Source organism: Alligator mississippiensis, chromosome 4, assembly GCF_030867095.1.
Source record: "Alligator mississippiensis isolate rAllMis1 chromosome 4, rAllMis1, whole genome shotgun sequence".
Taxonomy (NCBI): Eukaryota; Metazoa; Chordata; order Crocodylia; family Alligatoridae; genus Alligator; species Alligator mississippiensis.
Window position 1 is genome coordinate 83834223 of NC_081827.1, and position 72089 is coordinate 83906311.

The window sequence follows — 72089 nt, forward strand, 5'->3', positions numbered from 1 at the left end:
TCCATCAATGGAAGTGTTGAAGAAGAGGTTGAGTAGCCACTGGTCATGGAAGATCTAGGTTTTGCTACACCTGTGTTCTACTATGGGTATATGTAATACTTTGGGACTTTGTTAGTTGCTACTTCTCTCCCCTGCTCCCCACCCCCCTTTGTTTTGCTACACACGTCAGAGTATTTTTAAGCCTTCCACAGAGGCATTGGGTATTGGCTATAGTCAAGGCTGAGGACTTGGACTGGGGTGTGCCAATGCATTTGCTGAGACCACAGCCAGAGGTTCCTGGCTAGAGGATCTTGCCCCTCCACTTAGGGTCAAACTGAACACTAGGGGTGTGTGAAGCAGGCACTATTTGATTCAGATTTGGATTTGTCCCAAATCAGGGACAGTGATTCAATTTGTTGATTCGGATCACTGTCCCTGATTTGATTCGGTCGAATCCGAATCTAAAGATTCAATGCCGATTCAGAGAATCAGTGATTCAGCCATAGACACAGCTTTAAATATCTTTTTCTACATACCTTGAGGTACCAGCATGGCTTGTGAACTTTGTGATGATGAGGCATAGAGAGCATCCCACAGGAGTGTGGGGGCCCTCCATGTGCTCGGTGGCAAACCCAGAAGTGGACTGAAAGTACTTCTAGTCCAGTCCCGTGTCTTCAGCATGTGAGAGGGCCTCCCCAGTCCCCCCGCCCCTGCTTAGCAACTGGCCACGGGGCCACCCCAGTTGCCACCCAGACTCAGGAAGCACCAGTCACCTAGCCAGGGGAGCATAGGGCGGGTGGCTGGGGGGGGGGGGGGTCCTGCACACTTCCCAGTGGACCCAGAAGTGGACCAGAAGTGCTTCTAGTCCACTTGCAGGTCTGCTGCTGAGTGTGCTGGGGACCCACCCCCCTGCTTCTGTGGGACATTCCATGCACCCCAGCATCACAGTGTTCATGAGCCACCTGCTACCTAGAGGTATGTAGAAAAAACATTTAAAGCTGTATCTATGTCTGAATCGCTGATTCTTTCCGAATCTTTCCAAATTGACTCAGAGGGTTCCGCTTTGATTTGGAGAGATTAAAGGTTCCTCTGATTCAATTCTGGTTCAGAGATTTGGCCACTGAATCATGCCATATCTCCGCTGAATCGAATCAGGGACCAAATCTTCACACAGCCCTACTGGTCACTATATTTGGGGTCAGAAAGGGATTTTACCCCATAGTCAGATTGGTACAGATTGTCAGGGATTTCACCTTTCTCAGTAGCAGGGTCGTGACCACCTACTAAGGATCTCTTCAGCATATATTGACAACATTTCACAGATGCAAGATATTAGCTACCCTGGTTCCCCTGCTTTACCTGTGGCAGATTAGGGGATTAGGTCTGTGTTATGTCAAGGCTGACAGTAGTTTTACTAGTTTAGATTATGGATTGTATGAAATAGTTTGGATAGGTGGTTGGACTAGATGACCTCTGGAGGTCACTTCCAGACCTACTTCTCTATGACTCTATGAAGAATTATCTTTTCCTTATTAAGCACAGGGCCCAAGGACCAGGGAAATTAAGCACCCAGTCTAAATTATTCTTGTTGATGCCTCTATTTAGGCATTCTAATGTCTACAAATTAAGTATCTTGTCCCCAAAGGGTAATCCAAGTTGACCAGGTTAGGTGCTTAGGATTTCTATATACAGGAGGGAAGATCTAGGCACTTCTCAAGGCTGATCTAGAGTACCTTGGCACTGAGAAGGGAGGTGCTTTGAATGAAACAAATGGAAATGCAAGATACATGGGTGTTTCTGAACTTCTGCTTCTGTTAAAAAATTAAGCATCTGGGTCAGGGCTGCACATATGCACTTCTGTATATTAGGAACCCAGTGTACCCAGAAGGGTGTCACCTAAAATGCATAGGCAAGAGCAAGAGTACCATCAATCCTAAGAAGTGTGGTACCCCATAATTATGCTCAAACAGATGTGGTGCCCACTTTTTGTGTATAGAGCATTCAAGCAAGAAATGAGACCTGGTTTCTAGCCTGCTTCAGCCTGAGGGAACATTTATGCATCTCTTCTGGGTAGTGGAAGATAGCATTAACCAGCAGACTATGGAATAGTCTGGGTAGGGACACTGTCTCCTTCTCCTGTTGAAGCTGGAGCTCTAATAGCAGAAAGAAAGAGAAACAAAGCATTATTCTAAAGCCCTCTGTTGAGATCACTCCCTGAGGAAGGAAAAAACCTGGGATTCTGGCTTTATTCCCAGAGGGTTTTTTTTGTTTGTTTGTTATTAATACAATGACTAAGAAATATAAGGTTAATAAAAAAAAACCCTGAGAACAGGTTCTGGAACCCAAATTTTCCCCAGTTTCCAGGGAAATATCTCCTTTAATTGCATAGAAGAGAACTTAGGCAGGACTTAGAAGCTTATCTGCTTGAACTGGACAACTTCCAAGAATGCGTAAAAGACTTAAGTATAGATGGCTAACGAACTTTTCAGGCCAACACGGAAACAACTAAGTGGTTTCACAGCTACTAGATTTGGCATTAATTTAGATAAACATTTGTAAATTAGACCCCTAAATCCTCTTTAGGTACCCACAGGAATGATTGAATCTAGCCATAAGTTACCTAAGGTCCCATAAGAAGTCTGTGGTATAAATTAAACTTGAACCCGCATACTTTTAATCTCAATACAGTGACTTTATCCTAAAATTGTTTCCATCTGGTAAATGGGGCTGAGGGTTATTTCATCCAAAAAAGCACTTATCTGAGCACCTGGATGAACCACAGAATTAGGAGGAGTCACTCAGATTCATAACTGATTCTGTCCAAAGTACTTAAGAATAACTACACAGATCCCATCATCTCTGTATATATTACAAGTAATAATAATATCTTTGTCGGGAAATTGCTCTAGGGGCAAGAATATAGATATATCAGCTGTAGCTTTGCATCCTTGATTTCTGGGGAACTACTGCTGGAATTCAAGGAATGAAAAACATAAGTTGTTATATTTGTGTCAACAACTTTATTCAAGTTATTCCTCTTTGTCACTGAAAAATAGATTTGAACAAGACTCTTCAATTTCAGGAAGATCTCAGGAGATGTTTAATAGGCACAGGGAGTTGTCATAGAATACATTACATACAATATTATGGGCTCTGGTGAATCATGAAGAGCAACTCAAAGAGCTTATGGTTCAGCTGAACAACTGTGAAGATAATCTGCCTCAAAGAACAGAGAGGACCTGAATTCACTTTATCAGCAAAAAAGAAAGTGCAAGGTAATATGAGTTCCCTGAGATCTACTTTCAACAAATCTCTAATTTAAAGATGTCTACAAAACTCTACTTTTCTATATGAATTATTAAGAGGTACCCCTTTAAACCCTTAAGACACACAAAGCACCTTAACAGCAACATCTGTTCTATACATGACATGCATTAACTCTGGGTGGATAGTCTGTAGACAGTTATTTTCTCAATGCTGCTCAGATTTATGTGTCATGTAGCAGATCACTGTCCAACATCAATAATAATGAAATCCAGGCTTTTTATGTCAAAACCAATGTAACAATTTAGGGGTGGGCAATTATTTTGGCTGGAGGGCCACTTCATGAGCTTTGGTGAACTGCTGAGGGCCACAAACATAAAATTAATGGCAAAGATATCATTTTAACAAATTATAGATGAAAAACAAATCATATGCTAAAAATCAAACACCTAGTAAAAATATTTTTACTTCAAAAAATCATTTCTGTCCTATTTTTAAGTAGTGTATATAGAGGCAATTGCATAATAGCTCAAATAAAGCCTTACTCTTGTATATTGAAAAGTAGATTAAAAAAACAAAAACTCACTCAATAGGAAAAATGATGAGCTCATTTCCAACTCAGGCTCTGGGAGTTTGGGGTGGGCTCCCCATAAGTGTCCTCAACACCAGCACAGGGTCCTAAACCACAGGCAGGTGGGGCACCTGAGCAGGAGCAGTGGGACCCAAGTGTGACTTGCCCAGGGTTCTGCTGTGCAGAGCTGGGAGGGTATGTGAGGCTTCTTCCACCCCGTGTCCCTCTTAGTGCCAGAAGGGGCCAGAGCCAGAACCACTGGGGCCCAGGCATGGCTCACCCTGGGTGTACCATGTGGTGCTGGATGGGAAGGCAGGTAGGGTTGCTTCCATCCAGCATCCCCTGTGGCACCAGTAGAGGCCAGAGATGGAGCCACCACCTAAACCACCTGCCTGTGGATAAGGATAGAATCAATTAGTGGGCTGGATATGCCCTGCCATATTTTACCCTCCCCTAGGCTAAATGTTTTCAATGATTATTAAATGAGCTGAAAAAAATAAATCAAGGGGTGACCAAAGCCCTTGAATTGAGGTTGAAATTGATGTGTAGTTTTAGGCAAAAAGGCAACAACATTTAGGCAAAAAAAAATGAGAAAACATTTTTAATATTTTCAATTAAATGGCTTTAAGTTAAAATATTTTAACTTCCAACTTTTTGGAAGAAAGAGTTTGGCTTACCTTTCAAAGTGGAATTATTCATTTAAATGAATAATAAATAAATACAATGAATACATTAATAATAATAAATTAAAATTACTAAATTAAATGGTGTGTTTAAAAAAACTGAAAAGATAAATTCAAATCTTTTTGTCACTAACACAGAAATAACTTTCATTCAATGGATTTTTTCTAGACACAAAAGTAAAAAACTTACATTAATTTGTTCAGTGATTTTGGGGAACAATTCCATTAATCAAGTATGAAAAGTTAAAGCTGATAAATCTGTTCTTTTTTTTTTTTTCTTTTTCAGTTAGGCCACAAAACTGAAAATGTGAAACAACCTAAAAATGAATGCTAAATTGAATCCAGGGCTGACTGTCCTGGGCTTTGACTCTCATTAAAACACATGTAGAACAGTCATTTACACATGCAGTTTGAATGCCAATTAACTCAAACTAGCCACCACTGTCCTCAGGGAAAGTGTTAATTCAAGGTGCATACACATATTCAATTAATCCAAGAGAATTTTTCCAGGTTCGTTCTCCTGGTAGAAAAAAAATACTCAGCGTTCCATGTACAGACATCCGCATGCTGAGAACCTGAAGAGTGAAGAGCTTGCACTGATGACACTATGAAGCCAAAGGGGGATGGAGTGGGGGGTGGGGGGAGTGCACATAACTCAGTGTGCTCTGCAGGCTTACTTAGTCTGCCTGGCAACAGATGGAAGCAGTGCATAAGGAAGCCCTGATTGGCTGCCCATTGTCAGCCTATATTTCCTTGCAGCACCATGTGGGTATTGTAAAGAGGGTATGTTCTGCTTCTTACTAGGGCAGCACTGTCTCCTGGGGGAGCTGGGGAGAGGGATGATAAAGGACAATGGTCCCTTCTGAGAAAAGTCACAGCATGTACTAACATTCACTCTCCCAGGAAAAACTATCCTAGGAATCATTTAACCCTGGTTATTCCTAGTTTATTTTTCTCCTGAAGCAGCCATTTTTACTCTGGGAGAAAAAGCCTGTACATTTGTAAACTTGTGGTTTCTCCTGGGAGAGCAGCATCTCTCCTAGGAGAAACTGAATGTATATATGATGCTTCAGTTGCTTCACAGGTATTTAACATAAGACAGTAGGGCAGGCCATCTGTACAATTCCAGGATAAAAGGTTTTGTCCTGGAAGAAACCTAATGTCTGCTTTTAGTCATAGTCCTCCAGCTATTATTTAATGTGCTCTGGCAAAGAATCCTCCTAATTCTGGTAAGGTGACCTTACCCATTATTCTTTTCATTTAATTCACTTCCTCCTAAAAGCTCTGTAGAAAGTTGTTAGGGACTTAAGAGAACCATCCAATGTCTCATAATAAAATAAATAAATAAATAAAAAGCCTTAAGCTAATCTTAATCGACACATCTAGAAATGGCATCAAGACCCATAATATAGAGATCTATTGCTCAACCCTATTTATGCTTTGTGGCTGAGCAGTGATTCATCTTTGTAGATAAACTCTGTTGATTCTTTCTTTCTTTCTTTTCTTTCGGCTGCTGAAGCCGCAGAGACGCGTCAAGCGGGCCGAGGCCCTGGACTTTTTGCTCGTGCGGGTCGACCCCGGAGGCCTCCATGGGTGTCCCTGCTGGCAGAACTGTAAATACTGTAAATAGTCCTTATGTTTCTTTGTGTTGGTTGTTTTTTTTTGTTTTGTCTAGCGTGTACGGGCAGGCCTTGCAGGCCACGAGCCCAGGCCTTGTCCATGAGGCCCAGAGCTTCGGGCATCCTTGTACATGCTTTTGCCTGGCTCCGAGTCATCACCCTCCGGGGAATAAAGGTCTCTTAAAAGTCAAAAGTCTTTCTTTCTTTCTTTCTTTCTTTCTTTCTTTCTTTCTTTCTTTCTTTCTTTCTTTCTTTCTTTCTTTCTTTCTTTCTTTCTTTCTTTCTTTCTTTCTTTCTTTCTTTCTTTTAAATTCTTAATGGTTTTCTTCAATTTGTCACCAGTATAGCTAAGCATTGTTTTTAAGTCATTACCTTGTGTAGTTAGTTATACATGTTGTTTGTAAATTTGTACATGTGAAAAGCAAAAAATAAGCACCAACACAGATTTACATTATTGATTCAATACTAGAATTATTACCTTAGAACTAACTCTCATCTTAATCAACTCCAGATGACACTGGAAGAAGCCTAGCCAGTTTTTCTCTAGTTACAACAGCTGTCCATGTTTTAGCAGGTTGTGTATTATGCAGTGTTTCAGAACTGTGTGTAATGGCTTTGCTTAGCTTTAATTAGGTTTGTATCCAAATAAATCAATCTGTCTTTGATTTACAGTACTGAGTGCCCCTGTCTTAATTCTTTGCTTCAGCTCTGAAAGTCTTTAGGTCAATTTAATAACAACCAGATGGTCTAAAAGTTGCATTGACCAAATCTTTTGATACAGATTGCTTGAAAGTGGTCTTGATATTCAGCAGTATTTGACAACAAATAAACCAAATTGGTGTGCTTAAAAGGGCTGAGTGGTGCTCCCAGAAGCCAATCCAGTTACAGAGAACTGGATCAGTTGCATTAGTCAAGGATCAAGGTCAGGTGTGGAATCTCATGAGTTGAGCCTTGCCAGGCCTGACTGGCCAGAGGCCATGACAATTTATTTCTCTCTCCTTCGGTCTTGTTTCTCTTTCTCTGCTGCTGAAAGTGTAAGTATCTGGAACCAACAAAGCATAAGTATTTGTAAAGTACAACATATTTGCTAGGTTCAAAATGGGTAAAGTTTAGATGTATCTTTTAATGCTTGTGATCATTCCTCTATGTCATCATTGATTGATCTTCATTGGATTTGCAGGTGCATGTATCTGAAAACACTGGCACCAATTAAATCTAGTACTGACCAGGCACAACCACCTGAAAGAAATCCTGCACATGAGGTCTTATCACTGTGACACTAACCATGCCTTAGAATGCTGCAAAGTCAAAATCACTGTCAACAAGATCTATATCAGCAAAACTAGCAGTAGTCCTCAGGCTGACATCAGCCAAACTAAATGTGTAGAAAGATGTAGACAATTGAATGAAGAAGTTGTGAAAGCAAGTTTATCTAACAAGTCAGCCACTGAGGCTTGAAAAAAAAATTAAATATTAAAATGTACAATGCTGGTGTAACATTTGGAAAAAATTCCAAGAAAAATGCAAGCTGGTTTGAAGAGCAGTCTTAAACCCTTATACCACTGGTTGAGAAGAAAAGAACAGTGCTAACCCTCTACAAGAAATCTCCCAACACCACAACCCCAGAAAAGTTGAGGAAGACTTCAAGAAAAATGTAAAAGGAGACTAAGCCATGTGCCCAAATTTTGACTTTGGCTGGAGCTTTGTGATTTTGTTTGTTTGTGTTGTTGGGGGGGAGGGGGTTGACAAAAAATGGTACTCTGGAGTCATATTTCACACTGAACAGAGCTGAGCCAGGATCAAGATGGATTGTTGAGGGCATTGAAATTTCCAGAGCAATGGAAAATAGGGCATTCTGTAATTAGGTGGTTTGTAGTCTGAGAGGGGGAACTGCATTCACAAGTGGCACTTGCTGTCAGGTCCATTTGATGCATGTTATGGAGGAAGCAGCCACAGCCAGTTTGGAGTCTATTGAGGCAGACCCAGGAAAGTCTGTCCAAATCAAAGCTGGAAGGTCTTGTAGAGGGGTTTGGGATGAATGTTTTGAGTCTACAGTTCTCAGAGGCCCATTGTTCTTCCCATAGTTGTGCAGCTCAGTTGTCTGGGGAAGAACCTTTGGAAATAGAGCACAGGTGGTGCAGGTGGGTGATGAGGCGTTTCCTAGATTGGAGGTACTGCCTGACTGGAGGGTCTGAGTAGATGTGCTGATGTAGGTAGTGATTATGGACTAGGTAGTGATTATGCTGCTCATGGCAGATGTCAGGGGGAGCAATACTGCTCACAAGTGGGAGCTGTGATGTAGGGGCAGAGTGGATGAAGCCAGATATGACTTGCATGCTATTGTTAAATGCCATGTCAACTCTGTGAGTGTGGGCACTTCTGTACCACACTGGGACACGGTATTCAGCTGTTGAGTATGCCAGTGTCAGGGTGGATGTCTGAAGTACAGTGGAGTTAACTCCCCATCTGAGGCTAGCTAGTCGACAGAGCAGGTTGTTGCAAGCTTTTTCTTTAGCTACCAGTTGGATAAGATGCGTCTTGTAGGTGAGGGTGTGGTCCAGGGTGACTCCAAGATACTTTGGGTGCTTTTCAAAAGGGATGGAGTTTGTTCCACACTTGACATTCAATGTTGTTTTGGCAAGTTTGTTGGTGAGGTGGAAGTTGCCACTGATGGTTTTTGTGATGTTTAATTTGAGTGTCCAATTCTGAAAGTAAGTGTTCATTGTGGTGAGGTCCTTTGTCAGACCTTGCTCCAGGTTCTTGATTTTTTTGTCTGTAATCATTAGCATGATGTCATCTGTGTACATGTATTTTTGGATGTTGTGGAGGGTAACTCTGAGGTGTAGACATTGAAGAGCAGGGGTGCTAGGACAGATTTCTGAGGCACACCGTTCTTCACAGGGCACCTGTTGCCAAAAGAAGTTGGTGCTGTTGGGGCTGCTCAACTACTGACCAGGTCTCCTGCCTCAGTGCAGACATCAAGGCAGATTTGAAGAAGGGTGGAAGTGCAGAGCAGTCTTTGTAGACTTATCTGCAGCCTGTGATACAGTATGGCAATGAGGCCTTACTCTGAAGCTCCTTCACAAAATCCCCAACAAACATATGGTCCACTTTCTGCAACAATTCATCTTCTTCATCTTCTTTACTTCACTCTTCACATTGGAACTCTGTGATGATATTCAGAAAGCAGCTGGTGCAGATGACAGCTATGAAATGTATGAAGGCATCAAATGAGCAATTGGTCCAGTCAAGAAGAAAATAGCTCTGATGAACGACTTAAACATAAATGTCATCACCGATAAACAAAAACAACTTGAGCATTGGACTGAACACTATGGAATACTATACTCCTGTGAGATTGAAATCAAACACAAAAATCTTGATGGATTAGCACAATTTGAAGTTATGATGGATTTGGATGAGGAGCCTAGAAGATTTGCGGAAAGCCATTAAATTGATTCCTGGGTACAAGGCATCCAGCAACAACTACTTGGTTACAAAAATCAACAAATGTGTCAACAATGATTTACTTTGAAAATTCCATAAAGTTATACTACTCTGTTGGAAAGAGGAATAGATAACGCTAGATTTCAAAGATGCTTCGTCTATACAATTATAAAAAAAAAATGAGGAGGATAAAAGTGACTGTGACAACTATAGAGATATCTCCTTGTTGAATATCTTTGGAAAAGTTGTCACTCGCATTATGCTTGCTTGGCCATGTGTAGACAAAACGAGGGGCATGTGTGCATGACACTTTAAAGTGGGCTAAATGCTTTTGCAATACTTTAATGGTGTCGGTGTTTGCACATATCGGCAGTGTATTGCACATTAATTACAGCCACTGTAGGAAATTTGATGGCATAATGCGCCTTAAATGACTTGGAGTGCAGCAAACTAAAACTCCTCCTCTGAGGAGTGAAGTACCAAGCAGAGCAGGGGCTCTGCAGAAAGCCCTTCAGGCAGCCTGGCAGCAGCCTGGGAAGGCAGACTCCACTCAAGAAAAGTGGTGAAACTGATATACATATATTTTTTTTTGCACTGCATCCTGTCTGCATACGTGAGCTGCACGGGGGCCTGGTGCTCCCCTCTGCAGCTTTGGTGCCCCCAGGACCACATGAGCCAGGTGCCTGTGGGTGAGTGCCACCTTGGGGGCCAAGGGGTGCGCTACTGCTGTGGAGGGAAGCACCAGTCCTCTCTCCCCCCACAGCCCAGGAACTGCTGCACCCGCTGGCAGCTCACCCCCCCCCACCTGCCAGACAGGCAGGTAAGTGCATGGGTTTGTGCACAACACAGGGGTTTAAAAGGCCCTAAATTGAAGCAGTGAGTTTAAAAACCCACCTCTTCAATTTAGAGTCCCCATTTCATCTACACACACCCCTAGGCTGCAACGTCTAGGTGAAAGACTCTATCCTCAAAGTGAATGCAGTTTTCACTCAGGACACTCCATTATTGATATGATATTTTCAACCCAACAACTGCAAGAGAAGTGTAAAGAAAAATGAATACAACTGAACATAGCCTTCAATCTGGCAAAGGCCTTTGATCTGATCAACAGGTCCTCTTACTGTTCTGAAGAAACTGGGTTGTCCACCAAACTGTTGAACATTGTTCACTCAGTACTGGAAGGTATGGAGGCAACTGTAGTGTATAAAAACAAAACAAAACAAAAAATCAAATGTGTTTGACATCAACAATGGGGTGAAACAGGAGTGTGTCTTAGCCCCCATGCTCTTTAACATCTATTTTTCATCCCTGCTTCTTCATACATTCAAGGACAGCAATGATGGTATTCATCTTTGAACCACACTAAATGGAGGTGAAAGAGCTGATTCTGAGAGATTTCTTGTTTGTGGATGAATCAGTCTTGGTTGTCTACAGTGAATCTTCCTTGCAAAAAATCTCTTGGGCAGATTTTCTGCATCATGCATTGACAATTAGTCTCAAGAAGACTGTCATCATGTACCAAGGGAATGGAAGGACTAGTGCTTGACATCACTCTGGAGGGTAAATCAGGAATCTTGATGTTCAGTCTGAAATGATTAACTGAACTGGAAAAGCAGCTAAGAATTTTGGGATATTACAGAAATGTGCATGGAACAACAACAAACTATAAACCAAGGTAAAGACGTGAATCTACAAGACTTGTGTGCTGTCATCCCTGCTTTATGGTTCAGAAACATGGATTTCATATGTTACATATATACATCAGGAGACTGAACAGCTTCCACATGAGATGGTCTGAATAAGATCCTGAAAATAAAGTGGGAAGAAAAAATTCCGAACACAGAGTTGCTGGAGTGAGCAGGACTGACACTTAAAAACGACTATCAAAAGGAAGAGGTTGGAATGTCTTGGTCATGTCAGGAGAATGCAAACAGACCGTATACCCAAGAATCTTTTGTACAGTGAGATTCAAGGTGGCTCTAGAAAGTGGGGAGGCCCTTTATGACAGTACCATGATGTGCAAAAATAATATGAAGTCATTCAACATCAATGTAGAAAGCTGAGAAGAGTGAGCTGAGAAGAGACAAAATCCCGTCCAATCTGGAGGGAACCTCTGACGGTAGATGCAGCTCAACATGGAGCAACTTTGATCCAGGAGATGGAAGCAAAGTTAGAAAGAAGAAAGCAATGTGCTGTAAACTTGGACTCCAACTCAGATAACAGGTGGATCTGTGAAACTTGTAACAAGTTGTATCACACTCAAATTGGGCTTGTCTGCTCAAGCAGATTCACCAGGCACCTGACTTGATGTCTAATGTGTACACCTCCAGAGGTTTAACAGTCGTCAAGTGTCTGAAAATCCTAATTACACCTGTTTTCAAAAAGGTGTCATATTTGTTTCTCTCCATGATTTGAAATTCATCATGGTCCTTACATTAGCTGGAACAAGAACTCTACTAGGATCCTTCTTCATGGAAAATCATGATTATATCACATTGCTACATAAAGTAACTCTGATGCACAGGAATTGCGCCCCAATCATGTTCTACAAATTTAATATTTCAGAGAGCATGGTAGACTGTTCTCCCTAATTACTCTCAAAGAAAATCCGTACATATGATGGGTGATAAGAATATATCTTCATGCAACTAAACACATTAGAAAATGTTTTGTTTTTTTCCTTGCTGGCAATATAGACATGAAATCAGGTCTATAGTATATACATGCAACACAGAACAATGAGGTCACACAGAGGCCAAAATGAACTAAATCTAATATTACTGCAGTAAGGGTATGATTTTTTTTTCTACATAAAGATAAGAAATAGAAAATTGAATAAACTTTGTCTAAAACATACATACGTACCTAAAGGCAGAATTGAAAAGTTCACCAGAAATAAGTTGATAAATAGTCAAAAATATTACAATTATAAATCACAAAGCTTAAAATACCTGGAAGAGTTGTAGATATGACAGCTTTCTTAATATTATGAATTTGCCTCTCATGAATTCTTACTGTATTGGGACTGCAGCTAGCCTATAAAGATCTTGTCCCATGCATGGGTTTCACTTTTTCTTCTTTTATATGGTGTCAAATATCAGCTGCCAAATCTATGAGCCACTGTCCAGTATATTCACTCAATGTGTGGACTCTATCTACCCTGTCTGGACATTTGTAAAGAGTGCATTTTTGATTACGTGCTATGCTATTTGTTGGACTCTGCATTCACACAGGGGGCTGTTCACTTCACATCTTGTGAAGTGTTGTTTTGAAGTGTGCATATTTAGATCTCAGTCCGTTCAGCTTTTTTCACACTTCTTTTTCCAGGTCATGCCCAATGGAGGACTCTTTTGGTGTTGGTATATAACTCTGAAAGAATAGATCTGACCTTTACAAATGGTTGGCCCACTCCGTTGCTGCCGTTACGTTTGGTTCAGCATCCCCAATCTCTTCCATGAGCTTGTGGGCTTCGTATATAAACAGTTAATGACTTTTACGCCTCTTAAGCCTCCATCTGTTTGGGTCTTCAGTTAGCAGTTGACGGAGCAGGTGATTTTCGTCTCTGCTTCTATCGCCAGTAATGGTGTTAGAGTCTGTCTTCTTATATCACTTGGTCTAATGCCCAAGAGTACAGGAAGTACATCTGTATGTGTATAAGTTGTGAAGCCAGTTATGAGTCTCAGAACACTAATTACACTATGAAGATTTTTATGACAACTTCTGAACCATACAGGAGCACAAAATTCTGGTGGGTCATATATTATTACAAGTGTGGTAGTTCTGAGCACTTTGAAGTTAGCACCCGAAGTCATGCTGGCTAAACATCATAAGGCAGCTACCCATGCACAGGCTTTACTGAGGACCTTCTGAATGTGATGTTTATAGGTGAAGGAACTGTCTAATACAACTCATAGGTAGGTTGGGGTATGCTTGTGGGGAAGGATGTGGTTGCCTACTCTGATATTCAGTGTGGTCTTGGCTTGATGATTGTCCAGGTAATAATGATAATAATAATGAGTGATAATACTGATGTCTTCCATAAGTAAAGACATAAATATTTTAACAAATGATTTTTCCTATATTCGACTATAATTCAGAACTCTGTACAAAACAAAGGATTCTGTGTTGGGGATTTAAAGAATTCAGGGTCCTATTACCTAGGTAAAGATGGATTGTGATAGAATTCACAGGAACTATAAACGCAAAGACACGATAGTCAAAACCACAATACTCTTAAGAGCTGAAATTAAAAATAATTCTAGGGAAACAAACAAGTGACTAAGCTTAACAATGATTTTAAAGTGTTTATAATTTTTTAGTCACTTGAAAAGTTTCATGTCTCTTGATAGTCTCAAAACGTGCCTTTTTTCACAACACATGCTAGACCAAGTAACTGGTTTTGATAGTTTAATGCATATGAAAAAGTATCATTTGAATTTATCCCAAAGGACTGACCATATAAACTCCAGGACATAACCAGACATGTCCTTTTGGGTGAGGTTTAGATTTTAAATATACTCTCAAGCCCATTTTAATAGAACATTAATCAAGTCATCATGCCACCCCTAGCCTTTTCCATTATACATGTTTGACAGACTTATAATTAAAAACAACCTAGTAAAGGAAAATAATTATGCATTCCATCATAATTAAGATACTTTGTTTAGTTAAAGACTATAGTTTTCTTTTGAAGGATGTCTTTTCCCTATAATCTACATTTTGAAAACATAGGTACATTAAGCTTGCCAAGAAACAGATGAATTACTCACCATCTTTCCCACACATGCTGCCAGAGAAATGAAAAATAAAGGAGTTAAAGCATTTGACTTAGAAATATTAGTATTGACAACAATAAGCGTTGGAAAGTAATGAGTTTTAATTAAAGCAATACTTTTTAAGCGAGCATAGTGTCTCGTATTTTTCTATAAATGAACCTTTAAACCAAATGATGAAGTTCAGAAAATACTGTTTATACAATATATAGAAAATAGAATTTTTTTTATTTGAAAGATTATAGTCAAAATATTAGGTGTTTTAGGCTAACTATATATACACATATATATTATATATTTTAACATGACACACTATGTAATATATACATTATGACAAAATATTCACACACTTAAAAAAATGCTAACATTCCCATAATAAAAATGTTAACTCCATTTCATTTTAACAGAGACAATAAAGGAAAGCCAAGGATAAGTCAGAGTTAATCTTCATAGTGGTCTATATTCCATTTTTTCAAACACATTATGTCCCTAATACACTCATATCCATTTCAGCATTTATTCACCAATATGCCCGAGTAGCTCTCCACACAAACCTGAAGGATGTAGAGCTGAGATGAAAGGTATAAAGGTGGCCTCAAGCCCCAGTATGCTCCTATTTCAGGGGCCTCATAGACAACTGAATACTGGTATCAGAACAAATTACAGCAGTTTCAGGTTTCAACACTATTTCAGAACCCCTAGTTCTGCATTTTTTCCAGATACAACAACTACATCAGCAACCAGGAAGGAAGGATGGAAGAGTATGAGCTGTGATGACAGGATTCCCTTATGCAAAGGGAATCTTATGCAAAGTTCCTTTATGCAAGGAGAACTTCCCTTAGCCAGATCCACCAGCATTGTATGGAAACTGTGTTCTCGGGCTAAGTACAGACATTCAAAAGGCCATTGGAGGAAAGAATCAATCTAACCTATGCAGGTTTCTATAAGTGGTTTAGGTTACATCAGGAGTGAACAGAACAGACATTCACCCTTTGGTGGGGGGTTCATGTAAGCTACCTGCACTGGCTGAGGCCAGCAGGTTGGGGATGCTCCTGCATGCCTCTCAGTGTGCCCTGCAGGCTCCCTGGGCTACCAGAGATTGCTGAGCACAGCAGAGCACCTGGGTCCACCTCTGAGCATGGGCAAACATACCCCCAACTTCCTGCCATGTCACCTCAGACCCTCCCCCACATCCAGCTCTAGGCTTCCAGAAAGCCCCAGAGGGGGACACGATGGCAAACCTGGCAATCTGGCGGTGGGGGGGTGGGGAGAGGTTGATGCTCTGCAGAAGGAAGGATCAGGAATGCCAGCAGACAACGACCTAATGTGAATCAACAGGGAATCTGGTACAAAAATTCAATGCACTGGTCAAATCGATCAAGTTTGAGTGCACATTGATCCAGGTGTATCTTAGACCAGGTTCTGTCATTTTTCACCAGTCTAAATGCACTGAACTTCTGTTCTGTTATGGGTATAGACCTTTTTTCGATCACTTATGCCAGTAAAGTGTAACGTCTGTACCTGGCCTCTGAGTCTTGCTACCTAAATCTAGGATAATAGAAAATAATTTCTACCTTAGACTTCTTTTCCATTCTATCTTAAAACCATGAAAAATCCATATGCCCAGGGTGTGATTCATCATTGCCTTGCTCCTCTTTTACATCAGTTTAACTTTTAAACCAGAATCTCAATTTCTCTTAATTACACTAAATGTACAGTATTACCTCTGATTTCAGTTAGATTAAGGTGTAATCCCTGCAGACACACACATACAAAAAAGTGCAAAATTTAAAGTAAGGTCATGTGTTTTAATGCAAGGGTGATGAACTAAGGGTTGCACTGACAATGGTAAAATGAAAGGGATATGTGAGAGACTGACAAAATGATAGTAGGGCTGGTCCACAAGTCTCCCCATTAAAAACCCTTGTCCCTTTCATATGCTTGCTCTTGGAACTGTGATACTTAGTCCTTAGTTCCATCAACCCTTTGTAGGGTCTCTACTGCCCCCTTAAATTCTGTGGATCATGAAGTAGGAAAGTAGACCACGAAGGCCATGCTAGTGGAAACTATGGAAATTGGTCTGTATCTGGGATGTTTAACACGGAAGACAGCACTACTCGTTAGCATCGATTTATGTTGTTTCCCTTCCCTCGCCATGATGTCTTCTTAAAATCCTCATCACTACCCTTAGGAATCTCTAATCCTAGATGTTTGCATGACTCCCTCATCAGGATACATAGAAGCTCAGTCTTACAGAAGAGACAAGATTCATAAGACTGAAAAATTTACCACACAGCCTAAGGTAAATCAGAGGCAAAAGCAGGTTTATATTGATAATGCAAGCTCCACTTCTCTACTACTGGTTTGTTACTTTCCTTCTCACTACATCTCCCATAGATCTCTGCTATATATAGTTACACATAGCAAGAGGGTGAAATAAATGGAAATTGCTCAACAGTTTTAGAATTATATATGTATATTTGACCACTCAGTTGCTTATGTTCTTAAATCTATTATGAATCTCCCTCAGAAGTGGAATATGATATAGTAACAAAAATTAAAAGGAAACACTTAAGGATTGTTGGAGTCAGAAGCTTAGGCTCCTAAGACAGGGGGGAATTCAGACACACCTCTGTGTTAGCCATTCCTAGTGGTATCTAGAGATACCTACTGGTCCCCTTTTTTCTGTGTAGGGTACCTACATGTCTAAATATGGATTGCTCTTAGGCATCCCTGAAGTTTCAGCATTGACTATTATAATATGATTGGAAAAGGGACTGAAAGGTCCAAGAGGGACCTTAGAAGTAGGATTATCCCTGATAAAACCATCCCAGTCATGTGTGTATTTAACCTAAGCTTAAAAACTTCCAAAAATGATGATTCTACAGTCTCTCTGGGTGGTTGCTCCAATGCTTAACCAACCTCAAAGTGAAAAAAGTTCTTCCTAATATCTCACCTAAAATTCCTCTACTGCAATCTGAGACTGCTGCTCCTAATCTTGTCCCCTTTGATCACAGAGAAGATTCTATCTCCATCCTTTTTATAATAGCTCTTCAGATATTTGAAGACTGCTATTAAATCCTCCCTCAGCCTTCTCTTTTCCAGACTAAACATTCTCCAGTTCTTTCAGCCTTTCTTTGTAAGTCAGGCTTCGCAGGCCTCTAACTTTTTTGTTGTTCTCTGCTAAACTCTTTCCAATTTGTTCACACATTACTTGAAGTTTGGGGCCCCAACATTAACACAGTACTCCAGGTGAGGTCACACCAATTTTGAAGAGCTGAGGAATTGCTTCCCTTGATTTTCAAGTGACACTCCTGTAAATACAACCCAGTATCCTATTTGCTTTCTTTTAGGAATGAGAGTAAACTAATGGCTCATATGCAGCTTTTGGTCCACTGTAATTCAAAGTCTTTTTCTAATCCAGTCTATATTTGTGCATGAAATTATCCTGTCCCAAGTGCAGAACTTCGTACTTGTCCTTGTTGAATTTTATTTGGTTAATTAGCCATTTTTTCCAGTCTATCCAGGTCATTCTGAATCCTAGTCTTACTGTCCTCAGTATCTACAGCTACATCCACCTGCAAATATTCTAATCATAAACTCAAACCCATGCTCTAAATGAGGATATTAAACAATACCAGACCTGGAACAGACCAGTGGAGATTCCACCTAATACCTCCTAGATAGCCTCTTAGAGTAGTGGTGACCAGCTTTTTGGCAGGCATACACAAGTTAATCACTCTCCCCTCCATGAGTGCCATTCTGATCTCCACCCCCAGAGGTATCTTCTACAGATTTTTTGTTTTGGATCACCAGGATGGAGGAAGGAAATGGCATATGAACCTCCAGTTGGCCACCCCTGTCCTAGACCTTCCTAAAGAAATAATGGAGTAATTCTGAATCACACTCCTGGGACATTTACAACAGTTACATACACCAGCTTAAATTACAGTAGGATCTATTGCAGACCAATGACCATCTTAGCCTGGAGTAGCAGACCATAGCTTGATATTACAGTGTTTCACCACTAGATGGGGAAGGGAGCCAAATTAAATTAACCCGAGCTTTTATGTATGCTGATGTAACTTACCGAACCGTATAATTAACATACTTCTTTCATAAGGCACCGTTTTACACCATTACACAAGGTGTCTATACACATGCTCTGGGATGTGGAGGGGGCATTTTAAATTAGAGTGGCTACCAGACAGCTGCTCTAATTAAAACCCAACAGCGTCACATCCATTAAGCATCCTACATTTCAAAAATGGCCATGGGGGTGCTTTTACTAAGGTAAATTTGACAAGTTTGAGTTAAAGTACCGCACGGTCATTTTGAAATGCAGGATGCTTAATACAGAACACAGTGAAGCACATGTATAGGCACTCACAGTGACTTACCCCAATGTAGGGATGTACGTTTTGTCTCTACTTATATACAAGACACATTACATTAGTTTAAATAAGTCACGTGTCTGTATCCTGAACTAAGGGGCATATTAATACAATTGCAATCCTGTGAGAAAAGAAGCAAACAGAGGATGCACTGCACCTTCTAAGACCAGTTGCACATAACCTTCCACCTCCATTTCTAGACAAGTTTAAAATTTTTCATCTGATCTGCTAATTTTAATATTTAATATCCTTTCTGTTCCAAATTTAATCAGTGTGATTGTGCACAGCAGGAAAAGGATAACCAAAGATAAATACTCCTTGATTCTGGTCGAATATGGTAATAGGCTTTGTAACAAACTAACATGGTCATCGGGAAGCAATTTGCTTCTTCTGAAAATTATTTGTTTCTAAAATTGCTTGTGGCCTTCCCAAGTTTTGTCAGAGAGCTTATATTAAGGACTATGAACCCCAAGACAAGACTTGCCCTGTATCCATCATTTCATTTTACAGGTGCTGCTTGTTCCAGAAAGCTTTAGCAGGGAGGAATATATTTGTGTAACCTGAAAGTTTTTGCAAAACAGTTTTACATCTGATTCAATCTATCCTCAGGAGATTTTGACATCTAACCAAATGATATTTGAAAAGCAGTAAGTTTCTTTTAAAATTAGTTATCTAATCATGTTACTGTAAGAAACTCAAACTCATCCCTTTCTTACATTGTTTCTAAGCAAGAGAAATGGTGTACAAATTATATAATAAAGCTAGCTCTTTAAAAATTCCTACTACTTTATTCTATTTTGTATCCAAACAAAATGGATGAAGATGTTATTATTATTGTTATTCTTACGCACTGAAAATTGCATCATAAAAGATTTTGAATGAGAGTAATGCATGTTGCCCTCACATTCTTAGTATGCCACATATGTATCCTCATATCATGGAAAGGAAAATAATTTTGCAGTATTTTGAAAAGAAGATCAACATGATGCATTGTGATCTTGCAATGTGACTGCTAATGTACTTAACAACAGGCTTTCTTATTTAATAATTATCATAATTTTCTACAAACATCAGTCTTCTATGTCTTGAGTATTACTATGTTCTTTTGTATGGCCATATTTTAGTCCATGTTAATACTCCTCAGTATTAAAGGTACAAAGATGCTTTCCCACAGAATGCCCCAAACCATTTAAACCTATAAAGAAAGCACCCTTTCTGGAAAACAGGTGCACAGATTTATAAATATAAATAAAATAAGCTGAAATATAAATCAAAATCTTTCACAGAAGCTCTTAGTATCATTAGATTGCTTGTTTAAATAATTACAAATATAATGAAATAGGGACATTTTCTATCATTTTAAGTGGTCTATATAGCATATATTCATCTACTTATCAACTGCTTAGAAAAAAGGTCAAGAACAGTTTGCTCCTAAAAGCAGACTAAGTAATGTTACTGAGGAGGCAATGAAGGCAGCAGCCCCAAGCATCACCTCAGGGGCTGGGCAGAAATAGCCACAGCAACAGTGGCAGATGATCGTACTGCTGCTATTGCCACTATCAGAGCAGCCAGCACTGCCCTAGGCATAGCTTAGCTGCTCCAGGTACAGAGCTGTGCTGCTGCAACTCTGTAGACTGTTGCTGTATAAGATGAGCCTTTCTACATATTATTTTACTGGGAATCATATACAGCAGTTCTGCATCCATTTTTTACTCTCTGTGCAAGTCTGTGCTGTCCAGGGTACTAAAACTCCACATTCCCAAAATTGGAATTTTTCTTTTTCACTGCTAGAAAAATAAGGAGTGTGTGTATTGCTGGAAGGGAACATTTTGATATCCTTAGGGTTCTCAAAGTTAGGTCCCTTATAGCTAAACTGAAACTAAATTTCTATACCTTAGGCAACAATTCTAACTGGTACATATTAGCAGAAGGGAAGTGGTCTGGATCATTACGTACTTCCAGACCACATTATATATGATTTAGATCACAACAAAGGGCAAGTCTCATTTGGCATTGCAGTTCCTTGCCCAAAGTAAAGCAAACAAAGAAGAAACAAGACATTTAATGGGAGTTTAATACAAAAAGCTTAGGTTTCATCTAAATTCTGAATAGATATGGAATTTTCCACACAAATCTAAGATTTGACTTTTATATTTTCATAACTGATAATTCTCACACAAATACCCTAACTTGTTGGATATTCTACATGTTGACATTTCAGTAGCATAAAACTTCAACCATGACTTAACAATTCCTTCATTACTAAACTCAAGTGTATAAAGTGAGAAAGAAAAAAAAAAAAGTGTGACCTAGAAATCAGTGATAAAAATCAAACAAGCTAATGTAGGGATGGCAAAATCCAGTCTGCAGGCCAGATCCAGTTGGCAGCTGACTCCATTTTCTGGCCTCCCCTGTGCCTGGCTGGGGCCAGTCTCCATGGAGACCCCAGCCACAGCTGCACATGGAAGTGCAAGCCTGGGGTTGCCATGGAGACCAGCCCCAGCTTCACCTGGCAGGGCAGCAGCACAGCAGTGTAGGGGCAGCTCTGAAGCTGCTGGCAGGGCAGCTCTGGAGCCACTGGGATTTTGCAATGGGGACAGCTTGCTCCAGAGCCAGGGAAGAGCTGCAATCTGTAGCCTGCATGCTTTGGACAGGGCCATGGAGGCAGGGGATCGCAGCTCTGCTCCAGGTCCTTGCAGTAGTGACAGCCTGGTCTGGAGCAGGGGCAGAGCTGTGATCCCCTGCCTGGAGCATTCAGGCTTCAGATCACGGCTCTGCCCTGGCTCTGGAGCAAGCAGCCCCATCACAATATCCCAGCGGCTCTGGAGCAGCCCCCTGCCCTGCTCTGCCCTGCCAGTGTGGCTGGGGATGGTCTCCATGGCAACCCCAGCCTTGAATTTTGACAGGCAGCTGTGGCTGGGGTCACCATGGAGACCATTCCCAGCTATGCAGGCAGGGGCTGCTGGGAAATGAAGTCCAGCTGCTGGCCAGATTGGCCATTTTGCTCACCCCTGAGATAATGTCTCCCATTAAAAAAAGTATACTAGGGGGAAAAAAGAATAAAAGGTCTTGTTGTAGATAGACAACAAAACAAACATAATTCCCTATTGGTTCCCTGACATCCATATTTCTCCAGTAGTCACAGAATACTGTGACAAACTATTTAAATTTTTCAGACTGTCCAAAGTTATTTTAGTCATTATTTTATATACTGTTTCATTGCAATTTGCTTTTTTAAGGTGAACATTTTCCTTCCTGTTCAATCTTTCTTCATATAAGAATTTTCCCAGACCACTAACCTTTTTATTACATTTCTCTAAACTCTCTAATTCTGAAATATAGGGGTAAAAAGTATCACTGCCACTTCTGTAGTGAAAGTTATTACCATAACTTTAAATGTATCATGGGCTCAGTGGTCAACCCAAAATGAAAACAGATGATAAAAATATATTTAATAAAGCAGCCACAGTATCCTAGGATTGAATTCACTCAAGAGGGTAAACCGAATTCTCAGAATTGCAAGAAAATGCATTATATAGGAATGTTGTTAGGTACATCTTTTCAAATCATCCTGTTTCCTCTAGGATTATATCATAAGATTTTAGATCAGGATCCATCTACTGCAGGTTAACAAACATCGTTCTAAATATCTTTACTTTTCATGTATTTTGGAAAAACTTTAAAAAATGGCTGTAATTTAGCAAATTAGGATAGAAAAATTATGCCTTAAAATGACAGTTGTTTGAACAATTTCATACTAATTAAACTCACTGCTCTGCTTGTGTATATTAGAATTTGCTTCCTGAAGTTCAGGTTTCCTTATACAATTGAAAGTTTTAATAAAATTAGACGCCATTTTTCCTCACGAACAATGAGAAATCTCATTAGATTGCTATTTTCATCAGCACTAGTAATAGGTACAAATCACAGTTCTTGTTTGGTTATCAAGATTGCTCAGTTGATTCAGGAGAGTTTGTTTTGATTTAATTAAAATAGCAAACATGTCCTCTAAAAATCAATGGGAGTTCTTCAGGTCAACTATGTTCTTCATTTCTCTGTAATGTCTGAAAAAATCTTGCATGTTACCTAGCTATAGCTAACAACCTTTAAGTTTCTATAGGACAGGGTTTTTTTGCCAAAGAACTAAAGATGCTTTTGTGACTGACAACATAAACCTAGGATTTAAAAACAAACAAACAAACAACAAACAAAGAAATCACAAGTTTTATATATTTCTGGTTATATTTCTAAATTCACATGCAACTAAGTTGCCCAGAGCTCAAAAAATCAAATCCTTTAGTATAATGGTACCTTTGATTTCTCATCTGTAAAGTGAAAAAACTATTGACCTACAACACATGACAGAGTGAGTGTAAGGCTAAGTTAATTAATATTTAAACATTATTCAAGATATATAGGTATATTCCATAGATGTGGAACTGTTTTTCATCCATGAGATGCAATACTTTCTTCACGCTACTTAACAAGAGAGAATCTTATGAAGTCAGCATAGTTACTTAGGTTACTGAAAATGAGTTGAGGACATAACAAAATATTTTTAAAAACCTCAAAGTTCAATGATGTCAAGCAAGTTATGAAAAGGGATCATTTAAATTCAAACAGAAAGACATTTGAGCAAAAGAGTATTTAAGAAATCACCATAGCCACATCTGTGGTGCCACATAATGCAGGTTCAGTTGTTTTCCACACTGCAACAGAGTAGAGTGGAGGTTTTTTGATCCACAGAGTGAAAAAAAAGATAAGAAAGAAAGATAAAAAAACCCACAAAAAACAGCGGAGTGGCACACGTGATAGCAGTGTGCCCCACCCAAAGCCAGAGTCTGGCCAACCAGAGCTGTGCTCCACTGCTGGGCCAGGCTCCACGCAGCAGGATCACCACTGGGTGATCCCCAGGGCCCCAGGTAAAGCTTCTGGGGTCAGCCCAGTGCTGGCTCCAGTCCCCCCTACTCCACCTAGGGTAACTTGCTGCACTCCAGAGCACACGTGGCACAGGCATTCCTTGGGGACAACAGGTCCTTGGGCACTTTGTGCTGCTGCTAGTTGTCCCCAGGGAACTTAATGTCCATGCACATCTGGACGTGGCCATAGGATGTGTCTGTACATTCAGGAGCCCATTGCTGTACATGCCCCTGTGTGTGTGCTTTGTTTAGGGGCAAAATGCCCCACTTTAGGCAAACTGTCCTTTCCCTGATTCTCAAAGACCTTGAAGTGAGGAAAAGCCCAGGTAGAACTCAAGGAAGGGAGACATTCTGGCTGGTAGCCAGAACATCTCCCTGGAGGACCAAGCCTCAGTCTGTCTGCACAAGCACCTGTGGTGTGTGCCACACTGCTTTTTTTGCAGCATATTGTTTTGCTTACCAGGATTTCCTAGTAGCAAATTTTGCCCCCCAAATTTGCAGCACGGGGCACATTTTGACATGTCCAGTGTGTGGTGTGTGTTGCCACTAAAAATGTTTTGGTGCCATAAAACACACATCCCTACACATCTGGATCTGGATCTGGCCATATAGTGCAAAGCAGAAGCACAAAACTTACCTTTACCACTGGCCTGGATTTGGACCTCAAGGAGCTTCCTGGCCTAAATCCAAACCCAGTGGTGTTGGTGGTGGTGATGGCTTGGTGAGTAGCAGGGCAGGGTTAATGCGGCCATTGCTTGCCCTCAACCCCCAACTCCTTGTGGTCAACCCACATTTACAAAAGTTTATTGGGTAGGGTTAGCCTATTTCCAGTTTCAAAAAAGAGAACACCTGGGTGGGGGAGGGTGTAACAGAGCATAGAGTGCTTTATTACTAGCAGGGGCCTAAGTGGCAGCTAGGCATCCTACAACTTCCTGCAATGCCAGTTAGGTAGAGTGGCCTGATTAGGGATCAAGGCCCAGGTGGGCTCTATAAGAGCTGAGCCCTGAACTGCAAAGTACAAACAGTTGCTGCCAGCAGCAGGGGAGAACACCATCCAGTTGGGCTGCCATGCAGAGCAATATCTTGGAGATAAGGTCTAGGGCTATGGGGAAGAAGGAGACCCCATGGTTCTGGGAATGACTGGAAACTGCACCCTGCCAGGAATGGGTGGCCTGGTGGGACTGTCTGTGGTGAGACAGTCCCCCAGAAATGCCAGGCCAGTTACCACCCTGGTGAAAGGTGAGTATGGGGTGCTTCCTAACCCCAGCCCCACATCCCTGGTGGGTGAGATTGAGCAAGGGAATCCAAAACTCACAGAGTACTGATACAGGGCCCAGCTCAGTGGAGGGACCTGTGACAAGTGCCCAGACTCTTGGTGAAGGTCTGAGGCTGCATATAGGACCCAGCATGATGCTACAGGGGGGTGGGGCCCTGAGCCTTAGGGAGCTATTAAGGAAGCTCCTAGGGCCAGGGATAAGGGGATAGCCCAGGGAGGGCTTAGGGACAGGGCTTGGAGCCCTGATCCCAGAGGTGGGCTTGGAGCCCCAAGAGAGTGTGTGTGGGGTTGGAGGCCAGTGTGTGGGGCCTGACGCCCAGTGTGTGTGTGTAAAGAGAGAACCCAGGGTGAGAGTGCTGGGACTGTGAGTGTCCCACGTGAGACTCCGGAGCTCGGGTCCCAGTGCTAACTAGCTAGAGGAAACATCTGCAAGGCATGGATATGATAAGGGGGGGGGGGGGGGTCAGAGTCATATAAATAGGCCCTTATCATCAAGGCAGATAAATGGGCAGCCTCCCACCTGATTAACATCAGATAATTAGTAACATCAAGGTGTGGCAGGAGAGTAGGCAGGCAGCTGGCCCCAAGAGAAGTGGGTGGGCCTACATTTAGTCCAGCCCCAGGACATCCGCTTGTTACAGGGGGAATGGGGGAAAGGAGAAAGTATATGATCATCAGGGGGGCAGTGATATGTCCGTGCCCTCCCCCTGCCCCTCAGTCCTAAGCCACAGCCCCTTCAGCCCTGCTGCTGTCCCTCACTCCCAATCTACAGTACCCTGCCCCCCAGACCATGCTGGTGCCCCTTACTCCCAAGCCATATCCCCCCTGTCCCTGCTGATACTCATGACCTGAAGCCTCCTGCTCCCCACACCTCTGTTGCCCATGAAGATCCCTGCTACCCATGAAGAACTATCCCACCCTGTTCCCCTGCCTCGTTGCCCTACTGCATCCCCAGTGTCATCTCTATGCGTCTCTCTCTCTCCCCTTCCTGCAGCTGCCAGGGCCAGCACACAGAGAACGTGATGCCCCAGCCTCCAATCACCTTCCCCAGCTCCCCCCAGCTGGTGCTGGGATGTCCTGCTGGTAGGGGCTGGGGACCCTGCTCCATGATCATGGAGCTGAGTGGGTAACAAGCTCCCCAGCCTTCACCCCACAATCATGGAGAAGGGGCTTGGAACTGTCCTGGTTGGGTGATTCAGGCACGGGACTAGAAAAGAGCTGCAGGGGTGGGGTAGGTCCCACCCCCACATTCAAATTTGCCAGTGGTACATTTAGCAATGAGCTAGCTGCTAGCTGCTGCACCGGCACATTGGGCCAGGGGACTTGGACCTGCCTATCCCCTGTAGCTCTTTCCAAGTCCCTTGCCCCTGGTCAGGAAGCTGAGGCCAGGAGCCCCCCCCCACCACCACCACCAGGGGGATATTGCAGCAGCAGGCAGCCCCCAGTGCATGGTGTAATGTCCTATCCCTGGCCAGGATCCTGGCTGTTTCCAGGCCCAGTGCTCCCTGCCAGCCCCTGGGCTGGTGGTGGCAGGGGCCCATTGTAGGGCCCCAGAAAGCAAAAGCAGTTCCGTGCCATTAGTAGCAAATCTGTTCCCATTTCCTTGCATATGTAGACCCCTTCCTGGGAGTGTTTACTCATGAGTAAACTGATCCTGGATCAAATGCATGTTTAGATGCACCCAGTGTCTTTTCCAGTTTTGGCATGCCTATTCCTTCAGTTACTATGGAAACACTGTCAGTGTACATGAACCACTTAGATGGTGCATGTGGGAAATCTGAGGTATATACATTGAAAAGTACTGGTGCTAGCCCTGACCCATGGGGGTCTCCATTCTTCAAAGTTCACACTCTGCTTTTTTTCTCCTTGGCTCAGATTGAGTTTGAAAGATCTGCTGGAGATCATGTTCACGATGAAAGCACATAGCTTGCAGTCAGGTATCACAGAGTGCAGTTTATATATGAGGCCTTGATGTCATACAGTGTTATAGGTGGCTGTTAGGTCAAAATAGGCTGCACAGGCTTTCTGCCTCATTTCAAATCCATTTTGTATGTCAGATGTAAGTAATATTACTTGGTCAATTGTACACTGCTTTTTCCAAAAGTCAGTTTGGTCTTTTGGGGGCTGGGGAATCAATGATGTTCTCTATTCTATTCAGGATTATGTACCCCATGAGTTTGTATGTAACACAGAGTAGTGAGATGGGTCAGTAGCTCTTTCGATACTCTGGTGGTTTACTGAGTTTCAGGTTAGCAATGATGTCAGCTTTTCTCCAGGTTTTTGCAAGTCTATTACTTTCTTGACATTTAGACATGAATTTAAAAAGCCATTTTTTCATTGTGGTTCCTATATGGTGATAAACATAATATACTCATCACCACCATTTTATAGTAGAATGAAATAAGAGAAGGGACTGGTATTTTTTGTTTTTCTTTCTAAAACACTGGTAGTATTTTTCTTTTTTTCATCTGCTGGGGGTCTCTCTCAACTATGCAGTATAAAATGTAATAGAAAATCCAAAAGGCATGATTTAGTTTTATTTTTAATTTATTTTACAGGAAGGTATTTCAAGCTAGTTATCCATAGAGCTTCTGTAAGGAGTGCATTGAATTATTCTTAGATCTTTTTCCTGTTTACCAGAAGCAATGTAAAGGTTAGATCTAATAAATCCCTGCTTAAAGCCAGGACAGCAATTTAGTGTTGCATGGGAGTAGATTTTAAAAAGACAAATAATTAGAGCTAGTGATATTGAAACCTAACGGCATGAGGCCTGTTTACTTGAAAGAAAGTGTGTGTCACCACAGCATGGGGGAAAATGTAGATGGCAGACTGCCAAGGCAGGTTTCTGCAGGGTGACAGTCAGCATTCCAACCTAGAAAAATGCCTCTATTATTTAAGCAAATTTGACAACAAGCAAATCAAGCTGTAAAGCTGTCCTTCAGTAAGAAATACATATGCCATTACAGAGCTATAAACACATTCATATTATTAAAAGAAGTTTGCCTGGCTTATAATTTCAGAGGAAGCTATAAAATATTTATATGTTGTGTACAAAGCATATAGCCTGTGTTGCAAGAGTCTTGAATGCTCTTTCTTTTGAAAGTGTTTTCAAACAGATATGGTCTGACTCAAATCTTTTCCAAAAGTTTTTATCTAATATTAAACTTTCCATATGGTAATGACATTTTAAGAAAGATGGTATCCGCAAAGCATACTGAGGGGAAAAAATCTTGTGGTGGCAGCAATATAGAGCAAGGGCCCCAATTCTGCAATGAAGAAAGAAAAAGAATTAGGGAAAGAAGATGAAGGTAGTCCTAAGGTACTTCTAAGCCAGTACTCTAATAAAAAATTAACAAACACAACAATAAATTCAGATTTTGACAGACCAGGTGAAAGAGCACTATCAGAATCCAGCATCCCTTACTGGACTCTCTTTCACACAAGTCTTTTACTTCTGAAATTGATACTGCTTTTTAGGGGTGTGTGAAGTGGGCCATATTCGATTCAGATTTGGATTCAGACTGATATGGGGGACAGTGATTAGAGTCACTGATTTAGATCACTGTCCCAATTCAATTTGGCTGAATCTGAAGATGTGATTCTGATTTGGAGAATCAGCAATTCGGACATAGACACAGCTTTATATGTTTTTTCTACATACTTCAAGGTACCAGGTGCAGCTCATGAATGCTGACATGGTGGGGCAGATGGAGCGTCCCACAGTAGCATGGTAGGGGGGCCCTGCATGCTTAGCTGTGGACCCCCCTGTATCCCACCAGCTTGGTGATCATTCACAGGGGGACCCTGGGTGCCCCCCAGACCCAGGAGGCACCAGTCGCCAAGCCAGGGGGCAGGGTTCACCACCAAACACACTAGGGACCCCACCCTGCATGCTCCCATGGGATGCTTCAGCCACCCCACCATCTCAGTGTTCACTAGCTGCCTGGTACCTTGAGGTATGTTGAAAAAAAATATAAAGCTGTGTTTGTGTCCAAATTGGTAAATCTCTCCAAATTGAATCAGAGGCTTCTGATTTGATTCAGAGAGATTAATGAGTCTCCTGATTCAATTTGGATTTGGAGATTTGGCCACCAAATCGGGCGGAATCTCCTCTGAATCAAATCAGTGACTGAAGCTTTGCACGGCCCTACTGCTCTGCCCCACCCACTCGGAGCCACAGCAGCATACAGGCAAAAATAAATCCAGTCCAGAGATTTCACTTTGTATGTCCTGTCACTTATCTGCACAACAATACACCTGAAAAATCATGTGCCCAATTTTTTGGCAAGCTTAACTTTATTGGCAACTTTGAGATTGAGCAGTTTACTATCCATTCAGTAATTTAGCTCCAATCTGACTGGAAACTTGTTGGTGGTCAAATGTAGCATCACGGCAAAGAATATTGAGAAGAATGTTGAAGCAATGATGCAGCTTTGCTTAACTCCAGTCTTAAAGGGATCTGAGATAGATCCATTACTGAGAACCACCACTTGCATACCATCATGGAGCAAACAAAGAATGGTGATGAATTTTGGTGGGCATTCATATCTCAGAAGGATCCTCCACAGTGCTTCTCCATTGACAGAGTTGAAGGCTTTTGTGAGGTCAAAGAAGGCAACATAGAGAGATTTTATGTTGTTTCTGGCATTTTTTCCTGCAGCTGGCAAGCAGTGAAGATCATGCCAGTTGTGCCTCTTGATGCCCTGAACCCACACTGAGATTCTGAGAGGAGCTCTTCAGCAAGTGAAAGGAGACAATTCAGGGGGGTTCTCACAATGAACTGAAAAACAAGACTACCCTGACCTTCATAGAGCTCCAGTATGCTGATGATTCTTGTAGTGTGTGTGCTCACTTGGAAGCAGATCTTTGGGCAAATGTCAATGTCTTTACCAAGGCATACAAGAAAATGAGACTAACATTTAACATTCAGAAGACTAAGGTCCTCCATCAACAAGCTCTTAATGAGCAGTCCTCAGCTCCAACAATTCAGATTTATGGTAAAACTGGAGAACACTGAGTATTCCCCATACCTCAGAAGTTCTCTCTCACAGAAGGCTGACAATGTTGAAGAAATCCAACACTGCTCAAAAAGTGCAGTCTTCAGATGTCTAAGGAAATAGGTGTTTGAAGATTGCAACACCAGATTCAAAACCAAGTTTATGGGTATCAATCAGTCATGATTCCTACCTTACTGTACAGAGCTGAGACACAGACAATGTTCAGGAGACACCTTAAGTTGCTGGAGAAGTACCATCAATGCTGCCTGTGGAAGAGCCTTTGAATCCAGAGGGAAGACAGAAACACCAACATTAGCATCCTCTTGCAAGCAAACGCCATGAGCACCAAGATGATCATGCAATATCAACTTTGCTGGACCAGACATCTCCCTGGACCACCCTAAATGGAGGAAGAGTCTGCTGCAAGGATCTCTGTACTTTGAAGCCTCACAATAACAACAAGAGATGGAAAAGCTGGAGAGAAAAAAACAGTTTGTTGTGGACAGACCCAAGAATCCAGAGCTACCAACCCCACACAGAAATGCATGTGCAAGTTGCAACAGAACCTGTCGATTTCCAGATTGGCCTTATCAGCCATCTTCAGACCTACAGATAGGGTGATTGTGGAAGATAATCATCCTCAATTGTGAGGGAATGATGATGATGACTGGTAACTTTCCAAAATGCACAAATGTAGATCATCAGCGTCATGCAGCTTTCTTCATTGAAGAGCCATTGTGAGTGCAGCACTAATTGCCAGTATTTGGATGCTATAAGTATTTGATCCTTAGCAGCCCTGAATGAAACTGCTTTGCTTAAAATACTGTTGCACTTTTGATGACCCAGGATACAAAAGAAGTTGGAATGTCTCTCTGAAGAACACAGAGAAAAGGACAGAAGTCTTCCATGATGAGAAAACAAAAATAAGTTCATGAGCTGCTGAACTTAAGAATAGGAGAAAAATGCTTTGAATCATTCAGCAACAACAAAAAATCAGTTTTCCTATTGAAATGAATGCTTGCGTCCCTCCTTTAAAACATTTCAGGATGAAAACAAAAATTTCATTTAACCTGAAATCAGAAACACAAACTGAAATTTTTATTTGAGGAGTGGTGAGGGAGAGGGGATTAAATTTAGGTAAATTTCAGAAAAAATTATCATCTGGAAATTGTAAGATCCAATAATATTAACTTTAAATATTTTGACTTTTTTTTTTGTTTGATTTCTTTTTTTCAGACTGAAACAATTCTATAAACTTGGCACAAATTTACAAATTGTTTCAGTCAATCTGAATGTTCATTTTTTGGGCAAAATAACTTCGTTAAGATCAACTTAGAAGAAAACACGTACCCATAGTTCTGGTGTTTTTTTCTGTTTGGGTTTTTTTTTGGGGGGGGGGGTGTAATTTAAGGCAAAATTAAGGAAAGGGATAAATGTTGATTGTCCCCAGTGAGGGTAACTCCTCAAAGGTAACCTCCATATAAATCTACACATATATTTATGCTGCAACCTACATACATATATATAGCATATATTTATGCTGTGGCCTACATAAATAGTACACAATTTACCATTACTATGTTTCATTCTAGCAAGCATTTTCTGTCTCAATTTTATCACTTTTACAGTAACCACACACACACACACACACACACACACACACACACACACACACACACGTTTTACTCATTACATTAAGGGCAACTTAATTCAACAGAAAAGAGCTATCAAAACAACTGATCACCTAAAGTACTTTCATGTGAAAAACATAAGTTCAGCTAAAAACCAATGTAGAAGTAAGCAAAGCACGTTAAAGCAAAAGGGAGTTAAATTAGTCATTGAGCTTTAGATGAATTTCCTTGCAAAAGAAAAAGACAATTTCCACAAATTCTGTAAAAGTATCTCCTGCCTCTATTACAACTGTTTTCACTGGACATTGACTGTCTTTTAACACCACATGTTCAAAACAGATTGGCTAATTATAACTGAAACGGACTCTCCTTTTAACTACTATCTCATGACTCTTACATCCTACATGATAATCTGATGGAGCCTCTCTGTTTCCCATACAATCCTGGCATCTGAACTACAGCAAATCCCTTATAGTTGGCTTCTTATACTATGGTCAACAACTCAACCTTTTTTATTTGGTGGTTTTGTGCTCATAGTTCATCAAACATCAAGGACACTTCACAAACTATGTTGCATGGGTTCCCCCCCCCCCCTAAATTTTGTGACATATTTTAGTCATCAAATTATTTTATACGATTTACTGATCAAGCTGCATATTTTACTAATCAGCCTGTATACTTTCTTGATTGAGTTGCCTATTTTAATACTCAAGGACTTATGTTTTTAACTGATTGAGCTGAACACTTCGCTGATCCAATTGAATATTTTATTGATCCAGCTGCATAATGTGAAAAACTAGGCAGACACTATCCTGACTGGGTTATAGATGTAATTTGATTTTATTTTGTTAGAAGAGATCCTACATTTTGAATATTGGATTGCTCTTGACTTCGTCCAAAATGATCCCTCCATTTATTCAGGTGGCCACCAATTTTTATTTATTGAACATGCACATTCTTCTTTCTCAACATGGTAAATGAACCTAAATTTGAGGTCTGTGCTGCCACAGCTAGACAGGGTTACAGTACTTCATCTAGCTTGTGAACCAGGTAGGACAGGGGCATGGCACCTATGATTAATAGAGAGGGAACAGGAAAGGAGCCACATGTCTGCAGGAAATCTCTGGAGGATGCAGAAATATAAGATCTGGTGACTTGTCCCTGGAGAAAGCTGCAAGATTTTCAAAAGAAGGTTCAGGGCTAAAAGTATAACAGAGAAGCTTACCCACATATCTTCCTCTGCTGGCGGTCCAGGGCTATGGAAGACTGAGGGAGGACAATATAGGGACCGACTTCCTGACAACCTCACCCCATGAAAAAAAAAACAAAAAAACCAGAATTGGAAGACTGGAGAAGGCCAGGGCAGAAAATTAGCAGAAGAATGTGTCTGCTGGCCTTTTCTAGGCTTGAAAATGGAAGCAAGGAGGACAAAGAGGGTTGACAACAAGGCTAGGGACAGAAGTTCAAAAAGCTTGAGCCTGAATTTCTTCAATCTTTGAAGACTACCTAAATCTGGATAGGCTAAACCTGTTTTGAACCTCACAGACAACCCCTCTGGAGTGATGAAATGCAGGCATATGCCTGCAGTGGCTCAGGCTAGAAGCCAGGGATGCTAGAGCAGCCCTCCCTTCCCTTCCACAATGCTGAGCTGAAGGGTGATGTGGCCAGGCCCTGGCAGAATGGCCTGATTAGCAAGGGGTTCCCCCCATCCTCACTGTTCCTGACCAGCAATGGAGCCAGCAGGGAGTTACACAGCATTTACTTACACAACAGGGAGTTACACAGGGAGTAACACAGCGTTTATCAGACCATCAAGAAAACAAAAGCCTCTTTCATTAATCCAAGGTTTTATTTTATCTCCAAACAGCCCTAAGCAGACACTGTCCTGTCTGCTTTTGTCCTGTCTGCTTTACACAGACTCCTCTCAGCATTAGCTAGCATACCACATGCTGGTTATGGTCCATGTTGTGGGAGAGGGGAAGAGGGAATCTCTGCTTGAAAAGGGAGTGGTGAGGAGTTGGGGAAAGGGTAGGAAGAAGCCATTCAGATGCTACTGTGCCTGCTGTCTCTGCCAGAGCTCCAGCTAGGGAGAAGAGGGGACTGGCCAGATCTGCTGTGGAGTAGAGAGCCCTGCCCAGGACTGCAAAGTATCTGGGATGCTGGGGGACTCTGGTTTAAGGGTCTGGGACAGACATTACATAAACTGGTTTGACCTAAATCAGTTAAGTCTGATACTACATTCAAACAGGTTTATCTAAAACCAGTTTCAGCCATTTTCAAACTGTTTTATGTGCACTGAATATGTGTTCTGTTATAGGTTTAAACCAGTTTCTGGTCACTTAAACCAGTTTGTGTAATGTCTGTCCCTAGCCCAAGGGAATCAGTAGAGAGGCTTATCTGCTGAGTTTTTAAACTGGAACCAGAAAGGGTGGGAGGACTAGGAAAAGTCCCGGAGGAGCTGCCACATAATAGAGGATACACAAGAGTCATCTCCCAGTTAAAAAGCCTGAGGAGCCTCTCCTAGAAACAATGAAGGACTCAAGCAGGAAAGGCTAGATGACTTTATGAAAAAAACATCTAACAAGGACCTTTAGTAGAAGATGTTAGAAAATATATCTTTGTGCTATCTTGCAACTTCTAAGTAACTGAACTTAAACTACTTTTAAGTAAAGGGGAGATACAGACATTATGCTGCATTTTTAAGGATTATTTTTCACTATCTGGGAGCATGTCTACATGTGCAATTAATATGATTGAATATACTCCAGCTCAATAAGAGCCATAATAAACTAATCCTGACATCACCATCTACATGTGCACTTTAGCAGTCATTTACTGCACTACTAGATACCACTTGAATCTGATGGAACTATCCAGCAGTACAGTAAATTAGTTTACCACATTCTAATTGCTGTGCATGTGTAGGTGGTGACTTTTTCTGGGCAGAAAATGAGTCTGCTGTGCAGTAAAGCATCTTGTGTAGACATGCCCTGGAATAACAAACCATCCCAGGTAGGTATTATTCTAACAAATTAACAAATCCCAGGTAGGGAGTATTCTAATGAATACCTTGAAGGACCAGTGATGAGGGAAATGGAGGCAGCACTCTTTCCATTTTAGCTGCAACCATAAAGAGTGTTCTAGGTGGAGGTAACATTTCTTTAACCAATACATTTTGGTTGTATAGTTCTTAGAGTCTAAATTTTACATCCTGACTGCACAAAATGCCTCCAGCTGCTTTGAAAAATATACAGAAATGACCACCATATTTTGTTTTTATTACTAACAATGGACTGCTGAAATATGATGTATGTTACTTCTGAGTACACATCATATTTCACATGCAGCTAAGATGGTCTGAATCTAAGACTCTTCCACAGGAATTTTTTTTTTCATTACAAATTCTCACTCATAATCATATATGAGCATTCATGTTTTATGTAGATATAGATATAATTATTTCACATTATCTCAGTTATGTTGACTTGTGTTTGAGCAATGAGAAGGCCTGCACTTTCCTATTTAGATGTTCAAATTCTTGTATAGAAGCTATGTGTCTCTCTTTCTTGTCTCTATTCTATATGCCAGGTTAGATAAAAATACATTAAGGTCATCTTTTGGAAAAAGGTCTAACGGACTATCAAAGCAGGCTCCAGAATAGATCTAACATTAGATCTTCTTCATACTTAAATACCTAGTGTTTGGGTTGTTTTTTTTGAGGGGGAGGGGGATGCTTTGTTTAGTTTTTTTTCATAAGTGGTAAGCAATTAGTATTCTAATTGAAAAGACTGGGGCAACTGGTTCTAAAAACCTTTGAAAAAGGGGCCACCATGAGTGCTAAACGAAACAATCCCCATTACCCAACGGTTGATTAGTTCTTCAAAGTGTTCTTTGCTGCTCTGGTTTAAGGAACTATGGAAATACAGCTTCAGTTCCTTCTTTGCTCTCAAGGCATCTATAGCCCACCCCATCCAAAAAAGATTGAACATGTCAGCTGCAGTGTCTCAACAGAGTTTGAGATGCTGCAGAAGGCACCCCATGAACTAGAAAATTCCCCCCACAGTGTAAATGGGCAAGAAACCATAAGCCACAGAGCCTGCTTGGCCCAATGGTCTGTGTGTTTGTGGGTGGGTATAGAAGCGGGAACTACGTGGGGGATTGGAGGCTGTATATGGTGGGAGGGAGCCATCCCAGACTGCTTGCACATGCCTTCTAACATGACCAGACTGGTTTTGTGCAGCCAGGTAGAGCTCTTTGTGTGGCTTCTAGCACTCCAGCAGGGACCCTCATGTGGTGGCACAGAGCTCATCTCTCCCAATGGCACATGGACCAGAAGCCATGGGGACTCGCAAGCCACTTGGCTGTGTGGGCTCCAGCCTGCCATGTGCAGGTCCCCACCAGAGTGCTGGAAGCTGTGCATGGAAGCAGAAGCCAGTCCTGCCTGGCTCATTGGCACGCAGCTCCCATATGAAGTGTCAGGAAACCTATGTGGCAGCACAGGGCCAGCCTGGTCTCACCCAAAGGTGGTGGGTGGCACTGCACGTGTGGTGTATGGCACTGCAGACAGGTCTGCAGCACCACTTACCACATGCCCATATTCATCTGGATGTGATCATCGGGAGCAAATTTTCTCTTGACAGGCACATGTTCAGATGCATGTGTTGTCTTCACACAAAAAAATTCTCTGAACAAAAAATTCAGGCACATTAATTCCACATGTAGACATGCCTACTGAGTGTAATGGCTTAGAAGGTAACAATATTCTATGTATGTAAATAGAACCAGCACCAAGGACTCTCTCCTTCCACAGGAGTCCTCTCCTCCCTGAGCCACATAAAAGCATGTTCTTTTATGCTTGCTCTTCTTCTGGTTCCTTCTGACTTGTATTGTTGTTGCTCAAGGACTTGGCATCAGCAGCAGAGGTGGAGGGTGTCCATACTCAAACAAGCTACCACCTGGTTATTATCCTGGGTAATACATATGTGGGTTCAAGATCCATCAGGATTGGTGGAACCAAAACTCAGGTCCTCCCAATTCTTGATCAAGCGCTCCAACCATGTGGGTATTGAGCAAAAAGTAAGTGTGACCATCAGCTGTTTAGCTGAAAACTTGTGTGTTATCAGAATCAAACAACTGTTAAGCATGCTCTCCAAAGAAATCAGGAACTTAGTCACACTTTGGGCAACAATGTAGACTAGACAATAAGATTAGAGAGGATATAGGTGCCTACGTGGACGCTTTTATGAGCATAGAAACAAACCCATCCAAAATGCCAAGGAATCTTTTCAAACTAAAATATAGGGTGCTTGTGTATATGACGGTCGTCCCAATGTACACTTGATGAAAATGTTATTTGTATGGCTTAATGGCATCACACATGAGCCAGTTTGGGGAGTTTTAGATTAGTTTGCAATGACGCATTGCAGCTGTCAGCTCACCCCCCCCTCCCCCCCAGCAGCAGGCTCCACAGAAAAAATGGATTGCCCCCCACAACTGCTTCTGCTTTCAGCAGGTGCCTGCTGAAGCCAGAAGCAAGGGTCTGAATCCTTCTAAATTCTCCCACCCCCTTCCCCCCCAACAGAGCCTACCCACCTCTCCCACAGCTGGGGGGCGAGCTGCCAATGAACCAAACAGCCCCTGAGCTGTAGAGGGCCCCAGTCCTTCCCTACATGGTGGCAGCTCCCCCCCACCCAGGCTGCCTGGATGGGCTGCTAGTGGCCTGGGTGCCATTGCTGCCTGAGCCCACCCGCTGAAAACCCACCAGGTGCTGCTCCCTTGGTGGGATTGGGGAACAGTTGATTTGGGCCAGGTACTGCCTCTGAGCTGGGGCAGCCCTTGGCCCACTAGCAGCCTGCTTGGGTGTCCCCATGGGGCCCTGCTGCTGTGGAGGGAAGTACTGGGGCCCTCCACAGCTCAGGGGCCGCTTAGCTCGCTGGCAGCTTGCCGCCCCACCTCAAGCAGGCTCTGGTTCAAAAAAAAAAAAAAAAGAAGGATCAGGCCCCTTGCCAAAATGTGATAGAAAAATTGAAATGGTTGGTTTCAATAAGACCCTGAGGAATAAACTCCCATCATGTGTACAAGTACCCACAGACATCTCATGATTCATGACACTTAAATGGTTTTGTAGCTGCTGGAGCTAGGTTGATGTGGCTTGCTGGTAGTAAATTATATACCTAAATTCAGTCTAAGTAATTAATAATCTCAGGAAATTTATTTTGGATCCTATCAAGAACATTATGTAATAATTCCCACTGTACGATTATATCAATTCTCAATATAAATTATGGAAAAATAATATTAATAAGAACCAAGAGAGCTCTGCCTTGAAATTAATTTATTAATCTTTACTTATTATTCAAATACTGGGTCTAGGTTTTATTATAGAATTACTGTTGGCCTGTACAATAGTTTTTCAACTAAGACAGGGGTACAACAAAAAAGTACAAATGTGTGCTTGCCTCCCTCTCTTTTTTATTTATATATTTATATATAAAAAATATTTAAAATGTGTACTAACAGAGAATCAATTCCACATGCCCACCATACTGAAGAATCCTATCCTAATCTTGCTGTATGCTGATGATGCTCTGTTAATGTCACAGAACAAGATTGGCCTCAAGGGTTATTACATTCTTTAAATAATTTTAAATGTCTTAAACATTATTTTTTGGGGTGGGAAAGGAAGGAATAATGTTTTTTAAAGAAAGAGAAATTAGATGCATCTTTATTTGAATAGTTTGGAAGCTATTTTCATAGACATCTGAATTGTAATGAGAATATTAAAAATGTAAGCAACACAAACTTTAGGTGGAGTTTATCCTTTTATAGTAACCAGGTAGAAGGGTAGTACTAGCAGCAATAAAGATGTGTACATAAATGGTAGAGACCATTTTAATGTACAGACCTGAAATATGGGGTGCTGACACATCTGATTTTTTTCTTTTGATTGTACATTGTTTCATAGTTGGTAGAGTCAGAAGGGACTCTACCAAGATCATCAAGTCAGACCCTCTGCCATGGCAGGAAAGAGCACTGGGGTCAAACGACCCCAGCAAGGTGTTCATCCAGCTTCATCTTAAAGACCCCAAGGGTAGGAGCCAGCACCACTTCTCTTGGAAGTTGGTTCTAGATCCTAGCCGCCCTGACAGTGAAGTAGCACCTCCTGATGTCTAGTCTGAATCTACCCTGTACCAGCTTGTGACCATTATTTCTACTCACTCCTGGTAGGGCTCAGGGGAACAGGGGCTCCCCCAATACCTGCTGGTCCCCCCTGACTAGTTTGTAAATGGCCACTAGATCCCCTCTCAGCCTTCTCTTGTGGAGGCTGAACAGGTTCAGGTCCCTTAACCTCTCCTCGTAGGGTCTGTCCTGCTGCCCCCTGATCATGTGAGTGGCCCTTCTCTGGACCCTCTCCACATTGTCCACCCCTCCTGAGGTGCCCAGAACTGGATGTAGTACACCAACTGTGGCCTGACCAGTGCCGCATAGGGGAGGATGAACTCCTTGGGCCTGCTTGAGATGCATCTGTGGATGCATGACAAGGTGCAGTTGGCCTTCCTGACTGCATGCCCACACTGTCAGCCCATGTTAATTTTGGCATCAATGACTCCAAGATCCTTTTCTGCCTCTGCACTGACAACAAGAGAGTTCCCCAGCCTGTAGGTATGCTGCTGGTTCTTCCCCCCCCCCCCCACCCGAGGTGCAGTACCTTGCAATTGTCAGTGTTGAAACCCATCCTGTTCTCATCTGCCCACCCCTGCAACCTGTCTAGATCTGATTGCAGCCTATTCCTTCCTTCTAGTGTGCCCATTTCCCCCCACATCTTAGTGTCATCTGCAAATTTGAACAGAATGCTTTTTACCCCTTCGCCCAAGTCACTGATGAAGATGTTGAACAGTGCAGGCCCAAGGACCGAGCACTGTGGAACCCCACTACCCACATCCCTCCAGGTCAAAAATGACCCATCCACCACCACTCTCTGGGTGCAGCCCTCCAGCCAGTTAGTGACCCATTTGACTGTGTAGGTGTCGATGCCACAGTCCCCTAGTTTTTTTTTAATGAGAATGGGGTGAGAGACAGTGTCGAAGGCCTTCCTAAAGTCCAGAAAGACGACGTCCACTGCTAACCCTGTGTCTAAGGATTTTGTGACCTGGTCATAGAAGGCCACCAGGTTGGTCTGACAGGACCTGCCTCTAATGAACCCGTGTTGGTTGCCCCTAAGCATAATCTCCCCTGCTGGCCCCACATGGACATTCACTATAATTCTCTCAAAAAGCTTACCCAGGATCGAAGTAAGACTAACTGGCCTATAGTTTCCTGGGTCCTCCTTCCTCCCTTTTTTGAAAATGGGAACCACATTGGCCCTTTTCCAGTCCTCTGGCACCACACCAGTGCACCACAAGTCCTCGTTAAGCTGTGCCACGGGTCCCGCAATGACCTCTGCTAATTCCCTCAGGACTCTTGGGTGGAGATTGTCAGGACCAGCTGATTTAAATACATCCAGTCCCTCCAGAAGTTCCCTGACTAGATCCTCACTGACCCTAGATCTGGGTGTGCCTCCCCTGGGACCTATGGGGGTCCCAGTGGGGGAGGGGGGGAGGGGACCCGGTCATTGCTCAGGAAAATGGAGGCAAAGAAATTGTTAAATAGGTTAGCTTTGTCATCTGGTGTGATGGCCAGATTTCCTAGCGTGTCTTGCAGAGGCCCCACGTTACCCGGTACCTTCTTTTTACCCCCTATGTATTTAAAAAAGGACTTCTTGTTGTCCTTGATCTGGGTCGCTAGTCCCAGTTCCATCTCCACCTTGGCCTTCCTGACTGCCCCCCTGCAGCCTGCATCCCCGAGCAACTGAGGTATAGTCCTTTCAAATGAATGCAATTAAATATAGAAGGCTGAATATATTTAATAGAGGATGAAATTAATATATGATGTTAGTTATTTCATTTATGTTTTAGGTATTTAAACTAGTTATGTACTGTAAGATCACATGTGGAACACAGGCAACAAAATATATTTTCACTTAGGGTACTTACAGATGTTGAATTTATATCCACCTAACTATGCTTAGGTCAACCTAACTGCCCACCTGTGCAGATACTTGGGGGATGTTAAATCAGGGCAAAAATAGTGGGCCCAATCTAACTTAGCTCACCTGAACTGGTGAACCAAGTTAGATCTCAAATGAGTTAACCCAATATATCAAATATCTGCACATATTTGGAGCACAGCCCCAGGGCTGGGAAAGCCCAGCCTCTACCCCAACTCCAGGGCTGAACTCTTCCTATGTCACTGACCCTGACCAGGCTATTTTTAGCCACTCAACTCCCACATCCCTAGACAGACAACCCTGCCCTGACCTTCCCGCCAACCCCTACTCCAACCCCACTATGGACCTACGAGGCCTTTCCAATCCTGCTTCCCCTTGCCCCATCCCATGTGACTTACACCAGGTTCCTGGTGTGGCTCCCAGCACCAACAAACATCTGCACACACTGCTTCTGATCTATGATCATGCAGCTTGAATTAAGCTGCATGATCATAGACTGGATACAGTGAACATCTGCACATGATCTCTAATATTCAGAAGTAGCTTTTTCACGTATTTCTATCTGAGTTAGAAGTTAGAAATGTCTCAGGTCCTTATTTTTTGGGGAACTGTGTGTCTTTTTATTTTCTCTCTCTAGCTAGATGAATGACATTTTTCCATCCAAATAAGCATAAATCATCTGAAATGGCCAAGCCTAAACCAATTATTGCTGTAAATGAGAATTGAAAGTACAACATGAAAGATCAAGTAGGAGACTTTTTTTTTAAATCATCTTTGTATAAATAATACATATTTCACATTCACTATTTATTTTTCAATTATTTTCAAGAAAGGAAGGGAACAGCTGTGATTAAAAAGCTCACACCGTGTTATCTCTGTCCCAGCAGGAGTTGCAAGATTTAAAGAAAACCACACATGTTAATAAGAAAAGGTACTAATTGATATCTGTCCCACTGTTTTAGCAATTGTTAATGCCTGTAATATATTAATATATACTTTATTTATAAATGACATTATCAGCAACTACATTAACTCTTCCCAATTGTTGTTGTACTAGTTGGATAATATGCAATTCATTTGTAACAAGCTTTCATTTCAATGTTGTTTGTTCTGTATAACTCAATACAGTTGCCTTAAATGGGAAATTTTACAAGGACATTTTTATGAAAGTATATTTTAGATAGTTTACAAGACTGTAAGGCATCCCTGTACTTTTTCAGAGTCAGAAATGGAGTCTGTAAGATGCAAAAGATTTCACCAAATCTACAGGACTTCATTGAAGTGTTTAGACATGGACAGAGATTGAGATAGGGGGGATGTGCTAAGGTATTATGAGGTTGCCTAAAGGGGATGCTATGGAGGTACAAGAGCATATCTATATGGCAGGAGGTACACCATCAGAGGTGCACACATTATTTCCCCAAATGGAGCCATGTTGGTAGGCTCTCACATGCAGGTTTATAAGTTCTGTTGAGAGGCAGAGTTACTAAGCCCACCTGCAGTGCCATACTAATGAGTCTTGTTATCCTTTCAGCTCAGAAGCAAACAGAGCTAATAAGTGGTACCTCTGCAAAGCATTGCCTTGTGCAGTGTAGAAAACACTAGGATTACAAAGGGAAAGGGAAAGTCACACAGAGAGTCAAACTGGTGAGGAGTGAGGCTTACCTCCATCTTTAATCTCTCCCCACCAACACTGAAGAGGCCAGAGCCAACAACAGTACTTCTCTTAAATAATACTTTCAACACAGACATCAGGATTACATTATTGCATACACTCATTTTAAAGGGGGCACCAAGAAGGGAAGACACCTTGTATTCTATCCTGTACACTTGAACCAAGAGAACCAAATAAGCTTTCCCACACCATCACGTATTAAAACAGTCTCCTCATTGTTAGTGCTCTCTTTGAAAAACTGGGCTGAATTTAGTAGGGGTGGACACTCTTTTCTTTTCCTCCATCTTGCAGGAGCAAAACTCTTTCTGATTATAATGTGAATTTTAACTTCAGGACAAGGCCTCTCATTTCCACAATGTGAGGTGAGTATATGAATCACATCTTTCTTACCTATCCAGAAAACTTCATTATCTGGTAGTTTACAGCATTTTTGCCAAACTTTTTGGCAGGTGTGCTTCAAGTTAAACCCTCAACCTCCCCAAGTGCCACTCACATCCCCACCCACAGGATATCAGAATGGAGGGGCCTCGGGCTTGTGTGACAGGGGTTAGCCACCCATGGTTTATAGTAGGCATTTAATTAAAAGGGACTATGTGAACCTGAATAAAAGACCTTATGAAAATATTTCCAAGATATCCCTGATAAGAAATACAGCTGGGCAATTTGAAGAAAAAATATTTTCAGTCAAGTAAAAGATTAAAAATAAAAGTTTAAGAAACATAGTATGGCATGCTATGCTATGGTAACATAGCAATGTCAAAAAAAATTTTTCCAGTATTTCCACAAAACTGGGAAGGAGTTGGGCTTCTATAGCCCAGCAGTTAGGACACTCAGTTGAAATGTAGGGGACCTGGATACAACCCCTTTTTTGCCTCTTCAGAGCAGGAAGATCTCCAGTACAGATCTTTCAACTCTCAGAGTTAATGGACCAGGGTTTGGCAATATTTACCCACTAGACCAGGGGTTGGCAATATTTTTATAGCGGGGGGTGATTTCAGTGGCATATGGGCTGCTTCCAACTTGGCCCCTGCCACAGCTGCAGTCAAAGCCACCACTCCCTCCAACCTTCCCAGTGTTGCCACTGCTGTTTCCCCACACTAGACAGTCACTACACGGGTGAAACCCCACCTCCCCGCACTGCTGAAGACACCACACATCTAAACATGTCTGAAGTCCTCTGGTGTAGGTCAAATAAAATGACTATAGGTTGCCGATGCCTAGACCATTGTGGAACAGGGCTATCTCAGTTTCTCCTCCTGGAAATATTCCACTTCCCATAAAAGAACTAAATATTCACTAAGCCAGAGAGTAAGAGTGACTCTGTAAACAGTGGGCAGGACTCTCATCTAAGAGATGGGACACCTGCATTCCAGTCCCAGCTCCCATAAACATTTGCATAGGAATTAATATATACCACCTTATTTGCCTATATTTTCCTCTCTGAGTCTTCCAACTGTTTGTTACGCATTCACTCCCGAATCAGCTCAAATTCTGTTAAATCCCAAATCAACTCCTATCCATTTTAGTTTAGCTCCAGTCTAACTCAAAGTTCTCTTAAATCTCCCACTTTCTCTTTGGTTCCTTTGTTTTCTTATCTGTTTCTTCTTTTCTCTAGTTGCCTCACTTGGATTTTCCCATGCCCCAGAATGCCTCAACTTACTTCCCTTCCTCCTCACACACTATCCCTGTATCTCCCTATTTGAGTTTCTCCTGTTCCTTTCCCACTTGATCTTCTACAAAATCTTACAGTGTGGCTTTAAATATGTCCTGGAGGCCTCTGGCTTGCTTCACCATAGCAACATACATAGGGCAACATTATATAACACTCTTTCAGGTGCCTTTCTGCTCTATTTTCATAGGTTGGAGCAATGGCCTATGCAAAGTCTCTATGGCTAGAGTCATCTATGATCATAAGTTATAGAATGCCTCTCCCCATTGGGAAACTGTTCAGATGACCGGCAGGAACCACTTAAAAAATCAGAAGCCAAAGACTTCATGGGTCTGCCAAGATAAACATACTTCTAATAATGTTGCAGTCTTCAAAATACTGATGACTTGTACTAAAGATGCAATTATCAGCTGCTAATTCAAAGGTACTGCCAATACATCTCACCACAAGTTAACCCTGGCATAGGACATGAATACTGGCTTGTGATAACAAGCTTAGCGTGAGAGTGCACAAAGGACACAAAATAAGTGCTTTGCTATTATCCAGGGATTGAATACATTTTCTTTACAGTACGACACCAATCATCCCATTTTGATTTCCTTGTTAGCTTAAAGGGGAAAAATAAATAATAACCTATATCTACTTATCTAAACTCTTCAGACCCCTCTCAAAACCTAGAGGAAAAAATAAAATATATATACATATACAACTAATCCAAGATTTTCAAGTTACATGTACACATGTATTTTAACAATGACTAGACTTTTAGAAATGCTGAGCCCCTGCTGCCTATATTGACATCATTTGGAACTATGTGTATTTAGCACTTCTGAAGAGTAAATCAGGCTTTGAGGTTTACATTGAAGCATATTTATATTCTTGGGAAGAACAAAAAAAAAATCACTTAAATACAAACTATACACTAGTTAAATGACTGTTGCATCTGTATACAGACAATATGTGAGGATTATTGTTTTAATTTAGGTGAAAAGAAACACTCTAGACAAAAGAGAGAAAAAAGGAGAGAATATGAAAACTAAGGGCACATATACACATGCCAGATGCCTGCTCTTATGTGTTCTAATTAAAATGCAATGGAGCAGACTCGGTTAATCTGTTCTCCCATCCCCACTCCACCCTGGCTTTTTCATGGAGCCTGGCAAAGGATTCACAAGATTATTCATCAGCTGCTGGAGCTGTTTGATATTTTCCTTGTAATCCTGGGAAAGGGATAGGTTTCCCTCTTCTGGGGTGTCCCCTTTCCCCTCTGTCTCTTCCACTTGCTCCCTTTCACTCTCTGGTTCCAATGGGAAGTGGGGCTTGAGGATTTCTGTGTCCTTAGGTAGGCCAGTGGGGTGCAGCCTCCTCTTATCTTCTCCCTCCTGGTTGTATTTGCATGCCTTTGATTAATCAAGGCTGTATTTGATTAATCTGCTGGATAGTGCCAATTATCACGCTCCAACAGCCTCGACATCACATATATTCAGTGTCCCTACCCTTCCAAATGGTGGTGGATGCACTTTAACTAAAGCTCATTGAACAAGCTTTAGTTAAAGTGCCCACACCACCATTTTGAAGCACAGGATGCTGAATACACAAGGTGCTGTGAATGCTTTAACTAGAGTTGTTTTATACAGAGCCTCTCTAATTACAACCCCCCCCCCGCCCCCCCCATAGCACATATAAAGAGGCCCTTGGAAATCAGTAGATAAGAACAGAACCATCATAAAGATCAAAGCGCAAGAGACAACTTGAGGTGGGCAAATTGTTTATGATAAAATCAATGCTGACCAAAGTTTGCCTCCCAACTGGACATGATCCTCTAAAGGCTGGAAACAAATTCCTTACTGATTACTGTCTTTCCCTTCTTTCTCAGTTCTCACCTACATGTAATTCCTGATTATAATACTAAAAAAAAAATACATTCTTGCATAACACTGCAAAACATGACTGACACCAAGTATCACCACATGAGGCATCCGTTAGAAATCTTGTTCTCACCAAAAGCATATAATTGTGCACTAGGCTGTTACTTCTGAAATGATAAAACAGAAACAGCTATGTTTTGGATATTATTGTTGGACCATCAGTAACATACCCTGGGGAAGCTTGCAGGAGGTCAGTTTTGACCATGCAGAGCACAGATAGCACAAACAGTAGAAAGAGAAAAATGTTTCAAATAAAATGGTCAGCATTGCATCTTGCAATGACATTTCTCTGAAGGTATGTGAGGGAGAGGGACAAATATGGAACAAGAGAGACAGACAAATGATGACTATAGACCCTCACGTTTCCAGATCTGGAGGCGGATTCAGACGAGGTGCAGTGATGTGGCTACACTGCTGTTTTGGATTATACCTCACCACAGGAGTCTCCAGGGACTTTTTAAAGTCCCTAAAACAGGTGAAAATACTCCTTCCCCTTCTGTTCCTGCTCAAAGGCATTCCCCTTCTCTGACCCTCCCCCCACCCCGCCTGTATTTCCCCCCCTGTCCTGGGAGCAGAGAAGTACCACAGCTATTCCTACATGCTGCATAGGGACTGGGCTCAGCTGGGGATGGGGACAATGGGAGCAGGGATAGGCAGAGGGATACCTTTACCCACACCTGTTCCAGGCAGGGTAAGGGGAAAACTATTCTCCTGCCACACTGTTGCTTCTGTCCCCTCCCTAGATGAGTCCAACCCTCACTCTGCCCAGCTGGCTCTTCCCCATACCCAAGCACTAGAGAAAGTAACAGCAATAGGCAAGGAAATTGTGTATTATTATAAGTTTTCCAGAACATATTGGTGATGACAGAAGGACAGCTACACTGAGCCTTACCCAGCCTGCAGAGCGCCATGCTCAGCGTTCCTTAGTTTTTCTATTGAATGTTTGTCCAAGAGGTAAGCTTGCACAGTGTTATGAGCATACTACAGAAACTCTTTACAGCAGAGATTGTTCTGGGTTTGCAGAACACTAGGGCCCCATCTAATACTTGGGGTCCTATTTTATGACCAGGACTCTTAGGGTCCCTCTAGATGTTCAAGTAAAGGTGTGATAAGGTCTGATGTGTGATCTATACAATCATGCCTCCTGCCATGCCACACATGCATAGCAGAAAGTGTGACTGTGGGATCCAGATCCCATTGAAAGGTACTGGGAAATAATAGCAAGCTGTGAGCCCTGAAGCCAACAAGGCTCACAGCTGGAGCAGTGCATGAAACACTGTCCCCAGAAACAAACCTCCTTGGTTGTGGGGTCTATAGCCCTAGTAATAAGTGGTGCACCCCTATGGCTAAGAGCCCTGTCAGCAGATGAGACTCCCAAACACACGTTCAATTAACAGTCTGATAAAAACTAGGCATAAAGTTATTACACATTTTTTGTGGAATAACTTTGTGGCTTATTCCTTGTTTTATCATGTCATTAATTGATTAAATGTATGGCTGGGTCACATCTTAAGATCTGATTAACTGGTTAATCACACCTTCAATGTAACATGCATATGGGGCCGTAGGTAATAAATTAATTAATGAGTTGCTGTTCCATCCCTCCTATGTTTTAGGCCCTCAGTCAGGTGGGTTTTGAACTGTACATGTATAGTGGAGGGGGGAACTTTGGGCTCTTTGTTATGGAACCAAAGATTAAATACTCTTCTCGATTCAGTGGACGTCAGCAAACAAAACAATATTAAAGCATTTTGTTTCTATGGCAGTTTGATTTGGAGTGTTTCAAAACTAGTTACTACTCAGTTTCCTTCAGACATGGGGTCTATGTCAAGTAAAAATAGGAAAGATGATCATGTTACCCATAATTAGTCATTATCAGAGATATGCTCCCTAGATACGACAGCTGCTTGGAAGAAAATTACATGTACAATAATCTTCTATAAATCTACTGCTCAAAAATATTAATGTGCACCCTTGTGAGTTTAAAAGCAAGTTGTCCATCAATCTATTTTTTACACTTTCTGGGGAGCCACTGTACCAATAAATCCAACTTAAAATCACAGGCAGGGATTCTTTAATCTTCAGAATCAGTTTTTGCAAGGAGTTATAAACCACAATGGGTGAATCCAGCCTATCAGAAAGCATTATCCTCATATAGAAACCAATTACTCATCCCTGGAAAGAAAACATAGTCTAGAGGATAGACTAGCATTTCAGACCCAATTTCCAGTTATCACTCTCAAAATTTGAGCACTGTTCCAAAATTCAGATGCATTTTTATCAAACTGCTATAGAAGATAAAGGAGTATCAAAAATATATTCTACTTATAAATATCTGAGTCTTATCTGTCCTACTATTTTTAAAAATTCATATCCTCAAATAAATTTAATTTGTTCAGTTAATAATAGAGTATAAAACAACTATACTAATACAATAATCATATGCTACACTAAAACTGCACAGTTAAACATCATAATCAACCAAAAATTGCAAAAGTATGGTTTTAATAGCAGTGTATTAACTCTGCCATGGCGCACCATACATTGTATTGTATCAGGTTACAACATTACACCAGCAGTTATTGTTAGGGTAACAATATGGATTTTGGGTGTTGGGGTAACAATATGGAATATGGGGAGTGCTGTGCATGCAGCTGAATGAAGGCTTTCTCCTGTGTCTCAGCAAAAGCTGCTGGTCACAAGACTGGATGATATATTAAAAGCAACTAACTTATCTAATGCTTAAATAAGTAGATTCTTAACAAAAGGATAGGGTACAAAGTGCATAATGTGTTGAGTAAAAATAAAATAGCTCACCAAATAGTGTCAGAAGACAAAAGCAGAAATATGGCCTTGGAAATGGTGCTGAAGTCAGCAAGAAAACCAGAAAAAACTAGCAAGAAACTACAAGTGACCAAAATATGATGGGGGTCAAAGTCTTACGCATGCGCTCTTAGCAGAGAGGCATGTAAATAAATGAAATGCATAAGCAATACCATGCTAAGGAAGCAAACAATAAACAGAGGTGGAGCTTGAGATGGGAGGAGAAATGGGTGGAACCAAAGGAGGGATGAGGTTGGAGTCAATGTTAATATGTATGAACCAAGGTGTATAAAATGTGAAAAGAACTAATGTTCAATGCAGGTCCCCTGGTTCATGGGCTGTGCATCTGTAAGGGACCCTTGTCTGAAGCTGTCTCCATTTTAAATAAAGCTGTTGTGAGCACTGTACGCTGGTGTTTGCTCCCTCCTTGCTCTGGCTAATGAGTACCAGGATCCATGAGTAATTGAACTGTTGTCTCCCTAGTCATTGGGTGCCGCATGGAGTCGGGGTCTAACAATTATGCCTGCCATTTTTTTTTGGGTGTAACAATATATTTGCAGAATCTTGTTATGTGGAGCGTGGGATCTTTGTAAAAAGGATACCAAACTGGACACCACAAGAATATTCTAATCACTAATGTACATATGAAAAGAAGCAAAGTTGAAGAAAGAAAAAAAATGAACAAAAAAAATGCAAATATGCTTACCAGCATGGGAGAACTAGCAACACTTACATTACTTTGTAGCACATTATCTGCAAAGAAGCAGTGCAGTCCAATGGAGCAAATTATCTCTGATCTGGGACACAGGAGACAAAAATTCTGGTTCTGTTGCATGATAATTTGGTTCACTCCTTTATCACTTTGTCTCCCCTTTAATCTTTCATATAGTCAGACTTGATGGGGACTCTTAAGTTTGTAGAGGCTGCTTCAATAAGAATAATTAATAATGCATTTCTAGGTTCTTTCAAAAATAAAAAGTAAGTTAAGTATAACTTCCCATTTCAGAGATTAGGAATTGAAAGCACAAAACACAAAGTACACCATAAGCATAAATGACTGAAGAACTCAGGCCTTTTGAACTTTTTGTTCAGTGCTGTTGTCTCTTGAAATAAGTAATTTGTATTAGGACAACTGAGTGGTAATTGTAGAACTAATAGGAAAACAGATATTTTGAGTAAGTCTCTAATACCAGGGTGTAGAGTTACGAAAGTAAGTCATAAAGCAGGACTATGGATAACAACTTAAGGGGAAAGAATTGTACCAGTAGAAGGAAATGTTTATTTTACAGACGACATGAAAAAGTCTGTTTGGATTGAGGTAGAAAGAGAAAAGAGGGGATTTTGTTTTGTTTTGTTTTGGGTTTTTGTTAATGTTGCTACATAGCATGTGAGAAGGAGAAAGAAACAAGAAAATTATTCACACACACTAAGTCCAATTTAGTTAATACAGTATATGTGTTTAAGATATTAATGCAGACAATATTAATGAATGAATACAAATATACTGAGACTGATGAAAATTTAAGCCCATATTTTACTATAGAATTTGAAGAATACCTCATTGTGATGGCCCTCAGGAAGAGGCACAATCAGGGCAGCAAAACAGGATTTTTTTTTTAGCCAATTTGTTCACCTGCTACTAGCTGTGTTCCAGTTCTGAGAACTAATGATTGGTAATAAGCCAAGTATTAAAAAAAATGACTAGAAATAGAAAGGAACTCATGTCTTAGACGTGACACTATCACTTAGTAGGAAAGGCAGTTTGAGTTTTCAAAAACTGAATGAAGCAAAAAAAAAAAATAGCAGCTACAGGAGTATGATATAAATAAAACTGGAGTTCAACATTGCATGGGGGAGCATCATGATTAGTCATGGGAAAGAGCCATGAAGTTTATAAATGAAGTTCTGGATATTTTTAAACTCTAAAATTATGGATTAAATTTTATAAAGATGTTCCAAATAGCAAACTAGCCATAGAATGTGTAGTCATTGGAATAGTCCCACAAGCATACCGAAAACAAAAAGTGCTCTAGTATTTATGGCAGAAAAATAACTGAATGAGAAAAAAAGTACAGCTACAGAAGCAAACAACACACTAAATTAGGAGAGGGGAGAAAAACAGAAAAAGAAGAGTGACATAAAAATACTTGCTGAACCTCCCTCTAAGGCCATGTCCACATGAGCGTGGACCTTGCGCTGCCACTATTTGTTCCCAGGGAACGCCCATGCCATGTGCACTTTGGCACATGGCAAGTTACCCTGGGTGAGGTAGGGGAGGCTGGGGCCATCACTGGGCTGACCTTACCTGCGGTCCTAGGGGCCTCCCAGGGCTGTAGCAGTGGTGATTCTGCCAAATGGAACCCGACGAGCAGCTGCAGCACGGCACCAGGCAGCCCAGCTCCACATTTGAGCAGCATGCACTGCCTGTGCACGTGCTGCTCTGTTTTGTTTTTTTTTCCCATGAGTTTTTTTGACCCCCAGATATCCATAGGCTCATCTGAATGTGTGGTATGTGGTGCCACGGAATGTGTGGTTTGCAGTACCACATATCATACAGCTGCACTCGGCTGGACGCAGACTAAGATTTTATGTCTGGACTCTACTACAAGAAACTTTGGGCTGAATCCAGTAAGATGAATCAGTGACTGGTGAGGACTCATAGCACCTGGCAGGATTTGGTTGTATAGTACATGAATAAAATGGGATAAAAAATTTAAACCATACTCTAGTCATAATGTGTAAATGAGACAAATGCAGATACATGTTTAGAATGAATATGTGACTGAAGCCAATAAATACGCTTTTTCACAATGGCTGGAAAAACAAATACCACTAATAAGGAGGTGGCTGTCCAAAATAAGAAAACCAAGACAAACAGAATAATTTGCTACCTGAATTAGATTAGCCACTGAACTCTGAGGATGTACAATCACAAAGTTTTGTTTATGCATATACTTTAATAAAAAAGTAATAAAAAACTTAGCATAGTGTCTGAGAATGGTAATTATCAGTAACCATCAGCTAAAGAAAAATATTTTTGCTTTAATCCAGTTTTTTCAAAGGGTTCATAAAACTAACTACGTAAAATTATCAGAAATTTCTAAGAAACAGAACAACTGATCTTATCTCATTCACTGGCTTCACTCTTTAAATGTGGGAGCCAGCACTTTCTCCCTCTATCTCTGGAAGTTTAAATAGACCCCTCTGAAATTTACCAGTGCAAATGTACCTATCTTCTCAAATACTTACCTTCTTAAGAGTGACAATAATTATAACTAGATGTATAATCCCTAGAAGCTTTTCCCAGTACTAGGTTGTATTAGAGGGTCTGCAACAGGCTTAGTTCTAACTATTGGATAGTTTATTCAATTCCTACAGGAAAATAAGATTAGTTTCAGCTGAAATTAAAATTTAAGATAGAGTGCTATGACATTTAAAGCTCTGTCCTACAGTGTTAATTCTACTAACTTCCTGTAGAAAAGGACTAAGGAGACACATGCTACCTTTATTTAAAAAAGGGAAAAGGAAGGATCAGAGTTGTATAAGATAGGCCACTCAACCTACACCTGAAAAAATAAAAGAACAAATACCTAAACTATTAATATATAAACACCTAAAGAATAACAAGGTAATGATAAAAACAGTCAACATACTTGTATCAATAACTAATTTTATCAAATTAATTAAATTTCCTCCTCTACCAGGATAACTAGCCTGGGATAACAGAAAAAGAGCATGTTGCAGTTAAAAGCAGGGTTTTAAACCTAGTGCAGTTAAAGATTGACACAACACCTCATTCTTGTCATAGCAGAAAGGGTTTAATAGCAATGCCACAAACAAGTTATATAACTAAATGACAGAAAAAGACTCTTATTCAGTATTTAATAAATGAGCTATCACCAAAGCCCAACTATATAGTTAGCTGCAACAGTGTTTTCTCATCAGTGCAGGCCATGAAGCAGTTTCCTTACAGCTTTCACAAAATAGGATCATTTTCCATGACAAGCTGGATGCAATGTTGTAGTGATTTCTGCTTGTTTCTCCTAAAGCGCGTGCACCTTGCTGGCAAATCTGTTTTGCTCTTATACTGTTTAACTGTATAGCTTCAAAGTATTTTTTATTACTGGTTGGTCAATTCAAGTCCGAACAAAACTGGGAGGAAGGGAGACCATTACATTACAATTGTCAGCTGCTTGGATCCTGTTTTTGAGTCATCCAGGTGTGAAACTTGCTTTTGTAGTTTCTGACCAGTCCAGATGTTGTAAGTCAATCAAATGTGATGGGTCTTGATTGGCTAAACAGTATACCTGGGTCACAGGACCTGTCTTTGGGTACTTGTTTAAATTTGGGCAAATTTGCAGTAGCCTGCACTGATGACTGTTATCATCTTATGGCATGGGTCTGCTATTGGATGCCACAAGCTCCACTTTCTCTATACCTAATGGATTGTCACCATTTGCGAAGACTGATCTTTGGGGCAGTCTTGTCACCACAATCTAGTTTTGCCCCAATCACTGTCTTTTGTGCAGGAGGGTTTCCTTCCTAGCATTTAAAACTTCCAGGTGATTACAAAAACTATGATGATTTGGGTATGTTTGCATGGTCCCAGCCACGATCCTGCATTTCTGTGCAAGATGCACCACTATTTTAATTGAATCACTTAAATACCGTGTGTAGGTCCGGTCAAGCTTTCACAGCCATCAGACCAGATATAATATTCCTTCATTTTATTATGGCTTCTGACACTGTCCTACATGGCACTTCCATAAACAAAAGTAAAGACATACAGCCTAGATAAAATTACCATAGGGTGGTTGCACAGTGTGTTGAAAAACTTTGCTCACACAACAGTTATCAAGGGTCCTCGCTCACACAGAGTAAGTTTTAAGTGAGGTTTAACAAGGGTCTGTTTGGGGCTCAGTTTCATTCAATATTTTTACTAACAGCTTTAATAAGAGAATAAAAAATACGGGACATTTTACAAAGGATATTTAAGTACCTGTTATAATCTGGCATGATGTTTATAATATTAGCAAATGACACTAAGTTGCCAAAATTTTACCTGGTGTTAAGCAAACCATATATATTTAGTTATTAACATAGGTGAAACTAAAATCCTTAGCTTTACTGATAATCAAATAATCATTTGTACATAATCATTTTACGCTTTGGTTGAATAACTCATGATAAAAAATACATCATACAGATATTTAAAATGGGTAGGAAAGAATACTTCAAAGAAATATTCTGCACCAGTCTCTCTGGATGGATTTAATGATCTTCTAGGCCCTTTCTATTTCTAAATTGAATAGTCAGGATTAATCTTGTTTTATAATAATAGTTTACAATAGCTATGCCAGAAAAATCTGAGCAGTTGATTTGATCTACCACCTGGTCTCACTGGAAACTGGCTGACTCCACACTGACTGATAAAAGTCCTCCTCACACAAATCAAGGGATTATAAACTTAGGCTTTTCAAGTGTTTTAGTAGTCATATCCTGTACTGTTCAAAAATTATATATATATATATATATATATATATATATATATATATATATATAAATAAAATAGATTTATATAAAATAGAAGTATATAAACATTTTTCTGATGGACTCAAATTACGAAATAATCCTGTTTCCACTGTGCTGGACTCCAGTTCTGGTGCCAGCATTATACCTATCAAGACAAACAGAAAATATACTTCCTTTAGCTCAAAGTCTTCCAGAAGACTTCTAGAAGATTCTTGTTTTGACCAAGAATCAACACACCTGCTTCAATTCATCTCAGCTGCAAGGCAAAATCTAATGGAAAGAGCAAATTGTCATACCTTATACCAGGGGAAGTGTATACATTTTGACATTTTAAAGTAAAATGGAGGGTTCACATCACTTACAGCCAGCTTTTCTGGCTATCTGTAGTCTCAGTAAGTTGTTACAGTATCATTTTGCAATTTAAAAAGTTTTCTGTATGATCCTAAGAATCAAAAGCAACAATTTAAGTTCAGCAAATTATATGTATGATATATGGATAATTACATAGACAGGCTCAATGAATACAGACGGTTAAAGCAAAAATATTTGACAAAGTCTAATAAAATATAATCATGAACAGTCATGCAAGTATTACACTTATGGCTGTTATGAGGAGTCTAAAGAGAAAGGAAATATGAACTGAGTTGGGGTGGGAAAGAGGAGAAATAGGACAAATTAATGCAAAAAGTGAAAAAGCCCTGAGTCATTTAAATGGTTATAAAGCCCACATGACTACAAACAATATTTTAAGAGAATTTAGAAGGGAATGAGATTCATTTTACAGATATTTTTTTCCATCCTGTAAAAATCCTAAATGCATTATAATTAGCTGCTTCATTCCACAAGAAGATTTCCTGTTATGACTTCTCACACAGGTATCATAAAAAAAAACAAAACTAGAAGGAAACTGAAAAAAACATTTCATCCAATCTCTGCTCGAGGCAACCCTCTGTCCAAATCACACTGACCAAATGTTTGTCTAACATTCACTTAAAATTCCAATGATAGAGATCCCATATCCTCTCTAGATAATCTGTTCCAGTGCTTAGCCACCTTCATAGTTGGCTTGATCTAATACCAGATTAGTCAGAGAGTCAAGACTAAAATCTTTGTTTCCTGACACCAACATTTCTCTGTTCTGTAGATAACAGCATCTGATTTAATAATGTATATTCAGAAAATTAACAATTTCTTTCCTGCTAAATTCCACAGGATTTTGCTTGAAGTTGCTATGAGTGACCCCTAGATATATGGAGAATAATCTGAGGAGTCTGGAAAATATGAAAAGAACAATAACAGTCTAAGTATTTGGAATCAGAAATGCTTTTCTGGCATTTGTAGACCTACTCAGAACCAAATTCTTCATGCCAATTCTAACAGGCCAATCTTTATACAAATATGGACTCCATGGCAAGATCAGGGCCTAAAACCAGAGATGACATGAATCAAAAACCCAAATCTAAACACTGTTAGAGCTGAAAACTAATCAAACATCCAGCTAAAAACTTGCTAACTATGTTTCTAGATTAAATGGATGGATAGAATGAATACATATGGGTGAAGGTAAAATTAAATAACTTGACCACAACTTCAAGATTCACCTTGGCTGATATATTTTACATCACTGTGAATCTTATAATCATTTTCACAGGTATTGTTTCTTCAATGTGTGAAAAATACCAGTCATGTGAATATACGCATAAATGTCAGAATAAATGTCAACATTTCATTGCTTAGCTGTATTGATTTGAAGTTCTGTTAATTACTAATGATTTCTCTTACCGCATGATTCAAGGGCTATTAAAGCCTTTGGAAGGATATCTAATGACCTCACTAGGTTTTGGTTCAAGGCTCCTGTTTAACACCATCATCATGTTTGTATTGGTACTCAGAAGCAGAATGATCTAATGTCTATGGGGAAAGAAGAGAGTTTACATCCTTATAGTTGTTCAGTATTTGAAATCATAGTGAACCTGACATTTGAAAAATATGTAATGAAAATGTTATGCATCTTATGAACTGTGAATATTTTAAATCTCGAACTGTCAAGCTGATGGAAAAAGCAGCAAAAAAAGGTGTACAGGGACAGAAGAAAAATCATATTGTATGAGGTGCAGAAGGTTCAGGACTGGAAAGATATTTTAATTATGTATGTCCAGAATCAGAAGGTGGAATAGATTCATTAGGACCTAAGAATCTGGCTCTCAGAATCATGTAATGACTCAGGATTTTAGGTCTGATTCCTAGCTCCTGCTGCTATGGTTAAAAAAAAGAAATAAAAAACAAACAAACAAACAAAAAAAGCTTGGAAATTTGAATGAAATGTAACTAATGCAATGACATTGGTTTAAACCTGCAGACAGCCTCCAGCAGGAAAAGAAACAGCAACTACCAGACCTAGGGAAGAATCTGTTTGGTCCCCCACCTACCATGACAGTAAATCCTAACCTCTTCTCTCAAGATGCTACCCAGTAACTGCTTGGCATCAAGAATCTGTTGCCCTGAGGGGTCAGGCCAATGCTCAGGATCTCAATAGTGTGCTGTTAGATAGGAGGGTGTGGTGTACAATTGCACATGAACACATAAAAATCAATTAAGCACACATACACTTATTAGGTGCATACACCCCTACTAGGAATACACACTCACACTAGCAACTCAGATGCATACACAGTCAAAATAACCAGTCTAGGTTCATGCACACCTATCACCAGTTTAAGCCCATACACACTACACACACCAAATTTAGACAGAAACACTTACAACTTATCAACACCTGCACATCCAATACACATACGTGGATTACTAATTCATATACCACACACAAAATAATACCTATATATGTATACACACACACACACATATGTGTGTATTCACTAATTCACACACATACCACCCACCTACACATACACACAGGTGAGTTCTTAAGTTGGTTGTTGTGATGTGTATGTATGTATGTATGTGCTTGGTATACTTGGGATACCTGGAGAAAGATTAAGGTAAGAAAGTAGAAGTACAGGGAGTGAAAGTTGCTGGTAGTGAAAGTTACTGGGACTGGGATTAGAACCGGTAGACTAAAGGGGCCTAGGCTGAAGAGCTGAGGATCAGGGGTAACTTTGGGAAAATTGATCTTAACTGATTAAAAGACAATGCCCAAAGTCTGCAGAACAGGGGAGAGAAGCCAGCATAGAGGCTAGGACTGGAGCCAGAGCTATGGGGGAGCTGAAAAGATAGGTGGGGAGAGGGCAAATGGGACTAAGGGAAATGTGGATGTTAAAGAGCGGCTTGAGGTGCGGGGAGCCAGAAAATGGCTCTGGGGCAGCTAGAGAAGTTGCAGGGAGTGGCAGTAGGTGCTGGGAGCTGGAGAAAGGCTCCAGCTGCTGGAAAAAACTGCAGGGCAGCCATGAGGAGTTGGGAAGCTGCGGGGGGGGGGGCGGGGGGGGAGAATGGGACTACAGAAGGTGTTGGGGAAGCCTAAAAACAGAGATGGACAGCAGAAAATCACAGGAAAAGTGGCAGGAGAGACTGAAAAGCAGCAGGGCAATGGGAAAGCAGAGAAAGGCAGCATAAAGTCACAGAGAAAAGGCAGTAGGAGTGTGGGGAGCAGGGGGAGAGCAGAAAATCAGAGGAAAAGCTGGAGGAGAGGCTGAAAGGCAGCCGGGGCAGCAGAAAAGCAGGGAGAGCCAGCAGAAAATCACAGGGAAAAGGCAGTAGATGGCATGGGAGACTGAAAGGCAGTAGGGACAGCTGGAAAGCAAGGAGAGGCTGAGAGGTGGCAGAAGAGGGGAGATGGAATTGGGAGGAGATCGGGAAACTAGTGGAGGGGGGGACTGGAGATGAGAGAAAGAGAGGCTGGAATTTAAGATAACGAAGGGATTGGGATTCAGTAAAACATGACCTGACTCGGGGTTGCAAATGACAGTGGTTTGATAGAACAGGGGAGATGGTGACACAATGTCTTTTTGGTTCTCTTGTACCCACACACACACACACACACACAATGGCAGCAGGGGTTAGAGAGGTAGAGAGGCTTGGTGCAGGGTCTGAAGTCCACTGAAGTCCAGGAGGAGAGAAAGAGAGAGAGAGTCCAAATTGTAGTAGGAGCTGTGTAGGTAATATCTACCTACCCCAGGCTGCAAGTTGATCCTCGATGGCCAGTCGGGGTCTCCTTCAGCTCGGTGTTGTCCAGAGGGGTTCACCAGCAGGGCCTATGGAATGGATAGGTGACGTGAAGCTGGTCTGGTCCAGATGGAAATGGCATTCCCACTGAGTCTGTCTTCACTGCCCCTTTTATAGGGGCAGACCTTGTGTGACCCTAGTGACAGGAGGCATGCCCAGGCAAGGGTCAGCCCCTGGCCTACTGAGCATGTGTGCTCCATGCAGGGATGTACAGTTTTGGGTATCTGTAATGGTGGGGTACAATGGTAGAGTTGCTGGTTCTGCAGGGTCTTTTGTCTTTCAAATGCTGGGTTCTTGTCTCTGTTCCTGGGTGAGGTCCATGGTTCCTGGATGAATCAATGCAAGGTGATGGCCCAGTCATTACAGGCCATTCAGTAGAGGCCTGCTACCATTGTATTTCAATCGTTCCCAATCACACTCATTCATCCGGGAACCAATTTACATGGGAGGGGTATGTGAATCATACAGTTGCAACACAGGGGATACCCGAGCAGAGGACACAAGATGGAGACTTGACATACAAATTAGAAGCTTAACATTACTTTGGTCACTTACAAACACAGGATTAAACCATACGATATCCATATGAAACAATAAAAATCAATACAAAAATGATAATAATACAATATACAACAGGAAAAATCAATACAAACCTAATAATAATACAATATAAAACAGTGGATATCCAAAACCAAAAACTACCAAAATAAAAATGTTAAAGCTTATCCTAAGTCTGAGCTCGCTTATGCTTGTCTATAGATTCATAGATGCTAGGGTCGGAAGGGACCTCAATAGATCATCGAGTCCGACCCCCTGCATAAGCAGGAAAGAGTGCTGGGTCTAGATGACCCCAGCTAGATACTCATCTAACCTCCTCTTGAAGACCCCCAGGGTAGGGGAGAGCACCACCTCCCTTGGGAGCCCGTTCCAGACCTTGGCCACTCGAACTGTGAAGCAGTTCTTCCTTAATGTCCAATCTAAATCTGCTCTCTGCTAGCTTGTGGCCATTGTTTCTTGAAACCCCCGGGGGCGCCTTGGTGAATAAATACTCACTTATTCCCTTCTGTGTCCCCGTGATGAACTTATAGGCAGCCACAAGGTCGCCTCTCAACCTTCTCTTGTGGAGGCTGAAAAGGTCCAGTTTCTCTAGTCTCTCCTCGTAGGGCTTCGTCTGCAGGCCCTTAACCATACGAGTGGCCCTTCTCTGGACTCTCTCCAGGTTATCCGCATCCCTCTTGAATTGCGGTGCCCAGAATTGCACGCAGTACTCCAACTGCAGTCTGACCAGTGCCCGATAGAGGGGAAGTATCACCTCCTTGGACCTATTTGTCATGCATCTGCTGATGCACGATAAAGTGCCGTTGGCTTTTCTGATGGCTTCGTCACACTGCTGACTCATGTTCATCTTGGAGTCCACTAGGACTCTAAGATCCCTTTCCACTTCCGTGCCACCCAGCAGGTCATTTCCTAGGCTGTAGGTATGCTGGACATTTTTCCTCCCTAGGTGCAGCACTTTGAATTTCTCCTTGTTGAACTGCATTCTGTTGTTTTCTGCCCACTTGTCCAACCTGTCCAGGTCTGCCTGCAGCTGTTCCCTGCCCTCCGACGTGTCCACTTCTCCCCATAGCTTTGTGTCATCCGCAAACTTGGACAAAGTACATTTCACTCCCTCGTCCAAGTCACTGATGAAGACATTGAAGACTATTGGTCCAAGGACCGAGCCCTGCAGGACCCCACTGCCCACACCCTTCCAGGTCGAAACCAACCCATCTACCACGACTCTCTGGGTGCGACCCTCCAGCCAATTCGCCACCCACCGGACTGTGTAGTCATCCAAGTCACAGCCTCTTAACTTGTTCACCAGTATGGGGTGGGATACCGTATCGAAGGCCTTCCTGAAGTCCAAGTATACGACATCCACCCCTCCTCCTGTGTCCAGGCGTTTCATAACCTGGTCATAAAAAGAGACTAGATTGGTCAGGCACGATCTACCTGCCACGAACCCGTGCTGGTTTCCCCGCAGCATAATTTGTTCTGCTGGGCTGTCACAAATGTGAGCCTTGATAATTTTTTCAAAGACTTTACCAAGGATGGAGGTAAGACTGACTGGCCTATAGTTGCCCGGGTCCTCCTTCCTTCCCTTTTTGAAAATGGGGACCACGTTAGCCCTTTTCCAGTCCTCCGGGACTTGGCCCGTGCACCACGAGCGTTCGAATATTCCCACCAGTGACTCTGCAATGATTTCGGCCAGTGCCTTCAGTACCCTCGGATGGAGCTCATCCGGGCCTGCCGACTTAAAGGCATCCAGTTCTTCCAAGTGACTCTGCACCACCTCAGGGTCTACACATGGAAGTCTGGCGCCTTTCTGTTGCCTCTCTACAACCCCAGTGAGAGACTTGTCATGGCCCTCGCTTAGGAACACTGAGGCAAAGAACTCGTTGAGGAGTTCAGCCTTGTGCCCTCTGTCCGTCACCAATTGCTTCTGCCCATTTAGCAGGGGTCCTATTCCTCCCTGGGCCTTCCTTTTACTCCCTATATATCTAAAAAACAATTTCTTGTTTCTTCTAGGGAAGAGAGAGGGAGAGAAAGAAAAGTCAGAAATAGTTGAGGAAGAGAAGGGAATGCATATCTATTCTATATATATTTAAAAGAAAAACTGGGGATTTTGCTACAAATCCACCAATAGCTGTCCCTTCTATACTAAAGAGAGGGAAGTAATCTGAGGCCTAAAGACTCAAACTACTTAAATACACAGTACATACATTACAGCTAAACTAGAGTACTAATCCTTTGGGGATTAGTTGGAAAAGAGTGCTTGTGTCTTCCTCCTGTAGTTTGTTATTACATAAGACTATCCAATTTCGTCAGCAAAATGAGTACATACTTTCCTTTTCTAGACTGGTGCTTATTTTTCTGGAATTTGTTATATCTTGAGGCATGTGCCAATGTTACACCTAGATCAACCTAACCAGGGTTAGATCAATTTAAGTGCAGAACTGTATGTATGTTCTGGGAAGTTATACTGGGCAAAAAATGGCTGGCCTGATCTAATTTAGGTCACCCATATGAAGACTTTATACTTAGATTGACCTAACTAGGCTTGAGTTGATCTACATGCCAATTTGTGCATATGTTCAGGAAGGTTAGTTTGGGCAAAAAAAGTAGCTGGCCCAATCAACTAACTCTAATTCACCTAGGATGTGAACTACCTAGATAAGGCTAAACCGTGCTGGATGTAACCCAAATATTTGTGCACATTTTGGACCAGAGTACTTTTCCTACCCTCTCCCCACCAACCCCGACCAAGCTATTTTTAGCTCCCAATCCCTCCCCCCCCACACCAACTCCCTGACAGACATCCCTTCTGTAGACCCCTAACCCTCACCCATGAACTCACTAGTCCTCACCTCAAGTTACATATATCAGGTTTCTGGCACAGGTCCTGGCACCAATGAACATGTACACAACTGGGACCCAATTTACAATAATGCAACTTAAAGTAAGCCATGTGGTTGTAGACTGCAATGTCTGTGCACATGTTTAGAATACAGCCCTAGGGCTGGGAAAACCCAGCCACTCACCGTAGCCCTGGGGCTGTGCTTTTCCTACTTCTCCCCACCCAGCTATCTTTAGCCCTCCAACTCCTATATCCCCAGATAGACAACCCCCATCCAGAAGACCTGCTAGCCCCTCTGATTCCTCCCCCCCTACGTAGACCTGTTAGCCCCTCTGATCCCTCCCCCTCCAGCCCCACAGAGCCAGTAGCCCTTCCAATCCTATGATCCTTTCTTGCCTGGACACGCCTCCCCCCAAGACCTGCTATCTCCAGTGATCCCACCTGCACCTCCCGTACTCAAACATATTTATATTGGGTTCCTGGTGCTGGCAAACCTCTGTACAATCAGGATCCAGTCCAAAATCATGGTACTTAAAACCTCATGATTGTAGATTGGGTCCACAGAACTTTTCTCTGTACTTAAAACATCTAATTATCATTCAAACATATATTCTCATTCTAGAGAATAATGAGACTTCTTTCATTAAGAAGACTTTTTTTTCTTGTCTTTTAAGACAACTTTCCATAAGCCCTTATATCCACTAGTTCCTAAATGCTAGCATTTTCCCCTGACTTGCTAGGATTATTGATTTTATTTTTTTCTTACTTTTGTGTGCGTGTCACAGGTCCCTAAGGTGCCTGCTCTTTTAAGAGCAGAAACCATCTAGGGAGAGGGCCCTAAGAGTCAGATAGAAACCCCACAGGTGCAGGTTACTATGGCAGCAGGCTATTAGCCTGCACCTGCACCCAGTCAACTGACCGGAAGAAGGCAGGGCCCCAGGCATATATAAACCCCAGGGCTGAGACCAGCAAGAGTTAGTTCTCTGACAGCAGCCAGGGAAAGGAGCTTCCAGGAAGGAATTGCCCAGAGATGCTATGGCTATGCTGCATTTTAGGCCAATGGGGATCCAGGAACTCACCAGGTAACCTGGCCTGCAAGGCACTTAGTGCTAGTGGGAAGTTTGACCTTTTTAAAGGAACAGAGCACAGTGTGAACTGCTTGTGTTATGTTATAGCCCAGGGGCTTATATTTTAGTTTCTGTTTATATTTCAGTGGATCAGGTTGAGGCTATTGGGGAAGGAGGAGGCCTCATTGGGGGGGCCCATGACGGTGTGCGGACACCAGTGCTAGGGGCATGGAGACAAAGGGGGTGAGCAGACCCCAGCACCAGGGGTATAGAGACAAAGGGGGTGAGCAGACCACCAGTGCCAGGGGGTACAGAGACAGGGCTGTGGAGAGCTCAGCACTAGGGGGCACAGAGAGAGACAAGGTGTGAATGCCATCTGTGAAGCTTAAGGTATGATAAAGGGGCAGTTTTGGAGCCACACATCTAGCCCATAAGGCTGAGGGTGTCCTGTGACTCATCCATTTTTAGCAGGATCCAAAAGAGGTCCAAGAACCCACAGGGTTCAGCAGGGTCCATCAGGACCATGTCCAACAAACTCGAGGGCAGCCTCCCTATTTATTTTAATTGCATCGAGACATGGCAGGTGAGAAAAAGGGTGCCCGTTGGGCAAGATTGGCATGGTCATGGAGCCCTAGGGGTAGCACAGCCATCCCTTGGGACTCCATCCCATGACAGTGTGCAAATCCAAAAAGGATCTGTCAAAATAAAGTAATGACTATTGTCCATGGTGTACTGCTAATGAATGAAATGTTTACTGATTACTTTGTGCATTTTCATTTGTAGATCTAAAACCCTCTAACAGATCAGAAAATTGAGGAAAAGAGGGGTGAAATAATTTACCTATAGTTTCAGAATCCCAGTGAAAGAACCAGGATTAGGACACATCACCTGAATTCCAGTTTATCGCTGCTATTCACAGGTTGACAATGACTCTACATTAAGGCGATTAATCCTTGGGACTCTTCCATCCTTATCCTCCTTTCCCATCACTTTGAAATAAGTGAAAAATCAGAAAATACCAGGCTGACTCAGCAAATTAGCAGCTGAACATTTGAGATCATATTATCTAGTCCTCATCAAAGATTATTTTCAGCTTTCAGATCAAATGGCATCTGTGCAATGGACAAACTAAGAAGAATAGAATTATAGAACCATAGAGAAGTAGGGCTAGAAAGGACCTGCAGAGGTCATCTGCCTGAGGCAGAATCATTCCATTCCAAACCATCCTATACAATCTATAATCTATATTCTGCATAAATGTACTGTCAACCCTGACACAACAAAGATCTAACACCCCAATCTGCCACAGTTCAAGAAGGGGAACTATAGCAGTCTACAAAATGTTGTCAATACATGCTCAAGCAATACCAGGTAGAGGGCCATGCCCCGCCACTATAGAGGAAGGCAAAAGCTCCCACAGTCATACCAATCTGACCATGGTAATAAATTCCTTCCTGACCCTTCCTTCCCATCGAGCTTTAAACTAGCTCAGATGCGGGACAGGGAGGCAGAAGAAGGAGAATATCAGGAACCTGCAATCCATGGGATGTCCAGCAGTACAGCACAGGTAAGCAATAAGGGGCCCATTGGGCATCAGAGCCAGAGGGAAACAAAAGCACAAGTCACAGGGCTCAAATGCCTATACACCAATGCTAGGAGCATGGGAAGCAAGCAGGTTGAACTAGCACTCCTGCTTGCAGAAAACACTTATGACTTAGTGGGGTTAAGAGAAACCTGGTGGGACTCTACCCACAACTGGGTGGTACACACTGAGGGCTATAAGCTGTACAGAAAGGATAGAGTGGGGAAGAGAGGGGGAGGGGTCGTGCTCTATGTCAAGGGGCATTATACATCAACCCTTATCAAAATGGAATTGGAGGAGGAGAAAGTAGGAGGATTGTGGGTTAGGATACATGGAGGTCAAGGGGAAAGGGGCTGGGTGATAGGGGTCTGCTATGGACCCCCACACCAAGGGGAAGAACTAGATTTGGAACTCCTGACGCAGCTCTCAGAGACCATAAAGACTAGGGAAGTGGTAGTCATGGGGGACCTAAACTACCCTGACATCTGCTGGGAGACGCAGACAGCAAATTCCCATCATTCACGTAGGTTCCTATCCTGTGTACAGGACCTCCATCTGACGCAGGAGGTACATAGTCCCACTAGGGGGAATGCGTTACTGGACCTGGTATTGGCAATGGGGGATGACATGGTAGGGGACCTACATATCAGTGGTCACCTGGGGGACAGTGACCAACAAATAACAGAATTCATCATTAGGCATAGAGTGGGAAAGGTAACTAGTAGGGTGGAAGTGCTAGACATTAGGAAGACTGACTTCAGCAAGCTCAGGCGTTTAGTCAATGATGCACTGCAGAGAAAGAGATTTGGTGAGATGGGAGCCCAGGAAGGGTGGCTGTGCCTTAAGGAAGTGATCCTTCGGGCACAGAGGGAAATGATCCCAATACGGGGGAAAGGGACCAAGAGGCTTCCTTGGCTGATCAGAGAAATCCAGAGCAGCCTAAAGGCAAAAAAGGGGGCATATAAGCAGTGGAAACAGGGAGAGATTACTAAAGAGGAGTATACCTCAGCTTGCAGTTGTAGGGAGGCAGTTAGAAAGGCCAAAGCTACCATGGAGCTGAGGATGGCATCCCAAGTTAAGGATAACAAAAAAAAAATGTTTTTCAGATATATAGGGAGTAAAAGGAAGGCCCAGGGTGGTATAGGACCACTACTTGATAGGCAAAAGCAATTGGTGACAGGCAGGGGGGACTCCTTAATGAATTCTTTGCCTTAGTGTTCCTAAACGAGGGGCAAGACAAGTCTCACAATGGGATTGTAGAGAGGCAACAGCAGGGCACCAGACTACCAAGCATTGACCCTGAGATGTTGCAGAGTCACTTGGAAGGACTGGATGCGTTTAAGTCAGCAGGCCCGGATGAGATCCATCCGAGGGTACTGAAGGCACTGGCTGATGTCATTGCACAGCCACTGGCAAGAATATTTGAGCATTCATGGTGCATGGGCCAGGTCCCGGACGACTGGAAAAGGGTTCCAATGTGGTCCCTATTTTCAAGAAGGGGAGGAAGGAGGATCCAGGCAACTATAAGCCAGTCACTCTCACCTCCATCCTTGGGAAAGTCTTTGAAAAGATTATTAAGGCTCATATATGTGAAAGCCCAGCAGGAAAAATTATGCTGAGGGGAAACCAGCATGGGTTCATAGCAGGTAGATCATGCCTGACTAATCTAGTCTCTTTTTATGACCAGGTTACAAAACACCTGGACACAGGAGTAGGGATAGATATTGTTTACTTCGACTTCAGGAAGGCCTTCAATACGGTATCCCACCCCATACTGGTGAACAAATTAAGAGTCTGTGACTTGGATGATTACAGAGTCCGGTGGGTGGCAAATTGGCTAGAGGGTTGTACCCAGAGAGTGGTGGTGGATGGGTCAGTATCAACTTGGAAGGGTGTGGGCAGTGGGGTCCCACAGGGCTCGGTCCTTGGGCTGATACTCTTCAATGTCTTCATCAGTGACTTGGACAAGAGAGTGAGTGAAGTGTACTCTGTCCAAGTTTGTGGACGATACAAAACTGGGGAGAAGTGGACACACTGGAGGGAAGGGAACAACTACATGCAGACCTGGACAGGTTGGACAAATGGGAAGAAAACAACAGAATGCAAATCAACAAGGAGAAATGCAAAGTGCTGCACCTCGGGAGGAAAAATGTCCAGCACATCTACTGCCTAGGAAATGACCTGCTCGGTAGCATGGAAGCAGAAAGGGATCTCGGAGTCCTAGTGAACTCCAAGATGAACATGAGTCCAAGGAGGTGATATTTCCCCTCTATCAGGCACTGGTCAGACCGCAGTTGGAATACTGAGTGCAGTTTTGGGTGCCACACTTCAAGAGGGATGTGGATAACCTGGAGAGGGTCCAGAGAAGGGCCACTCGTATGGCTAAGGGCTTGCAGGCCAAGCCCTATGAGGAGAGACTAGGGCACGTGGACCTCTTCAGCCTTTGCAAGAGAAGGTTGAGAGGTGACCTTGTGGCTGCCTATAAATTCATCACGGGGGCACAGAAGGGAATTGGTGAGGCTTTACTCACCAAGGCACCCCCGGGGGTTACAAGAAATAATGGCCACAAGCTAGCAGAGAGCAGATTTAGATTGGACATTAGGAAGAACTTCTTCACAGTTAGAGTGGCCAAAATCTGGAACGGGATCCCAAGGGAGGTGGTGCTCTCCCCTACCCTGGGGGTCTTCAAGAGGAGGCTAGATAGGCATCTGGCTGGGGTCATCTGAACCCAGCACTCTTTCCTGCTTATGCAGGGGGTCGGACTCGATGATCTATTGAGGTCCCTTCTGACCCTAACATCTATGAATCTATGACCCCAAATAGGGCAATCAGTCTGACCATGAGTGGAGGGGCAACACCCTTGAGCCAACTTATTTCCCAGCAAGGCACTGGCACACCCCAGTCCAAGTCCCCAGCTTCAGCTGTAGCCAACACCCAATGCTTTTGAGGAAAACTTAAAAACACCCAGACACAGGTAGCAGAATGGGGGCAGGGAGAGATGGGGCAAGGACAACTATCAAAGGCCATGAGCATGGAAAAAACTGAGAACATAGGCATAGCTACATCTAGATCATCCCTGACCAATGTCTATCCAAGCCCTTCCTGAACACCTCCAGTAATGAAACGTCTACAACTTCCATAGGCACTCTGTTCCACTGCCTCACTATGCCAATAAGAGCACTGTTCACACATGCATCACGGGCTAAACTTGTTACTAAGATGCAGTAACCATAACACAGTAGCTGGAGTTGGACTTGTTTTGGTGTTCCCAGCTACACCTTTATCTCAGAAGCAATCCATGAGAAATATACGTGAGGCCTGTTACAGCCTGGGAAAAATACTCCTTCCATCTACACCCTTATCTTTGCAGTGTGTGTAAGCCATTCCTGTCAGGTTTCTATAGGAAACCTTCTCCTGTCAGATCTCACCCTTCTGTGGTCTTGCTCTGTACTACCCTTGCACAGTGGCACTTAGTTATACTTAAGTTACATTAAGTGATATGTACTCCAATAACTAACTGTCATGTAATGTAATGTTAACTTTATATATGTTGCTACAGGCTCACAATCGCTGCACTGCTGATGGCATGCCCTGACTTTTTAAGTATGCTACACTGGAGTCTACTTGCCCACCGTTACTTGTTATTGTATGGGATTTTACCTGGATGTGTTGTTCGGTGGTCTCCCTAGGATCCTGGGTGACTCTGTTAACACTTGTTCTGTCGGGCTCCTCCTGGCCTACACCTCACCCCTTTCCACTTGGGTATTATGGATTGGCCTCAATGGTGTCCTGGTGTGATGATAATTTAATTCCCTCCCACATTGAGGCCAAGTCTTACAGCCACCACAGGGGTATGGCTGCAGCCTCGCAGACTAAGAAAATGGTAAGAGAACAATACCTTAACTAAAAACAGATTGACCACTGCATAGGACCTCCTGAGATGGGGTGCACTCTATCCCCATGTAGCTTCATGTCATGGTTGTACTCATGTTGAGCCTGTGCTTTATTTCACCTATCACCTGGCCACATATTATAGTGTCCTGAACAGCATTTCTCCATGCTACAAGATGCTTACAATTCTGCCAACTCCCTTCCGGGAAGCTTTGGGTCCACAGATGCTCCATCAGGATGATAGAAATTGGAGTGTTCCCAGATGAAGCCCTCCCCTCTGTGGGTTGCAACAGTGCCCACTGGGCTGCCTTCTCCCAGTCACAGCTGATCTGTGTGCTCCTGTGGGGGTCACTGTGGGTGCTGGTGAGCAGTGTTGAGTCTGGGCCCCTTGGACCATCAATTGCCAAGTTGACTGCCTGGATCTCAAGTTGCTGCCTGGATTGTTTCCTGGTGCTGGCCAGCTGATCTGGGTGTCCTCAGACTTTCCAGGGTGCTGTGCCCTGGAGAGAGCCTCTAGTTTCCTGTTGGCAGTTTGTTGTGCACCCAGGTCTTCCCTCGATGCTTCAGCGGTGGGAAGACTGCCTCTCTGGGTGTGTTACCTCTACAAGGATTCACCAGCTCTTTTCTGACTGCAGGGAAAGCAGCCAGCTCTGATGCCAGTGCTCCCATGTCTCTCTCCCTCAGCTCAGGAGCCATCCTGGACTCCTTTTATGTCCAGAGTCTCCAACCATGGTGCCAGTTGACTTGCCTGCAGATCAGCCACCTGGATGCTAGTTCCATGGTGAGTTGGTGTAAGCCAGCTACAATATGTACCAAAAAGTAAATAACAAGTCTAAGCTCAAAATCTAGCCACCAACTATCATATCCTGTGTCTTGCACCTAATGTTTCTATTGATGTATCCCAAAACTATATTTGCCTCTTCTGTGGTTGTATCACACTGAAGACGCGTACTGAATCTGTGATCTACCAAGACTCCCAAGTCCTTTTCCATAGTGCTGCCAGGTGTCATTCATATGATATTTGTGTATTTTACTATTCCTCCAAAAGCGTGTAGCACTTTGTATTTGTTTAGGCTAAAATTCATCCAGTCAGGTCTAGCCCAACTTTCCAATTTGTTGACATTTTTCTGAAATATGCTCACATCCTCCAGTGTGTTCACAATCCTTCCCACTTTCATGTCATCTGCAAACTTGCCCAGGAAGCTTTCTATGGCAGCATCAAAGTCCTTAATGAACATGCTGAACAGCACTGGGCCCAGGACAGACCCCTGTGAGACTCCAGTCAAAACTTCCTGCCATTCTGACATGGACCTATTAATTACCCTTTGCTTGTGGCTATTGAGGCAATTATCTATCCAACCTGTAGTAGTTTTATCCAGCACATATTTGTTTATGAGAAGGTTGTGTGGGACCTTTTCAAAAGCCTTGCTAAAGTCTAGATGTACTATAGCCACAGCATTCCGTTCATCCACCCAAGTAGTTATTTTGTCAAAGGAGGAGATCAAGTTTGTCTGACATGATTTATTTTTCATAAATCCATGCCGGCTGCTTGAAATCAGCCTTTTCACCTCCACATGTTTGCAAATGTATCCTCAGCATATGCTCCAGTAACTTCCCAGGTATCAAGATGAGGCTAACAAGTCTATAGTTCCCTGGGTCCTTCTTCTTGCCTTATTTTTAGACAGGGGCACTACATTGGTCCCTTTCAAGTCCTGTGGTTCCTGGTCTGTCTCCTACAAGTTCATGAAGATCATTGTCAAGGGCTCTGAGATCTCTGCTGTTAGTTCCTTCATGGCTCTGGGATGAAGCTCATCCAGCCCTCCTGACCTGAATTCAATCAGACCCAACAAAAGCTCTCTGACTGCCTCTTTTGTTATTTTCTCCCTCAGCTTCCTCCACTCCTTATCCAGATGCTCCTTATTATGTGTTTGGCTGCAGCTTAATTTTTTTTGTCAAAACTAAGGCACAAGGGCTGTTCAGTAGGTCTACTTTCTTTGCATCTTTGGTTAGGAGGTCCTCCTGGATTGTTAACAGAGGAACCACAGCTTCCTTGGTCCTTCTTTTCTGGCATATTTATAGAACCTTTTCTTATTGTCTTTAACCTCCTTTGCCAAGTTCAGCTTGTTCTTTATCTTTGCCTTCCTGATTTTGTCCTTTGCTCTTTACTGGTATGCTTCCTTGGTGCCTTCTCATTCTTCCATTGTCTGTATGCTTTCCTTTGGATTTGAGGCATTTTAGATGCTGCTTGTGCAGGCATATGGGTCTATTGCCTTTCATCTTGTGCTTCCAAGTTACTTATCATTTTCACATCCTCCACCAATTCTTCCCTGTTCATCAGAACAAGATCCAAGTTAGATGATCTTCTAGGTGCATCATCCACACAAGTCAAGACCTGGTATGACAATTTATGTTTGGCTGCATTATTCTTCTAGTAGATGTCCAGAAAATTGCAGACTCCGATCCCATAGCTTCTGTGGAAAATTGCCAGCTGCTTGAATAGTGCCTTACCCATCTCCTTTACCTGATTAGGTGGCCTATTATAAATCCCCACCATTATATCAGTGTTACATCTTTCACCTTTCATCCTCACCCAAATGCATTCTGCTGTGCTCTATTCTTCCTCCTGAACCAGGGAAGAAGCTGTTCCATTAGGTCTCAGTGGGTGTGTCTACACATGATGCTGCATTGCCATAGTAACATGCTATGGTGATGTAGCATTGTTGGGTAAAAACTGTGATGCTGCAGCTATGTCACCATAGTGATGCACTCACTTGGTCACTGGTGATGTAGCAGCTAAAAATAACCATGCACCCTGCAGAATGGCACAGTACAGGATGTTTCTGCACCATCACTTAGTACTTTCAAAAGGAAGTACTAAATGATGGTACAGTAACAACAGTGCCATAGGGACATGTGTAAACATGTCCACTAATGCCAGTCAGATCATAAGTCCTTTCACAGGCTGCAGCTTCAGGTTCATCTAATTTATTCTTCAAGCTTCTTACACTTGTATACATTCATCAGATGTATTTTGTATTTTGGCCTACTCACTTCCTTTCTGTACCACTTGTTGCAGTCCTATAGCTCTCTGGCCCTTTCCCAGAGTTTAGCTGATTCTTCAAGACCTTTCCCCCCTGTACTATGTCCTCTGTTGCTGGAGGGTTTATCACCACCCCCCATGGAACCTAGTTTGTCCTATTCAAGTCTCACATAATCTCTGATTTTTGCCTGACAGAGGCAAACAATGCACTTGGAGGTGGAAAGCCCCAGAGTTTGTAAAATCAGTTTTTTATGTTCAGATTGTATGTGCAGCAAAGGCTTTTGTTGCTACTGAGTTTCATGCTAATTGCCTATGGCTAAGATGACAACAAGGTTCTCAGTAAGCAGTGTTTGTCAACAGAAGAGAAAGCTACAGGAGCTTTGGAGAGGAAGGAAAAAAGACAACGAGACAGCTTGCAAAGTTGCTAGTCGCTGCAGAGTTGAGATAGAAACAGAGACGGTTGGAAATGACCTTCTTCTGTGCCTTTATTCAGCCCACATCTCTGACCTTCTAAAATCTATCCCACCTCATTTGAAATAATGATACTCTGGGATTGGAACATAGCAACCCTGGTGATTGAGAGAGAGTTTCTTATATAGCTACACAAGTCTTTGAAAATGAGCAAAGTGACAGGTTTTCTTTATATTTAGAGGAGTAATTAACAGCAGGGTCTTACATTTTAAACAATGACCACTATCATTGAGAATC